The sequence below is a fragment of the Rhamphochromis longiceps genome, linkage group LG17, assembly GCF_057381845.1.
Source record: "Rhamphochromis longiceps isolate RC_006_pf linkage group LG17, R_longiceps_female_GT1.1, whole genome shotgun sequence".
Classification (NCBI taxonomy): Eukaryota; Metazoa; Chordata; class Actinopteri; order Cichliformes; family Cichlidae; genus Rhamphochromis; species Rhamphochromis longiceps.
This window is the reverse complement of record NC_140573.1, coordinates 27,403,255-27,475,343: the sequence shown is the minus strand read 5'-3', so window position 1 is coordinate 27,475,343 and position 72,089 is coordinate 27,403,255. Positions and strand designations below refer to the sequence as shown.

At 40.3% G+C, this 72,089-nt stretch overlaps 1 long non-coding RNA gene across 1 annotated transcript; it reads left to right on the top strand.

The window, feature by feature from the left end:
• Positions 1 to 39,287: 39,287 nt before the first annotated feature.
• LOC146649825 (uncharacterized) lies at positions 39,288 to 53,683 on the top strand. The gene is made up of 3 exons (XR_014908306.1): positions 39,288 to 39,753; positions 51,805 to 51,894; positions 53,004 to 53,683. It is a non-coding gene; the product is annotated as an uncharacterized LOC146649825 (long non-coding RNA).
• Positions 53,684 to 72,089: the final 18,406 nt, after the last annotated feature.

Genomic DNA, 72,089 nt, shown 5'->3' with positions numbered 1-72,089 from the left:
AGTGTGCTTTAAGAAGATCTAATAGTTGAGCTCAGAGGTTTCTGTGTAAAATTCCCGCTGAGGAAAAGTGTTGTGTGTGAGTGTCAAAGCGCGCTCTGGGTGAGAGAGTGTGTGTGAAGCTGCGAGGCGCGCTCTGGGTGCTGTCTTGTGGGTAAAGCGCGCACTGAGTGAGAGTGTGAGTGAGGCGCGCTCTGAGTGTTTTTTGTGTGGAGTGTGAAGCGTGAACACAGTGACAGTGACGGTTGATGTGTTTGATTAGGAGGACATTAGAGCAAATACACATTTTAGGATCAAAGGTTGATGCCTAGTGTACCTGTGGAACTTTGCCCTAGGAGTGGCGACCCTCCTGTCCGTGGACGCGTGGCCAGGACCGGCGTTGTCCGGGTGCCGAGGTGGTGACTTGGGGAGGTGAGGGCCCCCGCATAGCTACGGAAATAACACTGGAACGGCCGTGTAATCACGGGTTCACATTTATTTCCGGACTAGAACAAGACACATTTTGCGAACAAACGTTGAGTCTAGATTAGTAAAGAAATATAAAAAGGTTGAATTCCTCGTTTCAGTGGTTGAAATTGTTGTGTGCCTGTCCCCTGACGAGTGTGAAATTAAAATAAAGAGGGAATTTGGAGCCACATAGAGATAGACGGGCATAATTGGGTGTATTACTCTGTGGTGTAATAAAAATAAAAAGGAGAGATAGTAAGAGGTGTGCAGTGGAGAATTATAGAGGAGTAGAGAGAGGAATGTGTTGGGAGACTGGCGTACAGTTTACGCTGTCAAGGTAGGCGTGTTGCCTGCTTATCTGTTTAACAGTGATGAAAATGAAATTAAAATAAATCTCTTAGTGTGTTAATACAGGAAGCTGCGGACCTGGACCAACTGCCCCCACAAGCACAGCGGCCGAAGCAAAATTATAGGTAATGGGAACCACACCCAGCACGAATCAGCAGCTGTGAAAAAGACAGCAGCGAGGAGAGAATTAGAGGAGAAATTAAGAGAAGTTTTAACACATAAAATTGGGGCCAACGGACTTGTGGAGGTTGGGAAGGCGTCCGGAGCATCACAACAAAAAGGTGAAACAAAAACACACAAGCAGAGAAATCTGAGAGAAAGGCTCCTTTTAAGGTAACGCCTAGTTTGAGAAAAGATAAAATTAACCTGCTTTTATACAAATGCACATACACGCAATGAAGAAACAGCTTACACTCATGAACACGTGAAGATTTTCCAGCAAGGTTAAAGAAAAATTAACATACTTAAATGATGAAGTCTATACATTACTGACAAAGAAACCCTCTGGGTTGCAGGACAACAATTTAACTAAAAAAAAAAAAAAAAAAAAGGAACACTGGTCTAACCAACCAGGCAAGACGCAACAAATTTAGTGGTTAAAAGATTCAAATTGTGACATGTTTTCTGTTGATTGATTAATAAAAGTGATTACTGAATGAAAGAAAGTTCCTTTTTTGGGCTTTTAAACATGATCTTAAGAATTTTAATATGTACCTGTGTTGTCCTGTCAACTTGGTGGGTTAGGAGTTGATTATATCGGGAGACAAAAAACAAAAAAAGGGGGAGAGAAGGCTGACACAGGGCCTGGCCCCATTGTCTCCCCTCTGAATAACACAGCCAACACAACATCATTTTCCTGTTCGTTTGTTTTTGTTTTTTGTTTGTTTTTGTTTTGTTTTGTTTTTGTTTTTTCTATACATATTTAATTACAGGCTGCTTTGCCGGCCCTGAAAGCCGAGGCTGACTGGACTCCTGCTCTCCCCCATACGTGACACTGACCAAATGCTGCAACAGCTGGACCCACAACAATGACCTGAGAATGTCAACAGACCTGCAGGAATGTGATCTCATGCAGCCGAGACGGAGAGCACTAAACCTAAGGCCCGTTTCACTACACGGGGGAAAATTCCCAGACTGCGTCAGCTGACAGAGCTGTGACGAGACGCCCGCCAAGCCCGAATGAAAAGTAAGGCCGAGCGAAAGAATGCTGACCTTGATAACTTTGCATTCACACTGTGCAGGACAGTGATGGACCAACACGGATGATCGGGTGGCGAAAAAGGGCGTGACCGAGACAAGAGGAGTAACTGAGGACAGAAGGCACCTCAGAATGGACAAAAACACAGAAGAAGATGCAGGTTTCACCTGCGGTGAACATCGACACTGGAGAAAGGACTGCCCCAATTGGGGTCAGAACCAGGACGGACTGAATTTTGAGCAGCAGCAGCAGCAGCAATGGTCGCAAACAAACTGAAAAAGGAGGGGGGGGCAGGACCCCAGGGCATGCTTCAGGCCGTGGTTTACCCAGAACACCAGAACAGGAAAGTGATGAACACACACACACACACACACACACACACACACACACACACACACACACACACACACACACACACACACACACGTCTCCAAACACACAGATTCAGAATGAAGTGAAATACACACATGAACACGTGCACTCGTTGAGTGAGTGAGAAATCACACACACACACACACAAACACACACACACACACACACACACACACACACACACACACACACACACACACACGGGAATGTTGATTCACTGAGAAGTGATGCACACACATACACATGCACACGCTTGTGCAATGAAGAGTGATCCACACGCACACACACACACACACACACACACGCTGATGCAATGAAGAATGCTTTGCTTATGCTGATATGCAAAATGCTGCACACAAACATCCCAATGCACAATTTTTATGAGGAGCCATTGATTACCATTAAATACTTAGAATGTGTTATATGTCACCCAGAGGGCATTTATGTAGATTTTAGGAATAAGGTCTAAAACGGTTTGGTTATGAAAACAATGTCTGTGCGTGATGTCTGTTTATGGCTCAAGGCCTTGACTGAATTCTTTGCTGTGCTTCACACAGCCCTGATGAGGAACAGTGGCACAGAGTGAAAATGATGAATTAATAGTGTAAGGTTAGGTTGGAGTACGGCATTTTCTGTGATTGAGTTTTAATTCAAGGAGGAACAAAAGGTGTTACGGCACCTGAGGTTCTCATTCCCACACAATATTGTCCCGGCAGGAAGCAAAATGTTCCTGTGAATTTCTGGTTGATTGTTTGGTTTTGTTTAGCGCTAGCTTGATTTTATCAGTGAGCTTTGGCTTGTGTTCTTTCTCGTAAGCGAGAGAGGGATAGTTTTATGCTTGGACATGTCTGCAACGGGCCCTAGTTTGTGTTATTTTAGTAGTATTTTGTTGGTTACGTCTGTTTTCGTTTTTGTTACAGTGCACTGGAGAAAAAACATCTGAGAGGTGTGATCCACCGGTGGTGATATGTTGATATTTTGTGAGTTCATGATTTAACAATCAGCTCTTTAAACCAGGCCTGAAAGATTGAAATTTAAAGCGCTATAAAATATTATTACTGTAAACAGTTGCAAAGTGTGCTTCTCCATGATTGTAATTGGCTTGGGAGAAATTCACTTATAGGGAACACTGATCTAAAAGGATTGCACCGAGTCAATCCGGCCCAAAAAACAACAAGGAATTGTTTTCCTTTAAAATGATGACGTCATCTTGCTGGTGATGGAGGCTCGAATAGGTTGCGCGGGAGACTCCATTATCAGCAACATCTGGTATGAATGTGTGTGGAGGTATGCATGTGAATGGACTGTGATGGACTGACGACTAAAAGTTTTGACTGACTTGATACTGAGACAATGACTGCACCCACTTTAGGATTAGTAAATGCCAATAAACAATTCATAAACAATTCACCCAGCCGACAAGAGAAGGGTGGATGCTTCGCTTTGTTTTGTTTTGTTTTTTCAGGAGCAGGAGGATAAGAGAGACTGGAGGAGGAGACTCTAGCTTCACATAAGTATGAACTGCAGACTTAACACTTTGGTTGCTGATTTTGAGTTACTGATGTTTGCATCAAGAAAACTGTGCTATATTAACTGTGTTTTGATTAAGGTATCATGTTATATTATTGGGAATGCCAAATGCTACAGTGGAGAAGACTTTTGATACCACTCATGACTGGAATATGTTATTATTAACCATAGCAGGCCACTGTAAAAAGTCAATTAAATTTTATAGAGGAAAATCGCCAAAATTGAACAATACCTATGAATGACTGGCCACATTCAGAATAGAGATATGCAATAATAAACATTGGTCCACATGATTTAGGTTCTCACTTGAAATAGTAAGTTATTAAATGTAGAATATAATCGACAGGGACATTTGATAGGATGTGGTACTGAAAAAGAACAAGAGCAAAGTAAATAAAGAAAATATTGTGTTTAGTTTGGATAAATTCAAATTAAAATGTACCATTACACTCAGAGGATCAATATGGAATAAAACATATGCAAAATTTGTAGGAAGTACATGACTGATAACTGTTCTGTCCTGAGCGTTTGTTTCTAGAGCACCCACTTGACCACACCAACAGTTTCTCGCCACCGAGGAGGGGTACTTGCAAAAAGAATAAAATAAAAATCTGAGTTTAACAAAACATTTTAAATGTAAATATCAAGCTTACCTTTCTTTTTCCATGAAATGTGCTTGTGGGCACGCCAGCCATTTTGAAAAGGTGGGCAAAACAATTGGCAAGGCCACACCCCCACACATGTGATATAATTTTAAAGGTACTGTTGCCCTCTCTAAGAAACATCAGGAATTAGAGGAGTGGCAAGTAGAGTATGCGAGCTACAAGCAAAAACTAAAATGTGTACTACAGTGTGCAAAAATGAAATACTGGGTCATCAGGGGGTCATGAGGGACATTTATAAAACTAAAAGTCCCACTAACCTTAAAGTGCACTTGAAAAGCCCACACAAGAAGGTTAACCTAGCTTACCTAGAAGACCTCATCAGGGGGAGCACACTCCCCCTCCTTGAAGAGCTCACCCACTCAACCCGCATCCCCAGAAAACAGCTAACCCCAGATAAGGCAGCGTGATGTATCCCGAGACAACAGGACTGGGACATCTAAATAAAGGTGTGAAACAATCGCCTTCAAAAGGTTATCAATTCACTCCAACCAAAATTAGGACCACACGGTGCGGCAAGAGTTAATAGTTATTAGTCTCAACACCCAAGGATAACCAGAAGAGCATGACTGATATGATGGAACTGGGATTTTGTTACACTTAATTTTTGCAAAACACAAATAAAACTAAATTGAAACTAAGGATTTTCAGAAAATAAAAACTACACTAAACTAGCAAAGAATTGGTAAAAACTAATTACAACTGGTAAAAATTTAAAATCTGGAGTCGAAACTAAATAAAAATAACAACTAATGGAAATGGCGAAAAGTTTAAAACCCTGGTGCAGAGATTGGCAAATCTGACCAGGAAACGTTATAAAATGGATTGTCAGGATAGTCAGCGTTAAAGCCACTTTTGACAGTCCATACTAGGATGGCATTGGACATCTTCGGGGCAGAAAAGGGTTGGTGTGACCAAGGTGTGGTTTGGCTTGTTGTATGTACATTTCAAAATGTTACAGCTCTGGATGGACCAGTTACCAGATATGATGTCACTAACCTTCTCTTTTAATTGTCTAGCTCCAATGAATTGACACATGGGAGTGTGTCAAAAAGGGGGAGTTGAGTCCGAACATCAAACAATGGTGTTATGAACATTTTATGACTTTATTTGTGTGTTTAATAAATTAGCGATGGTAAAATTTAAGCTTATAATGTGTTAGACTTAGAAAGGGTTCACTAATTTTTTATTTCTTTTACACACACATAGATTATGATTAGAATAAGTCCTGAACATAATATTTTAAACCAAATTTGAATCATTAGAAGAACAATGGATAACAATATTAGATTATCAAGGCTAGGGAGAGAGGTGTTTTGGTTTTCTGTCTCTTGCAGAGAAAGGAACAGACACCAGACGGGGACCCGGAGATGTGAGGACCCTTCACAGCAGGGACAGATGTAGGGACTGCCGAGACAGCAACTGGGGTCAAGTGTCATGACGTTTGGGCTCCTGGAGAAGATGGATCCCACAAACACAGCAATAACCATGAAGGGGTTGGCGAAAACCAGGAACACCAGACCAACGAGGTTCGAGAGGCTCTTGGCAGAAAGGGGGACACGCCGGTGAACCCAAAACACACAGATCCTTGTTTGAAATAGGGGCAGAATAATCCCCAGAACTGTGCAATGACTAAAGGGTGGTCTAACCCCGGAGGTCGAAGAAAGAAGCTGAGAATCACCCAACTGGAAGACACTGGTAGCTAGTCTAAGTACATTTGAAAGGTATAAGGGGGCATTAAAATGGGAGTGGAAAACTGGAGCACCAAAATAAAGCTGTGGGAGAATTGGGGAGTGATGGGAGAGTCATCTGTAACTGCTGTTAGGGTTGTAAATCTAACTTTGCTTGCATCTGAACTGCGTGAACACAGAGGTCATCCCACATATGGTCCACCCGTTAAAGGGGGACAGAGGGCCTCAGGATCAAGAAAACTTGGACCTTGCGACCCTGGAGTGCATGTTGTAAGTGATCTCTTTCAGAGATCAAAAGGGGGAATTATTAAATTATTCTGTTATTATATGTTACCTTATATATGTAATCAAAGTAGTTGAATTAGAATACTGCTGTAGATCACATTATACCCTTTAATATAGAGTGTGTGAGCTGTATGTAGTTTAGTTCTCATTATATTTTTGAGTTAACAGAACATATTCACATATTAGTTCATTAGATAAATGTGCATCACTCTGTATCCTTGATCTGCTGGGAATGTGTGACACTGTTTTCTTGACATGCTTAATTGTTGAATCATGAAGAGAAGGTTGTAAGCAGGAGACTCTGTGTCTAAAGACAGGGGAGATAGATAGACCACATTCCACACCCCCACCTTATAGAAAGCAGAGAAACAACTGCCGAGGTCATAACTTAGGCGCTGTAACAGAGAAAAAATGTGATGTTTTGGCTTTTACGACTAGCTGGGGGCCACTAGAGACTATAAAAAGCTGAGCAACCCGTCACCATTTTGAGACATGTGCCTGACCCTCTGGTAGCATCTCTCCCGTCCGGACGTTCTAATGCTCTTATTGTTGAATTGTATGGAAATAAATGATTGTTGATTGAGCATTGATACACCGAGTATTGTCCTTCCTTCAGCCCAAAGATTCAAAGAACTGCGTGTTTTCAACATTAGTCAATGGCTGGTAGATTGTTGCTTTGTAGAGATAGTGGTAGCTATCACACCAAACTGCCATCTAGAACTTTGTCATCATACCTCATATACCAAGGTCTGAGAACCTTCAAAACTGACTATTTTTGGAGTTTCATTCCCCACAGTGATATCCAATAAAGGCAGCACCTTCCTCTACAGGACAGAAAATTGGGGACGAACAGTCTCACTGAATATTTTTGGAACACTGGTTCCTACATACATAAGTAACATTTTATTCATAAAGCAACTTTGAAGATAAATATCACAAAATGTTTCAATAAAATTGCTGCAAAATGAAAAACAATATATAGACACACACACACACACACACACACACACACACACACACACACACACACACACACACACACACACACACACACACACAATACAAACTAACAGCTGGAGAGTTTGAGAATCCAGCTTCGAGACCATCCTTATCACGCTGATCACTGTAGTGAAGGGTAATCCATACTTGCTAAATTGCTTTAATCCATCTATCTTAGTTGTTCATGGCCTTGTCTTTGCCATAGCCAAATCTAATGTGATTAGTGAGGCCTGCTGTCACTGTCACAGGCACCCAAGGTATCTACTAAAGTCTCAGCACAATCCTGGGGACACACTGAAAATCACCCAAATGTCAGGTGTGTTTTCAAAGACAGCATTTGCTAAAGCAACCTGCTTGTCCAACATTGTCAGGACTTGGGAGGGCATATAGTCTTCAACAATCACATTTCAAAATTTAAAGAATAACTTTTATTTATTAAGGAAGATAAGGGCACTATATGTACAAGCAGCTGAAGACCAGAAAACAAAGCAACAAGCTGCAAGAGCTTCTCCGCAGAACTCCTGAATCCAGACGATTTATGACAATGTGTAAAACCCATAGACTGTATGTAAAAAAAGGATTTAGTCACTCTGATGTCACATACTAATTTATGACCCCGAGTTTTAAAGACTAAGCTTAACTTTTCAGCTAGCACCATTTTGGGTGGTTTGAAGCCAAAAGTGACAGTATCAGATGGAGAGTTATCTAGCTAGGGCTAGCAAGCTTAGTTAGCAACATACATCCATAGATGCAGTTACCTCATTGTTAATCACTTTCAAGTGGTTTATAGATGACTGTAAAAGTTAGCATGCTTCACTCATAACTTTAAGTCTTTGCTTTTACGTTGGTTATTTTCACATGGAGGTCTGTGGGGATAGACTTTCTTTAGGAGACAGGCTGAAGTGACCACTCTTTTGGCCATATTAGCCTTAATATTTCAGCCCTAGAAAATTTTGCTTGGTGACACTGACCACAATACATTATTCAGTCTGGCATTCATATAGATAAACTTACATTGCAGCCATAAAACATGACAAAAGTACTAAGATGTACACTTAGCTCAGAGAGCTTGGAGATAGTGGCAAATAAAAAAGTTCTCTGGCAGCCCCAGAAACCCCAGAACTGAAGACTTTTTTTTATGCAGAGTGAAAGTGAACACAGTTACACTGAGTAGCTCTTTTTAAAGGACTTTTCTGATTTATCACGAAGACGTTATGTCAATCTTTATATACACAGATACTGTTTGTAAGTGGAATCAATTAATTGTTAGCTTTTTCTCTTTTAATAGCATTGAAAATATAGAAAATTTCCAAACGTATTCTTGAATACTGTCTGTAATGATTAGCCATGAATTTAAATTAAATGAATACACTACACTCTACACTGTAATTTCTCCCACTTGAAATATTCTTTTCTTTTTAATTTTGTTCTTCCTTTTAAGCAAAAAGAGATAACTACTTGGAGAAATATGCAGAATTTGAAAAGAAACACAGTCATACAAGTTTATGTACCTTTAGAATGCAGCAGTACTATCAGTACTATCAGTAGCCTCAAAATTATCAGAATAGATGGAGGGTTTTGTGTTGTGTTTTGTGTTGGTGTGTATGTTTATCTATCAATGAAAAATTACATCCACATATACATATCTACTTTAAGCTTGCAGTTATTTGCCTTTTGGACACTGGGGGGCAGTGCAACAAGGTGTGAGTTGAGAGACCTCTTAGAAACCATGAAATAACTTTTTCACTCTGTGCAAAAGTCTTGAGCTGCCCATCATTTCTTTATATTTTACTTCCAAGAAGCCAGAGTTTCCTTGTGACTTTCTCTGGTAATGTTCGTAAGATATAGCAACGTCTTCACTGTAATGTCTGACAGAGGACCTGTGAGATGCATGTGACCCTTCAGTTCATCCATCTATGATTTGCTCGTCGGTTCATTACAAATCGTCTCATTGAAATATTGGCTGTCAAGAAGCCTTTCTTAAGGTAGGGTAACAGGGAAAAGGGTGGAGGCATGCCAAATTACATAAGAACTGTAAAAAATCAGTGGTAACAGGTCTTAAGAAGTGATGAATCCAAATTTTACGTTTTGATTTAAATTGCCGTATGTGCAGATGAAATCAGAAGAGAGGTACAGTGAATATCCACAGCCATCTATCCACATAGTGGAAGCTCTGCCATGTTTGAAGTCTGGGTTTCAGCCAGTGATTTGGGGGATCTTGTAAAAACTAATGGACCTATGAATGTTGAAAGGTACCCATCATGTCTTAAAGACCATACAACACCATACCGTAGTATATTATGCTAACAGAGCACTTCACTCTCAGATTGCAGGCTTACTTGTGGTTCATAGAAGAAGTGGGTTGCACGAAAGAGAATCTGAAAATGGAGAATGACGGAGAGCACAGATTTAAACCAAAGTGGAGGCTGATTGGCTCAAGAAAGGCAAGCAAGAAGATGATTGGACTAGAGAAATGATGTCAGTGTTGAGATTGACAATGTGGGAAAGCGATAGTCAGCTGAACTCAGGAAAGCAGGCAGATGAGTGATGACAGATCTTCCTTCTTGAACTTAGGCATCAGCTTCATATCATCATCCTCATTCACTTGTAAAAGATGGCTGGCTCCTTCTTGTTTTTCTGGAGGATTCTTCTTTTTCAAAGGGAGTTTTTCCTTCCCACTATCACAAAGTGCTTGCTCCTGGTGGGCCACTTGATTGCTAGGGTTTTCTCCAGAATACTGAAGGGTCTTTACCTTAAAGTATAAAGTGCATTGAGGTGGTTTTTGTTGTGATTTGGCACTATAGAAATAAACCTGAATTGAATAAGCTTGTAAGATCTGAGAAATTCCCTTGCAAGTTGAATGCTCCTCACAAATGTAGTATATATTATAGTAATATAATAATAATGATGGCTTTAGGTATACATAACTAAAAACTAAAAAATGTTTCTCAATGTTTAAATATATTATAAAATATAATATTCATCTGAAAACTCAGTGTGATAGGTCAGTTAGGACAACAGTTTTGTATTTGTGTGTTAGTTTGATTGAACAAGCTTGGGATGGTGTCAAATTTCACACATGGATTTCAATCACCAGCTAATGATAACGTTTAAAGTTCGTTGGTGCTGCAAATGTATTTAGGTTCATTTGATCTTTTTTGTTTTTGTTGAAAAAGTCAACCTGCTGCTGTTAGAAACAATGTTAATAAGAGTGCTAAAAGGCAGCCAAAGCAGTTAAATTGTGAGCCAGAAAAAATTCTCCTTGGTTAATCTACAGATTACTCATCGCGCCAAACAGATACTAAAACAACTGATAGCTGAAATAAATAGCACTGGAAGCTGCTGCAGTACGGTCATCTGTGTAACCTTGGGTACTGATTGCTTACCAAGCAAACCCACATGGCAATCTCACTGGACCAAGTTTGTCCCTCAACCATGACTTTGAACCCAATCAAATTACAAAAACTGTTCAGGAAAGGCTTGAGAAAGAAAGACCAAAGTCATCCTGCTTTCCAAGCTAACCATATCCTAATCATATCAAGCCATATCAAGCCAAATGGGCTTTTGGGCTACACCTAAATGATCTGTTGCTGACTTCCTGATGTAGAAATCCCCCCACAGGTCTTTCCCCTGCCTACACAGATTAGAGATGTTGAGGCAGCGCTAGTGGACCTGTACATGATTAGGCAGAAACTTCATATTTCAGCTGGTGGGTATACTATTTTTATATGTTTTATTACAGCTTTCGGGTATTTTTTTTATTATCAGTTATATTACATATGAATATATAAAAAAATAATGATCCAGTAGCTTATACAACTCTCTCAACTTCAGGATACTTTTTGTTTCATTTTGTGAATCTGAAGTTATAATATGTGTGTCTCATCACAGATTTAATGTAAAAACACCATCACCAAGTTAGAGATGAAAGCAATTTCCCTAACTCCCTGTAACGTGCCACCCTAGACTGATTTAGACCTCAAACAACCCTCTCAATCACAGCTGCCCTGTTGATCTCAGATATTGCACATGGAGCAAATCGGGTTTGTAAACTGGGAATGTATTGTGACAGAAAGGGCGAGCATCATCTGGTTTTTCAGCTTCACAATTTGAAAACTTTTGATAAAGGGAGTTCAGGCAAAACTCTTTCGGATGAATTTGTGAAGCAGAAAAAAGCAGTTTGGAAGACTAATAAAAACTGGTAACTGCGGGAGAGCGTGTTGTGTTTTAGCGGCAGAGGAAACATTAGTAGTACATAATTTTCCATCTGATGGACCCATGAGCTATTGAGTGTAATCTCAAGAGAAATTAAATCTCTGTCAAAGTCTGCAATGCAGAGATAAAGTAATATTACTGTATGAGCAATGGGTAGTCGTGCTAGATAGCATAACAGCTCTAGGTTGTAGTTTTCAACAGGCAACCTGTGGAAACATTTGACTGTTAAAGTTAATATTAAAAAGCAACATTTTCACTTCAGCTGTCAGTGGTTTTCTAAAAAGTCTATCTTAGAACTGTGATTGAATGATCTTAAACAGGACCTGAAGCTTTTAAGATCCTGATGCCCTCGGGGTCAAATGGTGACCACTAGTGGCTAATTCTCTAAATATCCTGTTTGGTCTGATCTATCTGAGGCTGACTCGTCATTGTTACAGGGAGCGGTCAGTGTGTCCTCTGTGGGCAGACATGTGCTGCTTCTTCTGACACCATGCACTGCCTCCCCCTAGGGGTCAGGCCATAGATACAGCCTTCCTTAATGGGAGTGTGGGCATGAGGAAATAGGGAAGGCATAGAACAGGACCTGTCTGCAAGCACAGGCACACTGATGTGTACCACATTCCTGCCAACCTATCAGCCACTGTGAGAGTGGGCTTTCAGGCACTGAGGTGTGAAGAAAATATATTCCAAGACTTGTTCATTTCACAGAGTCTGTGATGAATTTGCTACCAGGAGACTAGGATCATCACTATAATTCTTGGATGCTTACAGCTCCTAATAAATTGAGCAGAAACACCCGTGGCTGTCAATTGTTCACCCATTTCACCCTCTATCATCTGGCCTCCACTTCCATAAGGCAGTGCTATCACATCATCTATCACTATGAGGTTTTGTCCACTACCGGCTACCCCTGATCACCCCTGACTAGCTCTGACTGGGGGCCAGTGCTTTATATGGTAGATGTGAGTCTTGATAGGATTTGACAACTTTATTAGGCACAAATCAGGCGGCCGCACTTTCATTCTCTGGTGGACATGTGAGCGATGTGCGCCCCAAGCTGTGGTTCTCATCATGGGTGGAATTCTCTTTTTCACTTTTTCCTCTATCTCTTTTTATTCAAAGCCCCTGGGTCCTTCTCACACTTTATCATTCCCTCCCCTCAGCGCTCTACTACAGGAGCTTTAGGGGACATATTGTTGCTTGGATTGTTGGTCCTGTCATTAATGAATAGTATCAAGCTCACGACAAAAACAACCACAGTTGTCACTTTGGACCATTGTTAATGCCAAGTCACATTAAGTCACATGACATAGCTGATCAGCCTGTCCACACCGTGCAGTACACAGGACACTAACTGTAGCGGTTCACCGTAAAATACTTTTGGCCATCACGAAACAGGAATATACGAGAAGGCAATGAAATACATTTGGCTTTAGAGATAATAAATTAATCCAAGGATAAATAATAACTCCACTCTGGTTTTCTCGGGTGCAATGATTTATTTCAGCGCAACAGAGGAAGAAGAAAAACCCATTTGTCAGTATGTCTCAGTGAGGGGTTAAACAGAGGGAATCCTGAAGAGATTAACACAGGCATGTTCCCGAAGCTCTTCACTCAAGAGCAAAATGAAAATCACCCAATTTCTTTGAGAAAAGTTTGGGCAAATTGAGAAGCATTATGGAGAGAGTGGAGCCGAAAAAGGATTTCATGCATTAACATTTCCTTCTCACTTCAGCAGCATTCATTCTGGCTTTGTTAACAGTCCCCCACCCCAAAGGGAGATCAGAAAAGAAAGACAGAAGGCACGGACAATTTCCATAAGTCACTTCTTTTCTTTGCATATATTCAAATGAATGTATAAGGTCTGAAAAGAGGCAAAGTCGCTTCTACAGCTACAGAAGTGGGATCTTCTATTTTTAGGATTTGATCGTTGATCTCTAAAAACAGAAAAAAAACAAGCAAACAAACAAACAAAACAAAAAGGCATAAATTGTATCCAAGGCTCAAGTGATTCTTGTAAGAGAGATTTATCACACGCCTTTAGGATATGCGCTCCACTTGAGGACAAAGCGCATCTCCACCACACTGATCGGCACAGCAGATGAACTTTGTATTGCACGAAACAACGAGTTTCACGTCAGTTAAGACATCAATCCCTTTGTGGCTGCAAACACAACAGTATATGACGGCAAAAAGAAATAGCAACTCAGTTTTTGCAGTGCGCGACTGATGTAGCAGCAAAATGAAATAGTAGCAATTTCAGGATATGAAGCTGCCCTGTTTGGAAACAGTAAAGCCTTGCCAGACAAAATCTGTGATATATCTGTGATGTTATGATTGTTTTTGGAAATATATGGAAATGATGCAGAAAATGTGATTTTCTAAAAGTGCAGTTACATTTTGCCTTTTCATTCTTGTGCTTTTTTTTTTCAAAGCGACAGCTCTACCTTGAAAATAAGGAGGAGAAAAGGATGGATGTGTGATTTCTGGTTCAGGCAGACAGATTATGATTGATAATACTACCTAAATTTCACATTTTTGATCATTTACTCTAATATGAGAAGGAAAATGAAAATGCGTGTTGACCTTCTTTCCGTATTCCAGCTCAGCTGTTATTTTTCAAGGTGATGCACATTGAGTCCACTTTGGCTGATTATTCACAGGCATGCTGAAGACACAATGACATTGACAATGAAAATGATCAGTAGATAAGGATCATTACTTTCACAATAAGAGTCAGTGTCATTAAAAACATGAAATGCCTTTCGCAACATCCTTTTGCATCTCTACCTAGGAAATTATACACATCGAGTAGTACACAGTGCTTCCTTTAACAGTTTTGGTGTGGATCGCCTGATGATCCTTGCTATCTGTTGTTGTATTTGTTGGGGAAGTTACCTGAGCACTTAATTGTGTAAATTATAATGCATTGGGTTACAAGAAAACACAAGGATGTAAGACAGGAAAGACAGGATGTAACAAAGGTGCCACACCAACAGCAGACCAGAGATTAATTGTGCAGGGATTAAAGGCCCTGCAGCAGAAACAGTGGTGGCTACATGGAAGAGCCCACGCTCTAAATTAAATTAACAGGAGATGGGCTCATTAGCAGTCAGCTGAATACTCAGCAAGAATCTCTGTACTATAGGCAACACAGGAAAGGCAGTCAGATGGTAATATCTGTTTTTCCAACTGTGACATTTTTAAGAAAAGGTATATTGTCAGAAGTTGCTTTAAATGCTTTAATTAAATTTGAAACTCTTACAATTAAGAGAGAAAAAAAATGTTCAATTTGTAACCATCAGCTTGAATTTGAAAAGCCGCCGTGTATGAGCGCAGCAAGCTGTGCCTTGAGCTCATGCAGGGATTTTTTCTAAAATCCTGTGTCTGATTTCTGTTACCCAGTAAATCAGTAGGGTTAGTCTCAGCAGGAAGTTGCGCTAAAGAAGTAACCATGATACAAAATCATCGGACAAAAAGTGTAAGAAATCATTTTGGTTTGGGATCTGAAATCCTGGCAGCTTCAATAGGCATCAGTTATAGAGAAATGAAATGTGATCCTGCAGTATAAGAGTTTGCTGTCTCATAGTAACAAGTGACAGTACAGATTTAATACATCTCAGTCCACCTCAGTTCCAATGAATGAGAAAAGTTATACCTACTGTATAGACACAGTGTAATGCTTTAGTGCTTACATGGATGCTGTTTTTAGTCATATTTACATTTTGAATGCTGTGATACTGTAACGCTGGGCTGATAATATATCACAATGATATATCACAATAATTGAATGATTTTTCCCTCTTCAGATGGAGCATCTGAAGAGGGAAAAATCATTGTACCTCAGCTGCTGGGATGTAATTGGCCTACATTATGTTCTCTATTACCGTGGGAATACACTGGATGCATGCCTCCAATGTTGCATCTCTGATGTAGTTTTGTTCCTTTCTGCTTCGAATCACTCTGAATTTCAGAAGCACAGCATACAGTGTGCATGGTCTTTTATTTTGAAAATCAGCAACCACCAGCAGTGTTTCTGTGACTTCCTGTCCTCTTTATATTCTTTATGCAGCTTAATGTCAAAAATAGAGTTAACAGGCATTGTTTGTGACAAACAGTTGCCGAATCTGAAGGAATCGGGTTATGCGTCCATAGGATCCATCACTTCTGTGCGTCTCACTCACTTTCTGTGTAAGTTTGTGTTTAAAGTTGCCTCAAGCCTGGTACACCGCTGAAGACTAGGTAGGTGAAGCTTTATTGTTTTTAGGAGTTGTTCGTGTGAATCAGCGGCACCAAACTTGGCAGGGGATTAATAATTAATAATAATGGATTGGATTTATATAGCGCTTTTTCAAGGCACCCAAAGCGCTTTACAATGCCATTATTCATTCACTCTCACATTCACACACTGGTGGAGGCAAGCTACGGTTGTAGCCACAGCTGCCCTGGCGCAGACTGACAGAAGCGAGGCTGCCATATCGCGCCACCCTCTGGCCAACACCAGTAGGCGGTAGGGTAAAGTGTCTTGCCCAAGGACACAGCGATCAGGACAGAGAGCCCGGGGATCGAACCGGTGACCTTCCGGTTACAGATACGCTTCCCAACCCCCTGAGCCACGGTCGCCCCATAAGATTAGGACATTCGTTAATTAAGCTCTTGTAGCTGAGGCAGTTAGGTCGTTTTTACGTTGGCGTAGTGTGTACACTGTGTGTGCATCTAATATGTCAGTGTTGATGGATGCTAATGAGATCCTCATGAGGTGAGTGTTTTGTGCTGTGACCTTTAGTGTTGTGGGGAATATGGCTACTTTTGTTGGATCACTTGTGAGTGTTGTTGGCCAGATGATGGCAATAACACTAAGGGGTGCTGAGCCACCCTTGATGTGATCATTGTGTGGCCATAGCTCTCCATTTTGTTGGTCACTAGTATGCTTGCTTTACTGAACCTTGTGGATTAAAGTAACTTGTTGTGGTATGAGGCCACTTGTATGTGACCATTTGTGTGGTGGAGACAACAAATCACTTGGTTGTGGTTATTTGTTGCTACTTTTGGTTTTGTGTTGTAGCAGGTCAAGTAATCATTTTGAGTTTGTGACTGTTGCGCTCCTTTGTGTTGTTCACGTGTTACTTTTTGTGTGTGTTTAGAGTGGCAACTTCAAATCCTCATGCAGGGGCATCCATGCTTAAAGATGCCAACTATAATGTGAACACTGTGCTTCTGTTAGCTTTTCCTTTTATTTCAGGTTTGAGGGTCAAGGACCTGAAGGCTTCAGGGGGGCATATAAGAAATTTAGGGGTCCTAGAGGAACGCTTTTGAGGGAGGTGTTACGTCCCTCTCCTAATCTCCTCAGCTGGTGCTAATTGGCCACACCTAGTCGGGTGTTGATAAAAACATACCTAAGGCAGGCTTTCAAAGAGCCTCACTAGCCGTGCCTTGGTGGTACCGGCCGTGTTCAGCCAGCCTGCTCTGCCATTTTAGGATTAAAACCTCTTCTCACTAACATTCATCTTTTCTTTTTTTATGTTATGGCTTTTGAGCCGGGTCGTAACACCAAACATTAAACATTTTATGGCTACTTGATGGTTCACTCAGACTGGAGTAAAAACATGAAGGCAACGTCATTTTTTTGCTGTCAGAGAATGAATGCAAGTTGTAGTTACCAGCTGGTTGACCAGAGGTGGAGAATCTCTATTAGTTCTAAAGCAAAATATATGTTGGCCCATAGGACTCTTTCATCCAATCAGGTGCACTCATACAAAAACAATAGGAAAGGGAGAGCAACCTTCACGCATCTTCTTATAATTCATGTGAACACACCTCACATCATAAGCACTGGCCTCAGCGGGAGTGAATGCAACAAAGGGATTTAGCCCTAATAGCTGTGCTTTACAAACAGACTTCAAATGTAGCACTGAAAAGTGGCAGTGTGACCGAATGTTGTATTCAGCATGTTCACGCTTCGTGCTCAATGGTGCCATCAGAGAACACCTCATTGCATCTTGCTTTAGCCCACTAATGAATTAGAGAGAACACCATCCTTTCATCACCTGAGCCTCATCAGGTTCCTGTCCAAAACTCATCACCCCTTGCCAGGTTTCTCTTTTTCCTCTTAATCACCACTCTCACCCTTCAGTTTCCTGCTAAAGCAATCTTGCAGTCGGATACTGAAACAAGAAAAAGAAGATTGCAAGCCATTCACAGAGTGATTTTTGATCCCAGAGAAAGACTCGTGATTTTGCAGAGGCTGTTCTAATTGTTTATTCCAACAAAATGATAATTAATCTGCCTCGCTGGATGTACCTGCTTCTGCATGTACAGGTGAGCCGGCGTCAGGCTCTCAGTTTGCACATGTGGCATTGCTTTTGTTCCAGGCCTCGACTGTGTGCTTCATTTACATAACTGTAATTACCTGTGTGGGCAGAAGACCGGCTGCTGCCCCAGGTATGAAGGCTGTTTTCTTCCCATCTTCCTTGTTCAACTGTGAATCACTTAAATTGCCCAGTCTAAACACCGTGCAAAATCTGGGTGAGTTACAGCTTTAGAAATCCTGCTTTCCTTAATGACAGGTTTTGCTAAATGCTGCCTGAACTGGGTCTTGAGGAGAGGAAAATGAGCGTGTAAAAGAAGAAAATCAGAGGCGTTTTTATTCCTGCTGACCAAACACTTTTTCCTCTGACTTTCCTCTGATGCATTTCTCCAGGGTTTTTTTTCTCGCCTGCTCTGTGGGTTTCCACTGAGCATCCTTATTATATGTAAGTATCCAGCTTATCTCATGCCAGGACAAACCCAGATTCAGCTGTAGTGCCTAAAAATTGTTCACAAAAATGTATTTGCATGGCACCATTCACACTGTAGAAAGAATTAAAAATATTACAAAGGCTTCATCTGAGGATGAGAAAAAATACAGAAGAATTAAGACCTCAAAGAAGGTCTTTACAAACACCTTTCTAAAGTATTGTTTTAGTGTCACCTAAGACAACAACACAAAAATATACTGTGCATTGAGATCAGTGGTGATTTGTCCAGACTCCATATTGTTCATTCAAGCTCTGTAACACAGATGAGCCAACCAGGCTTAGCTTTTCACATTTATGTCTTTTCTTTTCACGATTGAGTGCATATGGAAGAGATTGGTTTAATTATTTTCACGTGAGATGTGCTGATTAGAAAAAATCACTTGCTGAGCATGGCAGTAACCATGCAGGATACTTTGACAGCCAAAAACTACCAGCTCTTCAAAACTGACAACTCTTTCATTTAATCCAACATTAACTGTGTGAAAAAAGAAAAAAAAATATTACTATTCAGCCGCAGATTCATCAAAGCTCAAAGGGAAAATCGGATGAGACGAGAGTTAACCTCAGGAATGCAAATCGGGAACTTTTGCCTTGAATTAATCTGTTAGATTATAGAGTGTGCCCATCATGCAGCAGAGCACTGAAAATGGAGATAAACACTGTCATTTTTTCCTCCAGAATATGCCCACCTACTCTGAAAATGAGACTTGATTCATTGGCAGGGGGGAAATCTCAAATATTTACCATGCTCTGTGGTGTAACTGATACCTGGAGATGGAAGATGATGAGGTGAGAGACAGAGACTAATGGACAGATAAATATGCAGGTACGAGTTTCTCTTGAGGCTCGTGGAAATCTTATCTGAGGAAGTGAGCTGCTATCAGACGTCTGAAATCAGCAGACAGGCTGTTTACATAACAGCCTTGGAACCCTCAAACATTTCCTAGGAGGTGCATCTTCATGCTTTAATTTATTCACCTCACCAACCCTGTCACCATGCGCGCTGAAGTAGTTGCAGAGGGCATTACCTTCACAGCAGCTGAAAACCAATTAGACTTAAAATATATACTGAGTGTGATGAAAGCAAAGCTCAAGTCTTTGTTTGTTTTTTTACTTTGTGTTCAAAGGCCTATGATGGAGTTGTGTTTGTTTGTGTCTCCATAGCTATAAAGTGTACTCTATGGCACCTCTGCTTGGAGGATGTCATGTTGAGTATTGCTTTGCCTTCTAAATTTAGCCAAGCGAGAACACCAAGTATCTCCACTCTGCGCGTACAGTACATATGCAGCTTTTCTGTGGGGATAGCGCTCTACTCTCAAGCAATCAATATTGAATGCACCTACAGGGACTAACCAAGCAAATGTCTGCAGGCTAGACGCAGTCCCTTCCTACCCATTTTCTATATATAAAACTGGCCTGGCATATAATGAAAAACATTACCTGCCACTAGTGCACATAACTCTACCAGCAGCCTGACGGAGGAGTTATGGAACAGGGGCCAAAGAATGATCCAATTACACAAATAGTATTTTTGCACCGAAGCATCATTTATCACAGCAGTCTAAAGAGATAAATCATTGCTGTGCTTTCGTTTACAATGAAATCCCCAGAAATCATTCGGTAATAGGAGATAAAGAGACCATCTCAGTATAACTGAGCTGCCCTCGCTTTCCGTCCACGAGTCAGCCATATGTGCAGGTATAGAGTCTGTATATTAGCAGACCTGTGTCTCATTCTTCAGAAAAAGAGTGGGCTTTGTGCTCAGTCACTCTCTGGAGAGTATCTGTCTCTCCTGTGGCAAAGCCTTGTTCCACAAACAAATGCATATGACAGATGTCAACAAGTTACCAGCCAGTCCTGCCACGAGCCTGCTTTCACCTTGACATCCTGCTTATATGCAGTCACCGCAGAGCAGAGATCCTCCATGGCCATTATCTGCTGAAATAAGTGGTGGAAATTTGAAAAAAGAACTTTTTCTCCCAGTTTTTGCCAGTACAACAACGTGTTCTTTGAAATAATGTGTTCAGACTTGTCGGAGCTGTCTAAGCCAACACCTGCAGTGGTTTATTCATATGCCTTTAATTAAGTAAATATGAAAACTTTCACATATACACAGAAAGTTTTATTGTTTTAGAGACTAATAAGAGTCAAACACTTTTATTGGGGAACTTCATGAAAAAAATATTAGACACTTGTATAATTTATGCACAGTCTATTAATCATAACAGAAAACAAAGTAGGGAAAATTCATGATCTTTCTTTCCTGGGGTGGTCGTCATGTTAGCCAGGTTTGTTGTAGCGCTTGATGGTTTTTGCAACTGCACTTTGGGACTCATTCAAAGTTTTAGCAATTTTCCAGACTTGCTGACCTTTAGTTCTTGGACTGTCATTTCTCTTTTCTTAGGTTCTTAGGATTGGTTCTTACCACAATATGAATTCTTACAGTTGTCAAATAGGGCTGTCAGCTGTGTACCAACCTGACTTCTGCACAACACAACTGATGTCTTTACTTACCTGGATGATTGAGCATGCATCAAAATGAAACACAACTGATGGTCCAAATCCTATTAAGAAGGCAAGGAATTCGATAAAAGAGCCCTGACAAGGCACACCTGTGAAGTGAAAAGCATTTCAGGTGACTAAACAAGTTGCACAAGTTCATTGAGATAATGCCAAGGGTTTGCAGCGCTGGAGGATGCAATATCAATAAAACATTAACATGTAGAGTAAATAAATGCTATTTATATAGTGATTTAGATGACGTTATAGAAACATTAGGTAGGTTAACTCGTAACAGCTCAATAACATGATTAAGTATAATAAGAGCATATCTGAGAGACAGAGTTTCTCAGAAGTGAAAATGGACAGAAGTTCAATCTGCAAAAATCTGAGTCAACCATTTCAGAATGCTCCTCGACATAAAGTTGTGAACACTTGGAATATCTAATCATTCATATTACATAATCTAATTGAAAAGCAAAACAAAATAAGAAAAAAGACTAAACTGTGGGAATCTGGAGAATTCTATGTGTGCAAGGGACAAGGCCAAAAATCAATATTGGATGCCTGTGATCTTCAGGCCCTCAGACAGCTCTGCATTACAAACAGACACGATTCTTTCATGGAAATCACTACACAGGCTCAAGAAATCGTTCAGAAATCACTGTCTGTGTACACAGTTCACTGAACTATTTGAAAATGCAGGTTAAAGTATGCGTATGCAAAGAAGAACACATGAAATCTCTAGGCCAATGCTCATTTAAAGTGAAAACTGTCATCAGATGAGCTGAAATTTGAAATTCTTTTTGAGAAAAAAAAAATGGGTGCTGCGTCCTCCATACTAAAGGAGATATGGTCCATCTGGCTTGGTATCAGTGCTCTGTTCAAAAAGCCTGAATCTCTGATAGTATGAGGCTGCATGAGTGTTCAGCAATTTGACAGCTTGCACATCTGGAAAGGCAACATAATGCTGAAAGGTATATGCAGGTTTTAGAACAACATACGCTCCCATTCTGAAAGCATGTTTTTCAGGAAAGACCTTGAATATTTGAGCATGATAAAACTAAACTTGAATACAGCAGCTATTAAAACAGCATGGTTTCATATTTAGAGTTTGGGTGCTGAACTGAAAATGCTGGCTTTACACATGAACTATAATTTATTTATGTTTTTAGTTGGTTAATTAAAAATATTAATTTAATGAATACATAATGTATGAATTATATATTGTATTTTGAACTATGCCAGAGCTAGTAAGTGATAATGCATGCATGAGCATAACTGTTTATTATTTGCTAATTGTGCTTTTACATAAGAGTTTTACAACTCGTCAGTGAGGAAGTCCTCACTCCTGTGCTAGTACACATTATATAATTATTGTAATTGTAGGAACTATAATTATGATGATTGTAGTAACACATGTGACAGACACTGTTTCTACTTTTAAGATTAGACTTAAAACCTTTCTTTATGTTAAAGCGTATAGTTAGGGCTGGATCAGGTGACCCTGAATCCTCCTTTGGTTACGATGCAATAAGTGTATGGATTCCCATGATGCACTGAGTATTTCTTCTTCAGTCACTTTTCTCACTCACTGTGTGTTTTCACACATCTCTCTGTATTTAATTATTAGTTATTATTAATCTCTGGCTCTGTCTTTTGTTCCATTTTCCTCCCCTCACCTTAACCGATCACGGCAGATGGCCGCCCCTCCCTGAGCCTGGTTCTGCTGGAGATTTCTACCTGTTAGAAGGGACTTCATATTATTTTGCTTCCTACTTTTTTATAAAGAATTATCTAGAAACAGTGGGCAATTACCAAACTGCAATATAAAATCTGAGTGCAAGTTCCCAAAGGAGGCAGTAAAGACATCCATATTACCCGCTGTAATGGATGTGGATATGCCTAATAGCCACATTGCAGCTATGTTCATTGTGCTAATGCACTGGAGGCTAATCGAGAGACCTTTGACCACCAAATGCATAAGTAATAAAGCTGTCTCAGTGTGCTAATCAATACAAACTGAATACATTGGAAAGAAAAATCCTCTATTTTTATTCTGGGATATTCTGGGAACGGAGCCAACTTTAATAAATCTGTTCTTTAAAGGGTTGGAAAGAACATCTCAGTGGATACATGCTGTTATGGAAAGGTGTTCTGTCTTCCTCCGTGATCACGTTTCAGTCAAAACCACATCTCTCATTTATCTCTTTAGGGCAGCAGTGCCTTCACTGGATCAGCATATCTTTGCCTTTGCAAGTGCTGCTCTCTCAGCATGTAGCAAGCACCCATCACTGAGTTATGATCATGCCTCTATAATGAGCAGAGACCCAAACCCTGTTGAACACACATCGTTCCCATGGCAGGGAGGAGGAAGAGGAGGAAGCACGCGGGGGAGGGGGGTTAAATATTCCACAGCGTGGTCCGATCTTGCCCAGCTTCAGAGAGTAATGAAGCAGCTCCACAGATCGGTTGTATACGTCCCTATCTCTCTGCCTAATGAATGAATGAGCCGCACCCAGGTGAAAAACGATTCCTTTTCCTAGCAAAACACCACATATTCCCAGCCTCTACTGCTCGCCTCCCCCTGTTCCAAACTTGGATTTCAGTGGGAATGATTGATTAAACTGAAAACAGCCCGCGCCCCAACTCCAATCCTCTCCTCTGCTGCATCCCTAACTAATTTGGTTTGTGCTGTTGCAGCGAGCTGTGTTTACAGCTTTGCCATTTCACCTACAAAGACATTTATGCAACTGGTGCAACAACAGCAGATCGAGTATTCACAGGTGAGGTTAATCACATAAGGGCACTGTCATAGGTCAATTCTTAACAGTCAGGAGACTCAGTATGTGTAAAGAAACAAAACAAAAACAACCTATTTCCTTAATCGTACAACTGCAGCAGAAAGAGTGCTTTCCAACTAAAACTTTGTCCAAAGCCTATGGGGCTACTTGCAATGTAGCTGATCAAAATAATGCTAATATGCCCGAAAAAGTAAACAGTCGAGTTCAGCATTAATACAGCTACAGCCACAAAAGTCAGTGCAGTGCTTAAGTCCCTTTAGGCTCAGACAATGCCCTGAGGCAGACCTCAAGGCAATGGCGAGCCCTCTTGGTGTCCTATTAAGGTTGCAGTCCAGCTGGTGTGTTGCATGTGAGATAACCTGGCACATCTCTTCATGCAAAACACTGTCTAGGGTCACTTGCTCTTGAAAGCAGTCAACCTAAAAATGGTCTTTAACTCTCATATCAGCGCTGCCATCTGGAACTCAAGTTGACTCCTCTCCCTGGAAGCCCATCACTTAAAAAAAAAAATCCTTTACAAGGTCTACGTTTTATTGTCAGGTGACTCGGTATGTTGAAGCTGAAGAGACCACAGTGTCAGGAAAACAATAGCTAAAAACTGAAAATCCGAGACTGGTCACCCATAACCACAATGAGTATGTTTTAAAACAAAGATATATGCAAATTAAATGTAAATCAGATGCATCAGCTTTTAAAAAAGAGGATATGGCTTTGGATTATTCAAAGTGACTGCTTTGAAAGTCCAGGGCTGCACAATTTACTTTATATTGAGATACCTTGGACAAACTTTTTAATAAGATGTATTTACTGGATAGAAATTTGCATTATATTGACATTTTCAGTTATCGTCATGCTGTAAATACACTGGAAATATAGTTTGTGCCTAAACAACTGAATATGTTTTATTACAGCTAGGTAAAATCGGAACTGTTCAAGCCACGATATTATAACTGCATTGTAGCCATATGTAATCCCTGAGCTTCAACACTCACAATAAAAATAATCATATATGGAGACGTCGCATTCTCACTATAATAATTATTTTATTAGAATAAGTAAAACAAGGTCCGTCATTCTTTCAGTCTGCATGCTGCTATTTTTGTGGCTCCAACCTGTTTATTTTTCTTTTGATCGTCCTTCTCTCTGTGTTTGCACATGTTCATTTGTTCTGAAGACATCTGGCGCTGAAGCAGCCCACAGATGAGCATTAAACGCAAACATTGATGGCCGGTGTGGACAATGGTCTCTGAAAATAACAAAGTTAAGAGCATTCACAAAAGAGTGAAAAACGTGGGGTTTGAAAAGACTGTAGGTAACAAAAATGGAATGGAAGAAAAACAGGTGTATTCATAAAATTATCAGACTAAAATTATCAGACCCCTTTGAGTCTTGCTATAATGCAGCCTATAATGCTATAGAATTATTTAAATTAATTACTTTATTTTATTTTAAAACCCATAATGACATCATAAAACACAATAATTGTTTTGAAATCTTTACAATTCTATTAATAATGAAAAATAAATATTCAGACTCTGTATTTAGTCGTAACACCCCTGAGTCTGATTACTATCTCAAGTCTTCTTGGGTATGGGATGATAGGATTTTCACTTTTCACCAGAAAGTCCGAGTCCCTCTCAGGTTGGATAGTATATCTGTGAAAAGACACTTTTTATTTATTTATTTATTTATTTATTTATTTTTTTTGGCCTGTCCCGTTTGGCTCTTTTGCCATCAGAATTGTTGTCTAAAGGCAAAGAAAGATGCCCAACGGATTTACTTTACCAAACTGACCATCCCAGCCTTGCTGTAATGGTCCATTTGATTCACCTTTTATTGTTTATTTTATTTTCACTTACTGAATACGGGACAGACTTGACTGGGGGAAAGAAGGGGAGAAAGAAAGAGGGAAAGAGAAACAGCTGAGAAGAGGGACGGGGGAGAAGGGCAAAAGACAAAAACCAACAGAACGGGCAGAGAAAAAAAAAATGCATATATCACCTGCTGAGAAAGAAAAAAGAAAGCAAGCAGAAGAGAACAAGAGTAATAGAATAAACAACATCACAATGATATATGGGAATATGACAGTAAATACTAAATGTTAAACATTATTGTGCAGCACATAAGATCAACAGAACACAGTGTGCTTTGAGGTAGGAGCCAAAAAGGGTGTAGTTTGTGGGTGTGATCACCCGTGTGTACACCTGTGAGCATGGACGCGCTTGTTTTTTGTTTTTTTAAAAGGTTCCTTCATGTAATAATCTGCTAGAGGGTGTGGGGGGGCCACAGCCCCGTCCTCCAGGGCGTGAAGCAGGTGTGGAGGAGATCAAAACTCCAGACATCCAGAGGCCCCCAGAACACAAGAGACCAAGGAAGACCAACAGAGGGGCAGCTGCGCCACTGTCCCGGAAAGAGCTGAGGAGAGTCCCAGATGAGGGCTCACTCAGCAGCCGCGGAGCAGAAGCCAGGGGGAGTTGCAGTGACGCGCCCGTGAGCTCCGCCGGCAGCCAGCTGCGCCTGAGTGACCGAGCCCCAGGCCGAGAGGCCGGGGGCACCCCACCTCCAAAGTGGCCCGAGCGAGCCCCAGGCTCCAGGCCCCGATAAGCGGCCGCCAAGGAGTGAGCCGGTGTGTACCTGGACGCCCATCCCCGGACACAAAGAACCACCAACGCACCGATGTCTGAGGGGGTCCGCCACTGGCAGGGGAAGTGGTGGTAGGGGGAGATAGGCCTCCAAACCTTGGAGGGCCTGAGATGTCCCCAGAGAGGTGGCGCCTGACACCCAACCTGACATATAGACACAGACATACAGGCACACACAGATACAAACATCCATTCCCACCCTCATGCTCTCATATGCACTTACTCCACACTCAACCAACGTGGAGACAGACATAAAGAGACGTTGTACACACGATCACACTCCCCAAGCGTACTCTACAAACCGGGTCTAGGTGCCCCCGCCCCTGGAGGGGGGAACTGCACCCAGACCCAGGTAGTGTTTCCCTTTTCCCTGCGGTGGGGGGAGGCAGACCGCCCCGACTCCGCAGCAGCAGGAAGGCTCCACACTCCAGACCGCAGTCGGACGGCCAACTCCTCCTCCTAGTCCTAGCCCCCCTGCTCCAGCAGGTCGCAGAGAATGGGGGTGAGAGAAGACTCCAAACCTCCCTCCACCCGCTCATTGTAATGTTGATGCATGTGTGTTCTAAGGTGCATTTAAAACCCAGGAGGGCTTGGAGCTACCTGCCAGAGAGCAGCAGGTAAGCGCATGGTCCTTCCTGCTAGCCCTCAATGTCTACGTGTATTTAAAATTGAGAGGTGGGCAACGATGCCAGGGGTGGGGTGTACACCCTGATGGTACTTTGGACTCCGTGTATCGTGCCCACCCCCAAGATCCTATATGTATGTGTAATGAGAGTGTGAGTAATGTGAATGTCTAAGTTGTGGGATAAAATTGAGGCAGAGGCAGCCAGAAGGGGACAGAGGGGGGGGTAGCCTCCTCTGCACCCTGGTGACATACCCCTACTCCAAGGCCCTGCATGTGTGGGTGGTTGTGGTGGAGCGGGAAGAGGGAGGCAGCTGGAGATGGGGAGGGAAGGAAGGGAGGGGCAAGTGACCCCTCCCTGGGGCCAGCTCCCCCGCTGACCCCAGTAGGCACCCCCATACTCCGCGACCCGCCAGGGAAAGGGGGCCCAGGCCCATCCAGACCGGGCCCAGTGCAGCAGCGCCGCCCGGCCCCACAGAGCCCGGGACAGTCCACCCAACCCCACCACAGAGAAAACTGCACCCACCCCACCATCCACTCATCTTCCAGACTACATAAGACAATAAACACCCAGGCTGAGATCTTCCTCCACCTCTCCTGTATCTCCCCCTCCTGCAGAGGGAGCTCCTGAGGAGAGGAAAGCTCCTGCAAGATGTGACAATCTCCCCCCCCCACAAAAGACACTTTTTAGTCTCCCTAAAAGTTGATTAGATTTTGAGTGGGCCAGTCGAAGACATTCATGGGGCAGCTCCTTAACAAGCCCAGCTGCTGTCTTCACTATCTGCTCAGGGTTGTTATTCTGTTCGAGGCAAGTCTGATGTCAAGTTCAACTTTTCCTCAACCCTGACCACCCTGACTATCCCTGAAAAACCTTTGGTATGGCATTGGGTAGTTTCTTCATGTCACAACACTTACAGTTCTTTGCTTAATAAAACCAGAGAAAACTCTTTCTTCATGCATCTGATCAGTGAAGTGTCCCAGTGGTTACTGTTTTTCTGGACGTTTCTCCGAGAAAATCTGACCCTCACCCAGAGTGATATAGACACAAAGACATTTTACTGATCTCACAAGAGAAGTCGTTGAATCTTAGAACATAACAAACCTGAGCAGATAGTCAAGGCAGGGAAATTGGTGATCAGATGGTTCTTGGTCACTCTCTCACTATGGCAGTTCATCCTTGGACTGGTCAGTTTGTTTATGTGGCAAGATCAGATAACGGTCCTGGTTCTTCCAAACTTCTCCGTGCTCATCAAAGCCCAGTACCAGAATTTTTTTTAAATCTATGGCCGTCTCCAGGTTTGTACCGCTCAGCTTTAAATACAGTACCGTTGGTTTTTTACAACAACATCATTGTTAGCTTTGTGGTCTTAGATAAACAGGTGTGCTCCTTTTCACATATGTCCAATTAAAAAATAGATGGACTTCAGTGAAGGAGGAGAGACATCTCAAAGGTGATCAAAATAAAGTACTCTAATGGATTAAAAATTTGACAACAAAGAGTCTCTATGTGACATTTGACTTATGTGTAATTTGACTCTTTTAGATAACTTTATTGTCACCATAAGTACAGACAGATTTCTGTGAACTTTAAAAATTATATATTTGGTCAGATACAAATCCAGGCCTTTAGGCAGTTCTGCAGAATACATTTAGAAGGAGGGGTTGTTCATTTATTCTCATTTAATTGTATTGGATGTGCACCATTAGCTGAGTTTTGTATAGTAGGTGCTACTACAGTAAATGAGAGGAATAGGTATCATAATGTAACTACACAGACAATTCACTCTGTGTTGAAAATGAATTGTAAACCTTCAGTGGGCCAATAGAAGTTCACTGAACTATAACTATGGCTTTTATAACAAGCATCTGTCTCTCTCTGTCTCTCTGGTTTCGGGTGGTAGATGATAGGATGTTTCTGTAAATGAGTTTGGGGAGCAAGTGCAGGTCACAAGTGAGGAAGATAAGGCTTTGCACAGATGAGGTCATTTTTCATCAGAATGATAGCAAACCTCTGGTCGGGATGCGCCAAATGAATGGTGCCTGACAAATGAATGGTGCCTGATGTAGGCTCATTTTCACCACATGCACCATATTTGCAAGTGAACATTTACACATTTGTTAGATTCACGCATACTTACATTTAACATTTTAAAGTATTTATTTTATAGTATGGATGGAATTGGACATACTAAGTGTGTTCCTCTAAATATACTATGCCATGCCACCCACTGGGTCTGTTAAATGCCTTTGAATAGACTGTCCAAATGACTGAAAGATATTGGAATAGGAATTTTTTTGGTGACTCTCATTCAAGGTACTTTAGAAAAAAAAACATCAGTCTTTTTTTTCCCCAGTACTTACAGTGAAGGAAAAATGAGCATGTTTGTCCTTTCAGAGTTTTCATGTGAAAAATCCCGACTTGATTTTACTGTTAGAAAAGAGCCGTTTCAGTACAGAATCACTAGAAAAATTCCAAAGGTGCTTTTCTTGATTTATATGTTTGACTATAAGTAAATCCAATTTATCACCATAAAACTTAAAATAAAACTTATATTACATATATTACACTTTGCTCCAGTGATCTGATGACAGTTTCATCTGCAGGATACTGTGCAGGTCGAGGGATTACCCTTCTAACCCCCCCTGCTAACACTGTGATGCATACAGCTGGGTTCAGACATTTGTTATTCATCTGGTGCCAATTTGTTTCTGAGCGATTCAGTGAATTTCATGTATTCGACGCGTGAAGACTCCTTTACCCTTGGCTAAGCACTCTCTTGCTGGAACACCCTGCCATCAATTTTTTAACAGGTTAGCACAGAGAGACAGATAACCATTCACCAGCACACCAACAGCCACTTTAGAATCACCAATTAACCACACAAGTGTGTCTTTGGAGAGGTTCAAACATTTTTGCTGCGAGGTCACCAGTACACTGCTGTGGTGCCTAGCTATTTGTTCTGTTGACTAAATCATATAACTAATCTAACTAAAAGTTTATAAGGTTAGTTAATGTTATACCATCTTCTAGTTTACTCTGGATTGGATTGCAATTTATATATGGCTTTACTCTTCACTCTTATGTAGCACTCCAAGCACTTTTTACTCTGAATTAAACTGAATTCACAGACACATTTTTAACTCGCAAACTCAGATGCTTGCATTGGAGGATAGATAGGGATCAATATTTTGCTCAAGGACACTTGAACATATGGATGCAACAGCTGGAATCAAACCACTGACCTTGTGAATAGTAGGCTCTAAGTCCTGAGTCATCATAAACAACAAGAGTTTGGGTAACCAGTGAGTGTAAGGGGTCCATGCAGGAGATGTGAATGAAACAAATAGCGACACTTGCACTACTGCTGTAACTACTACTGCTACAAAAAAATATCCCTCTGCGTAATTTCACACTTGTAAAATGCCTTCTACATGTCCAAACATGCAGGATTTGACATTAAAATCAGTGAGAAAGGCGAGTGTTGTTTACATTAATGGAAGCAAGTTCATGCTACAAATTCAGCACTTTTTTTTAGCAGTCATTAACATAAAAAAAAAAATAAGGAAAATAAGGTTGAACTTTAGTGAAATAAAGGTCAGCATGACAGCATCAGCATTCATTGTATCATTTTTGCTCAAATAAAACAAACAAAAAACACAGTTTCAGTCAACATGTTTTTCCTCTGCTCCTGCTGGAAGTGCCTCTGCGCCCCACCACACAAGGGCCAATCCCACAGTTTGTGAACCACTGATGGGTTTTGTTTTTTAATAGCAAAGACTACAAAGTCTAACTATTCAGACTTGCCTATCAAATGTAAGAAAATATATATTTAAATCATCCAAAAAAACCCCAAAACAAAACAAAAAAATTAATTAAAATTAATTAATTAAATTAATAAATGATAAAGAAGCCCTGAAGTAGTAGGAGAAAGTTATTATCCTGCCTTGAGCTTACAAAACTTTATACGCTGGCTCAAGACACCCTTGCAGGAAGGACACAGATGTTCAATATCCAAGTATCCAATCATAACCTCCAGCTTTACTCTATGGCTGATGCATTTATATGACAGCCGTATTCTTCATTGTATGCATAATATAGGGATACATAAGGGTCTTGGACTCCAGCCTTATTTTAGAGGATGTAGTACTGACATGCTTATCTATGCCCTGGCAGCCCTTCTCAGGAACACAATCACACTCCAATACACCCCGAATTACTTTGAACAAAACAAATGGCATTTACCATTTCAGGAGATAAGCAAAGGGGGCATGTGTGAAATAGACAAACAAACAAAAGGGAGAGTTGGAGGCAGCAGCAGAGTTAATCTTGGTCTGAGGCCGGATTAACGGCCATGCTTGCATTTTCCTTGAGAATAATCGAAGAGGTCCTGGTCTTATGAATAACTCTATCCAAAAAAGAGGCACTTCTGGCTATGAAAGCTGGGGAGAGTCAATGAAGAGAGAAATAACTGAGGGACAAAAAAAGTCCAGCTTTAACTGGTTGAGTCCACATTTTCATTTCATGGCCTGTGGGGGCTGCTGAGAACTTCTAATATATACTCGGGACAGAATGAACAGGTTGATGTCTTATTGGGAGTTGCGCTTGCATCGCAAACAGCCTTCTTTCTTTCATCGACTTGAATGCGCACATCTATTTCTACTACAGTTTTATTGAACTGCTGCCAGGGACACATTTTTGTGAACAAGTAGTCTTTAAAATAACTGAACTTGGTAAAGATTTAGCTGCCTGTCAATACTTTCTCACTGCTGCTTGCTTTTCTGACATTGCCTCCAAGATTGTGAGAAGCCGTCATGCCCGAGGTCTTTCAGACAACACTGCAGAACCACAAAATGGCAGCATCCAATCAGTGCCTGCCTAGGCAGCCTGATTTCTCAGTAAAACCGCAGGAGGCACGCTGATTAAGACAAGTGCAGTGACAGGAGAGGAGTGCCAGACCTTTTATTTATTCTGAATTATATAAAAAAAGAAAAACCCTTAAATGCAAGGTAAGGATGTCTGCTTGAGAATATGTGTGGATGTCAGAGGAAAGCAGAGGAGTAATCTTTCTGAGATTTGTTATTTTTTGCTATTCTTGCTGGTCTTTTTCAATGGAGCGGGCTAGTGTTGAGTCATAAAGTCCAAAAGTATGAAGAAGATGCCATAATGGATCAGCATGGCTACTGAAATGTTATACTAATGGATGGCTTTTACCTGACCTGTAAATCATTAGTAAATGATGTATATTTCATTAATAAATCATTTTGTTACAGCTTATTAACCTTTTACAAATGGATCCCCTACAAAATATGGCATCACTACATTTCTTACAAATTCCACTTGTAGTGGGTGCAAAATCTTTAAGCTGTCTCAATCAAGATGGTTATATATAATGCAAAGGATATTTGTTATGCATTAGTGTCCACTGATTATTACAGCCAAAGTGCACACTGATAGTATTGCTCCCACTAGACTATACATTACTGTGCAAAATTCCTGAGCAACTCCTCATTTCTTGATAATTTGCTGTGAAAATAGAAGGTGCAGTGATTTATTGAAACATATGCAAATACACATGGATATACAGTATACAAGGCAGAAACTGTTTTTATGCATATAATTCTCACAAGCTTGGAAGTTAGTTTTTGTTATCACCATTTTTATTCATCAACACAGCCTGAGCTCTATTAGGCAAACTTACTTGTAATTCCTTTCATTAGTCTTTAGGAATAGTTCTCCGGGCTTTGTGGAGGACATTCAAAGCTCTTCTTTGGCTCTGGGCGAAGTTAGCCCATGACTGATAGCGTTCCACTGTGTGCTTTTCTATCCAGGTATGCTATTACTGCACTGGCAGTGTGTTTGGGATCATTGTCATTTTGAAAAATGAGTCAGTTACCAATTACATCCTTTCCAGATGGTATTTCATGGTGGATTAAAATATGACAGTCCATACTGATGAACCAAATATTTAAAATTTGTGTTTAATGCATTAAATCTGTTACCATTGTTTTTTAGTTTTTGCGAGATTTGGCACACCTTAACCTTTTTTTCCCATTTCCTTTCTTTTAAAAAAAGGGCTTCTTGAAAGACACACATCCATTGAAAGCATTTGTAATGAGGCTTTGGTGAGCAATATTTGGATGAACCGAAGTGCCACATTCATCTCTTGGGTGCTGCATCACCCAAAATGCAGACACACTAAGAGACAGAGTTCACTAACAAAAGGCAAGCCATTTATTTGGCAGGTTAAAGTCCTAAAACACAAAAAAAAAATCAAAAAGACTATCTGGCTCCTTGTAAACAAACTATAAATAATGATGGGTAACTCGAGACTTTTGCACGTTTTTTATGTCAACACTTGAAACTGAAAATTCCTTTTTAAAAATATCAGATTTATAAATAGCCATCTTTGCTCATGTCAGTTAATGTTTTATGGTGATTGCTTGGATATTTAGCCTAGCCGTATTTTTTTCTTGTCATTGTTATACAGTGCTAGTCTATCAGGACAGAAATTGCACAAGTTATTCATTTACCTCTTTGATATGAGCAAATGGAAACAAAATGACAGCAATCATATGCATATATATTTATATATGATATCACCAATCACACCAGTATTTAATCTGTTTCTTTTCTTTCTTTGTTTTTCCCCTTTCCCCCTTTGTTTTCTTTATCTTTCCTGCACATTCCTGCCTTGCTTGCTGTACTTCCTTTGGCTCTGTTAAATTGTCTACTTGTTCACTCGCTCACTCATCCATTATATACAGGGAGTGCAGAATTATTAGGCAAATGAGTATTTTGTCCACATCATCCTCTTCATGCATGTTGTCTTACTCCAAGCTGTATAGGCTCGAAAGCCTACACCAATTAAGCATATTGGGTGATGTGCATCTCTGTAATGAAAAGGGGTGTGGTCTAATGACATCAACACCCTATATCAGGTGTGCATAATTATTAGGCAACGTCCTTTCCTTTGGCAAAATGGGTCAAAAGAAGGACTTGACAGGCTCAGAAAAGTCAAAAATAGTGAGATATCTTGCAGAGGGATGCAGCAGTCTCAAAATTGCAAAGCTTCTGAAGCGTGATCATCGAACAATCAAGCGTTTCATTCAAAATAGTCAACAGGGTCGCAAGAAGTGTGTGGAAAAACCAAGGCGCAAAATAACTGCCCATGAACTGAGAAAAGTCAAGCGTGCAGCTGCCAAGATGCCACTTGCCACCAGTTTGGCCATATTTCAGAGCTGCAACATCACTGGAGTGCCCAAAAGCACAAGGTGTGCAATACTCAGAGACATGGCCAAGATAAGAAAGGCTGAAAGACGACCACCACTGAACAAGACACACAAGCTGAAACGTCAAGACTGGGCCAAGAAATGTCTCAAGACTGGTTTTTCTAAGGTTTTATGGACTGATGAAATGAGAGTGAGTCTTGATGGGCCAGATGGATGGGCCCGTGGCTGGATTGGTAAAGGGCAGAGAGCTCCAGTCCGACTCAGACTCCAGCAAGGTGGAGGTGGAGTACTGGTTTGGGCTGGTATCATCAAAGATGAGCTTGTGGGGCCTTTTCGGGTTGAGGATGGAGTCAAGCTCAACTCCCAGTCCTACTGCCAATTTCTGGAAGACACCTTCTTCAAGCAGTGGTACAGGAAGAAGTCTGCATCCTTCAAGAAAAACATGATTTTCATGCAGGACAATGCTCCATCACACGCGTCCAAGTACTCCACAGCGTGGCTGGCAAGAAAGGGTATAAAAGAAGAAAAACTAATGACATGGCCACCTTGTTCACCTGATCTGAACCCCATTGAGAACCTGTGGTCCATCATCAAATGTGAGATTTACAAGGAGGGAAAACAGTACACCTCTCTGAACAGTGTCTGGGAGGCTGTGGTTGCTGCTGCACGCAATGTTGATGGTGAACAGATCAAAACACTGACAGAATCCATGGATGGCAGGCTTTTGAGTGTCCTTGCAAAGAAAGGTGGCTATATTGGTCGCTGATTTGTTTTTGTTTTGTTTTTGAATGTCAGAAATGTATATTTGTGAATGTGGAGATGTTATATTGGTTTCACTGGTAAAAATAAATAATTGAAATGGGTATATATTTGTTTTTTGTTAAGTTGCCTAATAATTCTGCACAGTAATAGTCACCTGCACACACAGATATCCCCCTAAAATAGCTAAAACTAAAAACAAACTAAAAACTACTTCCAAAAACATTCAGCTTTGATATTAATGAGTTTTTTGGGTTCATTGAGAACATGGTTGTTGTTCAATAATTAAATTATTCCTCAAAAATACAACTTGCCTAATAATTCTGCACTCCCTGTAGATGAAAGCTATGGTTGAAAAGTAAGAGACTATAAATTGACCTAATCTAATCAGCTCTAATCAGCCATTTGAATGATGCGCTTGTGTGTCATGTGTTTCACTTTTTCCCCACCTTCCATCTATTTTGATTAGTTTGGTCTGAGTCTTGTTATGCTTTTTTCATGGTACAGCAGTCGTCTCTACACAGAGCCTACGGGGGTTTTCCACCTACACAAACATGCTTGTGTGCAGTCCTCCTAACACCCAACAAACACAGCCCGATGTGGTTGACGATGGGCACAGGTCAAACGCTGATTGGCTGAAAGGTGGGGCAGGCCAGGCAAGGCACAGCAGCATGCACCACAAATGTGTGAGGTACAAAAATACTTTAAAAATGAAAAAATACAGCATGAGAAGCACAGATGTTGGCTGTGGTAGTGGTGGTGTTTTTCCTGATGTTAGAACTTTGCTCCTCTCTGCAGCTGGTTGATGGACCGACAACAGCACAAGTGAGAGTAGCCTGCAGACAGATTGTCTGTTGCACTGCCCCCTGGTGACAGTGAACAGTTACAACATGTAGAAACAGTCTGCAAAGATGTCCGTAGGCTGCGAGTTGAACCACTACAAAACTTTGTTGAAGCACTCCAGCTTTCAGCAGTGTGTGCTAGTGTGGAAATAACATGTAGTCCAGCGTTGTACCTGGCTGGTTTCTCATGTTTCTTTGGATTTATCTTATCTCTGTCAGTTTGGATTATCTTGCTTGAACTTTTGTTGGACTTTTCATGCTTCTTCCCTGCAGTACCTGCAGTTTATTCTTAGTTTTCTTTGTTTTCACTACCTGCTTGTCTGGCTCCTGTCTCCATTTCAGCCTGTTTTTAACAGAACTGTAAAACAACAACATCCCACAATCCCGTGTCATTTATTCAAACTGACCCGTGGGGCTTTGTTACAAACACTTGCAGTAGAATATATTCTTTTCCGCCTTATACCCTCCAATGCAACAAATGCAGGAGAAATGAATCAAGCGATGAACCATACACTCATCTCCTATTCCTTTCAAGATGATGGAAAACAGTTTTGTGTCTTTCTTTGCTGCTGTCATAAATCAAAACATGTGCCGTGGCAGGCAGCTGTCAGCCAAGTCCAGTGTAGTAATTAACACACTCATTCATGTTTCCTTACACGTCATCCCTCTTGCGTAGACACGTTTGGTTTCTTACTGGATCCGAGCCTAATTACAATTACTAAAACAGCACTAAACGCAGCAAACATTTGAAAGGATGTTTCAGCACAGCTCAGATTTGCCACACAGCCACATTATTTAGCTGTGCATGATTAATGGTGATTTAAATAAATAAACACATCCTAATTGTTTTGCAGTTACATTCCTTTCTCTCTGTGTGTTTCTGAAACAGGTTTGTAATACAAGATAATAACCCAAATGAAAAAATGCCACAAATTAAAAAGCGGCTCCAACTGTGCTTTTGTTAAGAAGGAGAAAAAAAGCTTTTTGATAAAAGCATGGGACAGCAACGTGGAGGTGAGCAGTGCTGACATCTGAACAATAGCGTGCTTGCTAACGACTGTGATTCAACTAATGCTGTTCAATGCATAATGAGCCACCCAGCACCAGAGATGCTGGCCCTTGTATTCTGCATTTTTATTGATGATGGTAATCTATTTATTTATTTTGGGAAAGAAACTGACCTGCAATGACATTGCTAGTGGGAGTAGTGCATTTTTTCTCTGTCCCATGCTGTCATTCTTTTTTTCTTTTTCATTTTTTAAAAGAAGCTTTGATACTTATAAAATATGAAGCCAATATCAGGCCTCCCTGTCTGCACAGCTGGATGCCTACAGCAGGGAACGCAGCCTGACGCAGGCCAACCTGCCATGCAATAATCGTCACTAATGCCACTAATTATGAATATTGTCGGCTAATGAGTAGATGAAATAAGAGAATTACAGTTCATCGCTAATGAGTTCATCTAATTAGGCCATTAATTAACTCCAGAAGAGGTACATTATGGGAGGGGAACTTTGCTGCGTTTGCAGTGAAATGATGAAAGCCAAAAAAAGGGTTAGACAGAAGAGTCGCACATAAGATGAAAGCACATAAACACATCTTCTGGTCTTCACCCTGTCCGCATTAAATCTTCCAATCAAGGCGTTAGGCTCTTTGTCAGAGGATCACGCCTTAACTGTCTCTACCTTAACTTTCAAGGCATGTGCGAAATACAAGTGGTTTTTAGATTTAGCTGCATGTAAATGTGCGCACAGGCTGATAACGCTGCCTTTCACAGAACCCTTCAAGATTAGTGATACTCCATTGAAATTCTAAACAAACAGTTTTCAAATTCAGTTTTAAGATTGTATGTTAAACTACAAAGCATCAAGTTTTACATTTAAATATTTAAATCTATAATATTTCCACTTTGCACCATAATGTTCACCAGTTAGCCTGGAGAAAGGCTCAAATATAAAAATGAATGAAATTACTACTTTGGCACATATTCAGCTCAATTATAAAGCTATGAAACAATTCAACTGAGTCAGTCGGAATTGGACAATAACCCAAAGTAGCTAAATTCAAATTGATATTATTTCTCTGCTGCTATATTGTGCCCTAAAGACCTCACATAATAATCCTTTGGCCTCTCAGACAGTTCTAGTACAAGGCCAGATAACTGTCGAGAGACTGTGGATTGCCTAAAGGATCAACACCATTCCCCACTTTGTACACCATTACACTTCCTTTAATTGAATTGCAGAAAGTGCGGTTAATTAAGAGATAAATGTTAGGAACACACGAGCAATGAGGTAACAAAAAGACCCCTGATGGTGGACAGCAGAGCCACTGACCTTCTCTGGAGGAATTTCTTTCTTCCTCAAAAACTATGCTGATGCCGCTGCTGTTCACACCACATCCAGCGCCTTTAATTTTTTAGTCAAAAGCAGAACCTGGGGAGTGTTTGGCACATCTGAGGAACAAGGAGAAATTCATCACATTCTCACATCAAAGACACACAGCGGAGACTCATAAGAAGGCTGCCCCCTCCCCCGCAACATTCCTCATGTCAGGACTGTGGCTACATTTTAATGGACTGGAGTTTACCCCAGCTTTTAAGACAGGAAAGTTTTTCATGTAACTAAATGACAAGTGCATTTCACTCATCTGCATGTATTCTGATACAAAATGACCAGCTTTAATGTAAAAACAGCACCTTAGTGAAACATAATATCTGCAGGACATCTTTAACATAGATCATATATGATTTGATGTGAGAGGATACTGAAACACCCAGTGCATACGAGCATGGGAAGAATGCACTGATGGAAGGGCTCTTGTGGGCTTTGAAGTCAGGTCTTTACTGCTGTCAGGCAAAAGTGGAAACCTCACAACCAATGTATTAAAATAAGGATTAACTGGGAACTGTCTACTGAGCGGCAGTGAAACACTACCATTCCAGAAGCTGCTGGATTCAGGTGATATTCAACTTAATCTAATCCAGCCAGCTCAGTAAACTGGCTAGTATTATGTGATAAGAAGGGCATCTCAATGCCAACTCTATTTTTATTGTGTGCAATATATCTATAGTTAGAGCAATTTGTATTTATTACAGCTATTTTGTAACTTTGTAATACAGTGTATAATTAAATTTAGTTCAGTTAGTTACTCTGAAACTTCTTTCTCATTTTTCCATTTTATGCCGCTAAAAGTGTGTGCTGGAAACACTACACATAATTACACCAAAGCTGATGTTTGGTGCAATGTCTGATTGGCAGAGGTGTGGACTCGAGTCACATGACTTGGACTCGAGTCAGACTCCAGTCATTAATTTTATGACTTTAGACTTGACTTGAAAAAATGTTCTAAGACTTGTGACTTGACTTGGACTTTTACACCAATGACTTGGGACTTGAATTGGACTTGAACCGGTTTACTTGAAAAGACTTGATATTTTACCCCAAATATAAAATTTAACATGCATATTATATAGAGATTGAAAATGTGACGTCATTCACGGGTAGAACCGCAAAGGATTCTGGGAACTCGTGGCAAGCGGTACTAGCGCACGCAGGCTTTCAATTAAAATCAGTTATACAGCGATAAAAAGAAACACAAAAATGTCAAGAAGCCGTTGTATTATTAACTGCAATAGCCGGTCGCATGACAGCCACGGGAAGCCGACGGGTAAAGAGATCGGTTGTTATCGGATTACGTCGTTGAAGAGAAATTGTTCAAGCCATGTTTCCGAAGTAACAAAGACGCGACGGATGGCCTGGATTGCAGCCATTCAATGATCAAATATAACGTCCCAGAACACTCCAGCTCACAGGTTAGTCTGCTCCAAGCATTTACACGAAGGTCAGTCTGCTGTTGTAGTTAATGCGTCATTTTTCTTAACATAATTGGTGATATAGGTTACAAGCAAGTCTGGCGCTGAACAGAAATTTTCGCGCTATGCTCCTTTATTTATTGTGTTTATTGTGCATAAATAGTGAATTGTCCTGACACAATATTGCGTTTCGCTTCTGTTATTATGGTACATTGACAAAAACATATACTTTTATTCACAGGATAAAACAGGTTTTTTGTATCACTAATTGCCCAGTACGATTACAGCATACAATATTATTGTCACTGCTACATTTCTGTGATGGGTACCAGAAATTATTTCCACTACTACCCACTACTACTACTACCCATCCGGCGGTAAACTGTACCTGGGCTTGTTGCAGTGACCTGAAGTTACTAAACTTCATGATCGTATGCGCTCACTCCAAGAACCGTATGATTATAAATATGCATATAAATATGCTACGATGAGATAGCTGACTTCATCTAACTAGCAAATGTTGTCCAGGCTACGTTGGTGATACAGTTTTTTTTAATGTGTATGATATTTTTGTCATGCGATTTTAAAGCTGGTCCTACAACCGCATCCAAGAATAACATGCAGCTTATCTCAGAACTGTCGGTGAAAATTATTCTTGGAGCTAGGTTTAATTGAGCTGCATTTTAAAGAGGTGCAATTTCACAATTTGTGTATATTTTCTAAGTTCACTATTTTGTCATGTGTTGAGAAAAACACAGATTTTAAAATTACATGGTCTAATATTTACATTTAGCATAACTGCAACATTATTTTTTCGTTTTTTTTTTTAAAGACTGGAAAGGACTTGAAATTCAAAGTTTCAGACTTGTGACTTGACTCGGACTTTTACACCAGTGACTTGAGACTCGACTCTGACTTGCCTGACATTACTTGAGACTTGACTTGAGACTTGAGGATAAAGACTTGAGACTTACTTGAGACTTGCAAAACAATGACTTGGTCCCACCTCTGCTGATTGGTAATTATTTCTGATAATAAGCCTCACTCTGATTGCTGTGTTCATTTCTGAATTCCATGAATTCCTGATTGAATCTGAGAAAATATAAATCATCTTTGACTTTGGCATCTTCAGCTCACGCTAACAAGTTTTCTCATCAGATGCTAGTTGAATTTGTCTTTCTGATTCATATCCCTACTGAGTGCACTGCTTCAGAACTCCTTCATCACCAGTGGTAAGACCCCATCTATTAATCCTCCAGGGGTAATCCTCCTTGATTTATTAATTCATAGGGATTTACCCCTTATAAATTATTCCTGTGGTGGGATCAACATGGAGACTCTTTCCTTATATATTTTAATAGGCATCAGATTCTGTGCTTCACACTCTCTGCCTCCTCTGATCAAACTCTGCCTCACCTGGCAGAGTACATCTACACTTTGTTGTTGATATGGACTAAATAGCGTTCAAAGTTTCTTTAGCTTCCTCTGATTACAATGATGCATTTGGGTGCCAGGTGAAATAGAGTGGGTGGTGTGTGAGTGCAGGATGTCGCAGAATAAGATGCGTGTCAAAGAGGAAAGTGGGTGGCTGGGAGCTTTCTGGCTGGACACACTTGGTGTGCCAATGAGCCCTGGTGTCTGCCATCATAATGAACCATCAAGAGAGGGGCTCCAAAGCCCTTAGACAGATGTGAGGGACGGAGAAAGTAACACGGGGTGGGAACAACACAGTGGTTTGTGAACATGAGGCGAAGATGACCGGTGCAGCTGCAGTCTGCCACCAGAAAGGAATAAAGCAACCAGGAAAGATTACATGAATTCACTGTCACCCATGTAGCGTCGATGGCTCAGTGTGGGAGGACAAGAGAGATGTCATTATGCTGTAACTAACTGCAATACTGCTGAAATCACGAGTTCTTTTCTGTATATGTGCAAAAAATCTGCCGATCATATTCTGGTTTATGAACTTCCATTTGTGTACATGTCAGAAAATAGTCAAATAAGTTGTCGCTTGCAATCTCCCACAGCCCATGATGACATCTTTATATAGACAATCCATAGTCCAAACGCAGCTACCCACAATAAACAAAAGTTGGTAAGGAGAAAAAAAAGCGACTTTAAAGGCTGTAACTACAATATTTGATGCTTTAACCTAAATAACAAGTGACATTTTTTAACCCAATAAATGTTTATTAATGATTTCTCAAACATATTTTTAATACGTATATGCTTGCAAAAAAGAATTTGTCCTAGTAATGTTGGCTGTTTGTTTCTACTGTCTGAAACAACCTACCCTATTTAGAAGTATTTCCACTTTCATTATTCAACTTTTGTTTTGACTCGCTGTTTAGTTAGTACTTCTTTGGGGTTTGGGTCAAAAGTATAACCTTTTAATAAGTATTTACCCCCACTCTACCCCCATGTACTTTTGTATTCAGACATCCTCTACTGCTCAAAGGTGTAGCTTCAGGTGGTGCAGCCAGGATAGTGTCCCATTTTATCTGCAAATATGTAGTTGATCATTTAACACTCAACTGAATAAAAATAAAAATGGGCCTTTCTCAAAGGTTTTGATGACGATGAGCTTGCTGGGAAGTCTGTCACTTGTACATCCTGCCTTGTTCTCGATCATTTTTTGGCTGTTCGATGTCAACGATGCAACAAATTGCTTTTCCTCAAGTGTCTTATTGAGTATTTTGTCATCACAGTGGCATTAAAGTAAGTTTAGAAAGCCAAGGCAAAACAGTGGTGCTTACAAGAGAAAGAGAGAGCAGGATGTATATACCATCAGGGCTTTGGATTTGAGCAGTATTTGAGCAATGGTGATATATATGCACTTATTCTGTAATTTGGAAATAATTGTTGAATGAGGAATTCTATAATAAGTGTCTTTGTTTGGTACAATGACCCTTTTCTAGGTAGTCTGTGAGGATCTGTGATGATTGATTCTCTTTTGCTGCATGCCTACAAACATTACAGTTGGATACAGTTGTCATCCATTTGGATCTGAAGGTTGGATCTGTTTCGGGCTTGTGGTAGCCTAGTTGCGGAAGATGATATATATATAAAAACACCCAGCTCGCCCCTGCGGGCTGTTTATACTTCAAGCTCAGGTCCTCTACCAGAGGCCTGGGACCTTGAGGGTCCTGCGCAGTATCTTAGCTGTTCCCAGGACTGCGCTCTTCTGGACAGAGATCTCCGATGTTGTTCCCGGGATCTGCTGGAGCCACTCGCCTAGCTTAGGAGTCACCGCACCTAGTGCTCCGATTACCACGGGGACCACCGTTACCTTCACCCTCCACATCCTCTCGAGCTCTTCTCTGAGCCCTTGGTATTTCTCCAGCTTCTCGAGTTCCTTCTTTCTGATGTTGCTGTCATTCGGAACCGCTACATCAATTGAGTGTGAGAGGAATTGACCTGAAAGATATATATATATTGTCAAATAATATATAAATAACATGACACATCATTTCACACGGCATTTCTTTAAATTCTTCTGTCATTATGATCCAACCATACAATATGCTTAAAATGGTTAGACATGTATTGCAAAATGTGAGTCAGTGTGATGTTTACGCACACTTGTTTAAGCTTTGTATCAGACAACGATTGTTGCATTTAAGGTTAGGCACAGAAACAATTTTTTTAGGCCAAACCAACTAGAAAAACACCTTTTGGATTAGACTCCCGTCAATACTACCTTAAGAGGTACACTGACATTCTTTTTAAAAAGAGAAAAGAAAAATGAACGTTTTCTGACATTAGATAATAACTCTGATGGCAGATTTTCTTTTCATAAAAGTTTCAACAAGAGAACTGAAGTTTTTATGTCACTGTCTAAATGATGGGACTTCCCATTTTTCAGTATTCCTGCCTACTCTTTTCTCTAATGATAACTAATGGGAGTTGTCCTTCATCCAACTGTAATTTCAGACATGACAAATGTGCAAATGTGCCTTCTTGCAAACTTGCCCCCGCCTTTTCTCACAGCGGACAGTTTGACAGCGACTGATGCTCAGCGACTTGGCTGCGACTCAGTGCCTTTGAGTGACACCTGTATCATTCGGTGGAAAATTCAGTTTAAAATAAGGTCTGGTTTACATGTATAATTAATTAGGCCCATTTCTCAGTCGAGGCATGGCAGGTAATTATTAATGGCAACTGCTAGTCTGGACAGTAGGTGCCTAAAGAGGAGTGACTTTCCACATCATCTCCAAATGGTATGAAAACAAACTGGTGGTTTTCACAGAGAAAGGGGTCTAGGGAGATAATGAGGAGTATTTTCTGAAAAAAAAAAAAGGTTAGACTTTTATGATGTATAAAAGCTTTTTAAAAGCTCTTTTGAGAAATCATTCTTGACCACAACTTCTCACATGGCTGGGTTTTGTAGATTAGACCTTCAAATGGGGCTTTTGGCATGGGTTTTCCTCTTGAGCCAAGGCGTCTGAGTGTACTAAAAGACATGTGATGGGGCCTGCCTAATTAGAGAAAGAACATCCTATTCATGTTGACACTGAGCAGGACTGTGGGGGCCTCACCCTAGTGTGATCAGGGTAATTCTTCTGTGCACTTTGACACTTTCCCTCTAAAGTGCATAAGATGAAGACTGGATGTCTTGCCAAACTTCCAAAGTGTTAGGGTGCATTAAAGCTATGTTCAGAACGCATCTTTCTGACTATGAAAAATCTCATGGACAGCACATCAACAAGATTAGTGTAATAAAACATTATTTTGCCAAGTATAATTCAGTCAGAATGCAGAGTGGATTTTGCATTGTTATGAGGGAATTGTTAGCCTTAGTGGTTCAGTTTTATCTTTGGACATAGGATGTTTTTGGGTAAAAAATGGCTGATATAAATGTTGGATATCAGGCAAAGTTATAGTGGATGTCAACCAATATTATGAAGGTTAAGCACCGTCTATACATTACAAAAGCAGCTTATGCATATTACCGTTGCTTTCAGTGAGCAGATAAATGGTAAAGAAGACTCAAGGACTCACAGGGCTTTGCAGTTGAATAAAGTGCATTAGCATCTACTGAAATAATTTCCTCTCATGCAGTCCAGTCCAGATAACAATAGTTATAAATCTAACTATAAAATCATAAAAATCAAAAAATATATGTGATTTAAATTTGACACCTTTCAAGGATGTCTTCTTGGGCGTGGTGTCTGGTATTTTTTAGATTGCTTTGTGCTGAGACCATTCAGTTCATTTGCTCCTGGTCTGCTCCTGACCTCCTGAAGTTGTCAAAACTTCTATAGAAAGATAGAAACCTGGTTGGAAGTGTTACAGAGATTCTTGGGAAGATTATCCAGGAATGGGAAATCAGGTGTTTTCTGTTTTGTTGTTATTCTTTGTTTAGTATTATAGGCAGACTTGTACAACTTTATCATCACATTTTGTGTAGAAAGAAAATTACTGCATTTCTGACAGCAGTAAAAGATGAATAATGATTTTCAGGTAGGCTGATAAAGTAGAGCTGTGGCTGCTCAGTGTTGGTTCTTATATGGAGATTAGTGAGATTGTCAGAAATGCAAAACATCCGGGAACTGTGTTATTTGTGAGTGTGTGTCCATTCTTTGTTTAGCCTATGACCTGATCACAACAGTAAAACTGCAACACACAGTGCACCTCTAAAATGCAATTTCTTTTGACAGGAAGTCAAACATATTTGAATAGAATTCCCTTAACCTTTGAAATAGACAAAATGGACTGAGGGAAAATGTGCCGTTACTGTTGCAAGACAGTGGTGTGGTGTCAGAAGCAACCGAAGAAACGGTGGAGAAACTTATTTCAGGTTGCAGAAATTTACCTGGTAAGGTGTGATTAATCTTGGAGAAGGGATTGTTTGAATCCAGTTCATCTTTTCTTAAAGCTAACCAAGTAGTTTCGTTGCTTGACGGTGACTAAAGAGCAATGGAAAAGAAGCATCAGAAATGAAGGTGTACTGCACTTCTGGTTAGAAGTCATCTACTTATACTTTACTATCTGCCACTATTTAGTCACGGTAGGTGAATTTGAAAAGCAAGAATATAATTGGATCAAATTAGACCTGAGAATTGTACGTGTAAATTAAATAGTTAACTCCTTCAATCCCCAAAGCGTGAGTTAAAGTTAAACTTTCTCTGGCTTCAGAACTCAACTCAGAAACACTTTTTAGATCGCTCCACTTTATTTTAAAAAAAGAGCAAAGGTCAAAACAAATTTAATGGGATATAACTTAGTTTCTTTAGAGATTCCAACACTCAAGTAAAGCTATACTAGAGGTAAGAGCAATACTCTGTATGAGTTTCTTCCTCCTTCATTTTGAGATATAAATTCATTTCTGTGAAAACAAGGTTTGTTCAAGGTTACTGTGGCTTCTTTCATGAATAACAGACAAGTTATTAAATGGCTGCTGTGCCTGTGCCACAGAAAAACAGCCTACTCATAAAGGGATCGTTTGAAGTTACATTGTGATGCTCTCTCATTGTTATTTAATGAACTTGGTTCATTTTTCCTCCAGCAAAATCCATTAAAATCAATCATTTTTACCCCCTTTTCTCGTCTTGGTTTTTTCTTTTTTTCACCTCCTGCAATCACACTTTAGCGCAGGAGATGAGAGAAAAATCTCAGAGGCTGAGAAAAAGTAAATCAACTAATCTTACCATTGCCTTCATTCAGATCCAATTCATTACTTGAGAATATTGAGTAGAGTGAGCAGCAAGTCAGCCAATCCGCTCAACACCTACTAATAAACACAGGCGCGTATGTAAGCGGAGGAAATATTGAAAGAGCTTGCATTCAGATCACAGCTGCCCCTTACCTTTGTTGTGGATGGCAAATGCCATTTGGATAAATGCTTGACACACGTTGGTGTTTTAACCCAAATTACCCCTATGCCTCAGATCTCTCAATTGCCTAATTAACAGGGGGGATAGTCTAAAGCCTTTCAAGTTCTGCACTTTAAACAAAGCCGGTGAGCAATATAGTGAGTCTGTTCTTCATTTGTGCACCTGGAGGGAAGAATGGAAGTAATATAAGGAGCGGTATTGCCATCACTGTGAAGCAGACTTTCGGGAGGGACATGGCCTGTGAATTAGATCTTCCTGCTGTTGCTCATTTTTTGTCAGTGCTTGAGGATATTTGTGGCCCAATCTCCATTAAGGGTGCATAAAAGAAATTCACAAGAGAAATCAGCAAAATGTGACAATGTCTTGATTTGTCTTTTGACTGTCTTGTAAAAGTAAGTTAATGATACTGAAATGAGGTATTATTAAGGTAAATATATGTAGGTGTAAGTAGTAAATGGATAGTAAGACAGAAATAGTATGAAGTACATAGATTGTCCTTTTAACCTTAACTTTCATCTTTTCCAACCACTAACTTTATCCATCCATCCATCCATTCGCTTCTACTTATCCTTTTCAGGGTCGCTGGAGCCTATCCCAGCTGTCATAGGGCGAGAGGCAGGGTGCACCCTGGACAGGTCGCCAGTCGGTCTCTAACACACAGAGATAAACAACCATTCACGCTCACATTCACTCCCGCATTCATACCTATGGGCAATTTAGATTACCGTAATTGTCGGGCTATAAGCCGCTACTTTTTGCACAAGCTTTGAACCCTGCGGCTTTTAGTCAGGTGCGGCTTTTCTATGGATTTTCCATGATTTTTGTGATATCGTAAGACGATTTGTTTTGTTTGTTCCGCTGTTGTACGGCACTACGTTGCCTGGCGGAAGGATCGGGGTTCAAGAGTGGTATGTTAGTCACATGTCCGTCCGCCAGGCAACGTAGTGCCGTACGAAGTAGCGCGAAAAACAAACTTCAAAGTAGCGCTACGCATTCAGCGGGAGGCGTGGATGACGAGCGGCGATAAACTTGCGAAAAGCAAGTTATGCCCAACTCCACCGGTGGATTCTGACAGCGTGGAAAAGTGCGAAAACATCCACGATCACCAACGGATTTTGAAGGGCTGGACTGCTGCATGATGGAGAGGAGGACACCGCCACGGCCCTTCTGAGGGTGTTCGACTCTGACACTGACAACGAGGATTTCTTTGGTTTTGAAAGTGACAACGAAGGAGAGAAGCGGAGAGTGGATGACGAAGCCATCCTGAGCCTGTTTGTATCCGACATTGGAGAAGAGGACTTTGGTGGTTTTAGAGCGCAGGAAGATGGTGGTGAATGACTGACTTTTCTTCTTGTTAAAGCCGTGTCACTGCACCTGAGCCTAAAAGGTAGTCCGAATCTATTTTTCTGGTGTGCTGTAGGTTACTGTTATGTACTACATGTGCAAATATGTACCCATAACTTGTTTTTCAAAATATTAATAAAAGGGGTGTGTCTCCAAACAGCCATCTCTTTCCTGACAATTCCCTTTGTGCATATTCTCTTACATATGATAAGTCAACATTGAAACACCTGCGGCTTTTGGTCAGGTGCGGCTAATGTATGTACAAAACAGGGTTTTCCCCTGATTTTAGCTTGTGCGGCTAATATTCAGGTGCGCTTTGTAGTCCGGGAAATACGGTAATCAAATAACCTACCCCCACTAACTGCATGCCTTTGGACGGTGGGAAAAGGCTGGAGTACCCGGAGGGAACCCTTGCAAACATGGGGAGAACATGCAAACTCCACACAGAAAGACCCCGGCCTGATGGTGGAATTGAACTCAGGACCTCCGAAAACCACATTGTTCCTCATGTATCCGAGGTTCGCTAAGAACGGACTCTCCTTTCCAACACCATGTCATAGACTTTCCCAGGGAGGCTCAGGAGTGTGATCCCCCAATAGTTGAAACACACCCTCTGGTCCCCAGGGGCTCTGCCACCAAGAAGTTGTTTAACTGCCTAGTGACCTAGTAAAATGCTGTATTATGTAGTTTAGTACAGTTTAGTGTACAGTAAACTGTATTAAACTACATTACTGTGGTGAAATTTAAGGTGATCCAAAGTGGCTGTGTTGTACATGGTTATTGTAGCGTTACATCAAGAGTATCAGACATCAGTTTATATTCAAACTAATGGTGCTAATTAGATTCAGTAACCAAATTATATATTTTTACTAGGTTTGCGATGAGCCATACATCCTATGAAACATCTGTTCATATATTGTTGAATTCAGCTGGCTAAATTCACAAAGAGCTGAAGATATTGGAGGACAGCTCAGCTGAAAAGTCAACATCAGTCATGACTAAAACGTCACTTTCACTACTATATGAGCTACCTGACTGACTGTGACAGCTCTGTCTCTGTGTCGAGTGTCTGGGTCTGTCTGACCCTTCACCTCTTGTAGTTTCTTTTGCTGCTTGTTCCAGGACAAAGCTCTTCTTTTCTTTCATGTCTTTACATAAGTTGGTGGTGTTCCCACGTCACGGTTTGCAGTGTTTTCATTTACAGCAGTAAAGTACCTCTACACCTTGCTCTGCTGTTTCACTCGCTGCAGCCTGTATGGTTCTTCTCGTTGTCTCTAAGTCACGTGATCGTGAACACAGCAGAGCAGCTAGGGGGGAGCGGAGCAAAGTGTGTCTGCACGAGAGGCGTTTAGCATTGATCAGATACCAGCATTAGATCAATACTATCTATATGTGGATAGATCCGCTCTACCCTACCAGAGAACAAGGAATGTCAATGTAATTCAACAAAAGCCAAAATAACCACTGGCAAAGTAATTTAAACTTTAAGTGGCATGACTGAAGTGACTACCAATGGGGCAAGAGGATGAAGAGCCAGTCGTTTTATATGTGGACCAGGCTTTAGACTCATTATTTTAACCATTCCAGTTTAAAATCATGACTTTTCAGTAGCAAATACATCACGCCACAACATCATTAACATCAGTTCCTAACTGATAAGTTAGGAGCCTCTTCCTTTGGACAGAGTAATGCATCTTTTTTTAAATTATATTTTTGGACAGTTTCAGTGTGTTCTCCATTTGATTGCACTTTTCTATTGTAGTTGCTGTACTTGAAAATAAGTCAGTTAGGTATAATTCAAGCCTCATGCTAAAACCTCGAACAGATATTGCCACTGCAAAGTTTCTATTCCTCCAAATGATAGCCCTGAGGCTCAGGTAGGTATCTTTAGATGTCAGTTAGCTTGGTGGTTACTGCTTTTTCTCACTTTGCTGTGGATGCTCATGCTGTGCACCCCAGTGGCTAGCACCATCACCTCATAGCAAAACTCTACTGTTTGTTTGGTTTTCAGTAGCTCTGTTGGATCTGGAAACTGTTAAAATAAGAGCATAGCTTGTAGCTTACTTCTTTTTACGTCTTTATATGTCATTATATTTACTAAAAAAATACAAATTTGGTATTTTCTATTCCCAACATTATTACACGGGATATATTTTGGTCCAAAACTAAAACTACAGAAATTCTTACTAGAGTACAAGAACCTGTGGTCAGATTTTAAGCTGTGGATTTTACCAGTTTGCACATGAATGCATGCTGAAAAGCCTTCAGAAGAATCTTTCATACTGACACTTAAATCACCTGATACCTTGTTATTGTCCAGGAGAATGGAAATGAAAGGTGTAAAATGTAAGTGAACAAAGAGAGTTGAGAAAATAAAAGAAAAAATCCCTCTGGGTGTAGAAGATACATTTACAGATGTCTTTGATGTCTCCGAATATTATAACTCTTCACTTATTCATATTCTTCATCTTTGTTTGCCAACCACACTTGATTATTTTTTAAACCACTACTACAGTTACTCACTACACCAGGTCTTTTAATGACTCTGTTTTATCTCACAAGGTACAGTGAAACTTTAACTAAAAGAAAGACAGATGCTGAAAAAGCATTAAAGCAACACAACCAGAGCCAGCCAACCACTGAATGCAACAATGTGAAAAGTGATAGAAATCAATACTGCATTTCAACTTATCCCCCCTCAAGGATGTTGGAAAGAAAGGATAACTGAGCAGCAGCAGGGGGCTTAACATGGGAAAAGCAACCAGATAATTGAAGGGAAAAGAGCTGAAACAGACTCCGTGTGCATGTCCTACCAAGGAGAGATTGAGGTGACGGAGAAAAATACCTCTCTAGTTGTTTTCAAATAATTATAGGAACACTTGAGATGTACCTTAAAAAAACAGAAAAACAGAAAAAGCGAGCAACCGCAAATGAAACACATTACATGGATCATCTTGATGAAACTGGACAAATGTATAATTTAATATTACAGGTGTGGGATAGCCACAGAGGGAACTGTAGTATACTATTCATTCATTTCAGTGAAGCACATATGTGTTCATCTCAGACCAAACAAGACATATTATTAACCAACACCAGTACTCTTACATAATTAAAAGTAATTGGCTGAAAGTCACGTGTTAACAGATTGGTCTGTTGCTGATTATTCATGTACCTAACAACTGATTACATGGAAAATTTGCTTCCCTAAAATCTCTGAAAAATGAGAGTAAAACTGTTGAAGCAAGGTGAATTTTCACTAATGGCTTCACTTTGCTTGTAATTACTCAAAGACCTTTGTTTTTGGTTCCAAATAACTTGGTTTGACAGTCAATTTAAAGTTTGGTTAAACTCTGTATAAAGAAAACAATAAAACTGATAAACTGATAAAAGGTAAAAACTGATAGGAGGGGGGAAAAAGTTTTTGAGAAGAAGAGGAAATTTTTGTCCAACAGATGTTTTTTGAGATAAAAAGAAAGAAATATCCAAGTGGCTGGAGTTTTAGAAGATAAATAATTGTTTTTGCACACTTCAGGAAATTACGTCCCTAAAGTCTGAAAATGTAGTCCCTGAACAATCATATGTTGGTGCACAGGAATCGCCCCCGATGCATACAGAGTGATCATTATGTTTTTACACAAAGCAGGTCTGGTGAGACCTAACCAGACAGAGTGACATGACTATGCAGTGACAAAATGTCATACAAAGAGTTGCAATGAAACACCACCTCTCTATATCCCCTCTCCCCCACATACAAGGCAAATAAATCCATAAGCACCGTGTTGGAGCTCGCTGCCATTTTCTGCTGTCACTATCATTTTATTCCCCCGTTAATATTCCCTGCCTCACTCTCTGTCTCTCTTTCCCGCAGGCCTTGCTCGCCACATTTGCTCCACAAGCATAATATCCACCTGCTTTTGTCACACTGCCAAACATTTCATCTCCAGCATGGGGCAGGCAGGTATGGGCCGTAATTGAAATTCTAAACAGTAAACTGTGTGTAAACATACACTACAAGAGCACATGTGTATCTCTAAATATAGATATATAAATACATTTGGCAAGTTCCTGATGGATCCATTCTAACGCCATGATACAGGCACTCTCCTGTTGACAAATGTATGCGTTGCTGCTGTGGACCATAGTGGTGACATGATTAACACTGAGCAGAAAGAGAGTAGAGGATGATACTGCTAAAGGATATGTCAGGATGTTTATTATTGAAAAGGGACTGCAAGTATTCTGGTGGTGTTGCTTTGGAGGACTAGTTGAAAATGACAGGAGCTTTTGTAATCAAAGGTCATAAAACTCTCTTTGGAGTGGGTGAAAACAGAAACGGATTTAAATTAATATTAGTTGTTCCTCAAGATTGAAAACTAAGGGGGACGGAGCCTTTTGGTCTCTGTCACCAAAATGACTCTGTGGACTACTTTTTAAATTTTCTTTATAAAGGCTATACTCTAGATTATTTTATTTTGATAATTCCTAGTCCTTGTTCTACAATGCTTTGTGACTTTATGTCTGAGAAAAGTGTTTAAAAATTATACTCGCAATCACCTGCTAGCAAAAAATAAAATAAAATACATCATATGACCTGGGCGTGGTTGCTGTTAAAAGCATGGCTTCCCTTTTATTTTAAAGTATAATTTACTCAAATTCATCTAAGTCATAAATCAGGCCATGTAAAATTAAACTAAGACAAAGCACAAGAAGTTTTAATTCATCATAGGAATTATAAATGGATTGACAGGTTACAGCTTGCCAAGCAGAAGTCAAGCTGAAATAAAAGAAAAGAAAATGACAGAAGTGACAGCTACAGTAACAAGGCTACAGTAACAAGGCAAGGCATGGACCAAAACTTTAACATTATCAAACTGAAAGGGTAAATCACATTTCAAAATGTGATGGATAGTTAAAAAGTATGGTGTGTAAAATCTCACCACTAGATGTCAGAAGATGTTTTCCTACCCACTCGGTTTAAGCGCTACCTATGTGGCTGTGGCTACCGTTCATCCGTAGTGAGTGCAGGCTGTCCACTCTTTACCTCAACTGGTGTCTGTTTCTATTTAGGAGAAATAGATAGGAGTCTGATTTGAGTCCCTCATCTGGGACTCTCCTCAGCTCTTACTGGAACAGTGGCGCGGCTGCCCCTCTGTTGGTCTTCCATGGTCTCTTGTGTTCTGGGGGCCTCTGGATGTCTGGAGTTTTGATCTCCTCCATACCTGCTTCACACCCTGGAGGACGGGGCTGTGGCCCCCCCACACTCCCTAGCAGATCGTTACATGGAGAAACCTTTGGAATGCAAGCGCGCTGATCCACACAGGTATGCACACGGGTGTTCACTGCTCGTAGACCCAAATTACACCTTTCTTGGCTGCTACTTCGAAGCACATCTGTCCTGCGTGCTGCACAACAACATTGAATATTTAGTATTTACTGCTGTTTACACTTAGCTAGATTAATGTGATGGTGTTGTGTTTAGTATGTTGCTTTGTTTTTTTTTTTGTCTTTTTTTGCTTGTTTTCTATTCTTCTCTCAACAGGTGATCCAGGAGATTTTTTATTTTTTTCTCCCCCCCTTTCTCACTGTCCCTCTCCCCTTCTGTTTTTCCTTTCTTTCCTCTTTCTTTCTCCCTTTCCTATCCCTCACTCATGTCTGTCCCGTCTGTAACATCTGAAAATAAAATATAATAAATAATAAAAACAAAGATCGACCAAATGGACCAATACGGCAATGCCACGATGATCCATTTGGCAAAGTAAATCCATTGGGTATCCTTGTTGGTCTTCAGACAACAATTCTGATGGCTAAAGAACCAAATGGGACAGGGGAAAAAAAAAAAAGATTTGAGTTGATGAGTTAGGAAAGCTCACTTCTAGCTGATGACAGCAATACTGTGGTGAGTCATTTGAGAATATGCTGAACTTTTCCATCCACAAGTGTTGCTGTGTTTGCCTCTGCTATCTGCTGTTAGCTAGCATTAATGAAACTTTCTTTTAACTGGATCTTTTAACTGGAACTGGACCTGGTCACTTAGCGAATAAATGTTCATATGATGCACGAATGCATATCAAATTATTTATCAGGAGGAAAGTGGGATTTTTTAGGAGACTTGAGCCTAATATTAGCTGATATAATGTTAGCTGGCATAATGGTTTTGTTTAGCGGCTTGTTGTCAGCTGTCCAGAAACAGAACGGTTGCATGTCTCATTTGGGAATAATGAACACGTTTATGCTAGCGCTGTCAGCGGTAATCTTGTTAAAATGACATTAACTCCATAACCGCATTAACGCGAAGAATCTCTGTTAGCGAGTGGATGAAACCAATGAAACCAATGCCCACTCATATGTTTTTAATTGATTAATTCTAAGTTTATGAGAACATCAACTTTTTGGAAGATGTAATTACAAACTAATCAGTGTATTTATATGCAGTACAATATTCTTTTTCTTTTATTAACCTTAAAAATTACTTACTGCACTTTTCAAAAAAGGAAAAAAATTATAATTTAGGGATAACAGGGCAAAAAAATGGACAATAAAATAAATAGACCTAATTGTAGACTTAGCTGGTATTAAGAAATATTTTTGTCCATAGAACAAATGAAACATACTGCATTTACAAAGTGATACTTGTAATGTGCTGCAATTGCTTGTGTGATTACTCTCTTTATAGAAGGCTGTGACAGATCAAATCCATCACTGCTCCACTGCTTTTTTCTGTTTGCCAAGCATCCCACTGCTCTGATCACTCTCATTTCTGGCATCATAGCATTAATGTGTTTGGTTGGAGTCGTGACTTCATTCCTAATGAGATCGACCACAAACCTAATCCCTGCATGGTCTAGTCTGTAGCACTTGATTGACTCACTTTAATATAGTGTTTCAAGAATATTTCTCTCAGCTCTTTGTCTTTCCGCCATTTCTTCTCTGCTTAAGAAGCCTCATAAGCCTCTTAAAAATCCTCCTCTTCACTCCTAACAGTTTTGCTTCTCGCCTTAGGAGCTATGTTAAAGCAGACATATTGTGGTCATTTCTGTCTTTGTATTATTACCCTTGGACTACTTCAGTAGCTTTGCAAGACTGAAAATATCTCATACTGGACCATGTCCACCCTCTCAGTTCATCAAATGTACAAAACAAGCCATTTTAGCTTCTCTCCCTTTAGGCTATTCACCATTTAAACCATCTTTCTTCTGATTTGCTCCCTTGTGCAAACAGATGGTTTGAACAGCAGATGGGTGGGTGGGACTGCTGTTATCATCTCATGTACAGCCAGATCTGTCAGTGATATGAGCAGACCAGGGATATCCCCTTTTATTTGAAAAAATAAAAAACAAAAGCAAAAACAGCTGTAAACTGAACACTGAGAGCAAGGGTTTAGTTAATACACTGACCTTATTAATGAAACAATGTTACATTTTAACAAATCATATATCCTTCCATTGTCCGTGGGAGATAAATGCTTTGAGTGCTTGGTAATATAGAATACCTGTCCATTTGCCATTTATGACAAATAAGGAAATTGATAATTACTATATGCCCATTTTAAGGTGAACTATTTTTTTTATCCTTTCCAGTGTTTAGTCTTAACTACTCTTCCAATTTAGTGAACAGCCTACCTATCTAATCGATAACCAACAGCAGTATTTATTCCTATTATTGAATGGGGCATATTACTTGCTAATATGCCTCAATCTTTCTGTGGATGAGGTAACGCCTTTAAGTTTAAGCTCTTCTCATATATCCAGCGAACTTGTGAGAGTGTAAAAAGCGTGACTTGGCTCTTAAAAGCATCAGGATCTGACCTTGATTCCATTAATGCACTAATCTGACTGATGAAATACCCCCCCCCCCCCTCCCGCCCCCCTCTTCGTTATTGCCTCTTAATCCTTATCACCTCATGTGCACCTGATTGTTTCACAACAGCTGGTTGCATTTTGTCATTGAAGAGAGGGCAAAGAGATAAAAAACAGATGAAGAGAAGTACACTCTGAACTTTCTTTCCCACAGGCCGGTCTCACGTGCACAAGCTTTACCATAATAGGACTCAGTATAGATGATTGGGTGCACTTGTTGCTAATTCAAGACTTGAGGTGTCTGAAGCTCTTAGCCTGGTTGGTATGGAGAGCAGCTATCGTGGGACAAAAATTGCTGTGTTATCTCACTTGTGTGTGCTCTTGTGCTTGTACACGTGTGAATGTGCGCACAAAGTAGAACATGACAACCAAGGAGGAAGCGCAGAAACACATGTCATGGGATGCCCCCCCCCCCATACTGTTACAACTGATGTTATTTGCTGATTGTAGAAATGAATGAAGAGGAAGTTTGTAGCTGTTGCTAAAGTATGCAATTAAAAAATGATGTAAATATTTTTTTAGGCCAGCCACTTCTTCTTTTAATAATAATAATAATGGATACTTTATTGATCCCCATGGGGAAATTACTTGTTTTTCTCTGCATTTGACCCATTCACTCAGTGAAGCAGTGGGCAGCCCACTAAGCAGGCGCCCAGGGAGCAGTGTGTAGGGACGGTACCTTGCTCAGGGGTACCTCAGGGTAGCCGTTAAGTGGATTCGAACCGCCGACCTTCCGATCATGGGGCGACCACTTTACCTACTGAGCTATCCCTGCCCCTTTTATGCTCCAATTGTCCAGTTTCCTCAAATTTTTTAAAGGTACCCTGCGCACCAATCTGAAATATAACAAGTTTTTAGCTAATGGCGCTTTCTATTTTATGCCTGTCAAACTGTGGTATGTTTGGCATTTTTTATAGATTTACCTAAAGAAGTGGGAACAAATTACCTGATTTTCAACAGGCTGTTAGTAACAAGTGCCTAAAGATACAAATTTATTCTTTGCTAAATTGTCCGTTATGTGGAGACACAACACTGTTTCACCCCTTGAGTTAAGTGCCGTTTTAATGCTTGAATGATTCATAGGTCAGTGTTAAGTGGATGAACAAATAAAAAGAAAAAAACAAAGCATTTCTGTAAAAATCGACTAAGAGGAACTGGACTGAAATTAAGTGAAATGTGCAAAGAAAAGCCTTAAGAAACCTAACAAAATGAGGCATCTCAAGAATGTTCTACAATGCTGCATACTGTATATTGTGTGCACAACTCGAGTAGTCTGTGAAATTAATAACGCTGATCCCAGGCTATAACAGTATTTACAGTAAGGTTAAAGGTCAGAATAGAAAACCGCTTACAGGCAAGGCTGTTTGTCAGTTTCGCTCTCATGCCTGGATGAAAATGGCCCAGCTAAATAGAAGGTCACGACTTCAAAACAATAACTATTACCATTCAGAAACTGCATGGACCTACAAGAGCAAGGTCAAATTGGACTGCATTAGCAAGCGCAAGCCATGATATCATACAGTGCTTTCTTTGACTTGCGGTAAGTGAAAATACAGAAACAGCAAGTGGAAAGGTGTAAATTATGAGAAGACCCTCTGGCCTGAGCAGCCATGGCCTAGAGCAAAGCAGTCATTACTGTAACAGGAATAATGCTGAGGAGAGAATTTGAAATTCTGCACAGGACACATTAAAAATAAATCAAGGATCGCTAACACATTATGCTGCCCTTCTAATTAGTTTTTTTTTTACAAAACATGTTTCCACTACCTTTACAATCCTTCCTCCTCATCACCATATTTTATGCAGGACTACGTTTCCTTTTTTTTCTCTTAACTTTGTACCATAAGCCAGCACCTATCATCAGTTGACCAGTGAATACAACTTAGATTGAATCCAAGCTTTCGTCTTTTGAAGTGAGTGTTCTCAATTTCCATTTTCTATTCTTGCTGTCTTATCCAATGCTGATGCCATCTCTGCAGCTCTCTTGACGCACTATTCTATTCAGGATTTATCGGGCCAGGCTGAATAAACTCAACTATGAAGTGGCTCGCATCATATGCTCGCAGTGGCTGTGCACAACAAGACAAAAGAGCCCAAAGAGTAAAGGCAGGCAATATGATTTAACATCTCGTTTTATCATTGGTTCCATCAACAACGCAGTGTTTACAGTGGGAATAAAAGAAAGGGCAAACACACATTGGGAATAGAAATAAATACTGTGTATTATATGTTGATATCACTCAGCGTCTTTCTCTGTCTTCTCCTTGGAGATCACTTGAGTGCGGTTATTGATCAATAGCCAGTCTCACAGCTTGGTCAGAGCCATTAAGATGTGTAGGTGTAAACACAGGAAAAGAAAAAAAGGTGATCCCCGCTCACTCCTGTTGCACCAATCAGTTCCAGGCACAGCAAATGATCCTCTGCAATACTGTGCATCAATACAGCATCAAAGCATCTGCGGATAGATTCAGCAACACACAACAACAAACAAATAAATACGCCTACAGTTCGTCTGTGTATGGATCCACAGAGCATTGCACAGAGGCTGCTTTTAAGTTCCAACCAATAAATTATATCAAACAGTGCAACATGAGAAAACAAATAAACAAACAAAAAACATTTGCATAGTTGACCTCTGTGACAGAAATGTCGTTTTTGAGACATTTAATTGCCCGACTTCATTCCCTCTGCTCTATCAGATCACTAATTAAGCAATAGACGCTCTGATTGAAAGTCAAGAGAGCAGCAATGGCTGAGAAACGAGATATAACAGTACCTCTGGGACTCCCATAGTCACACTCTGACATCTATAGTCAGGCCTAATAGACCTGCTCCTCTATTTATGCACCAAGTGTAGTTTATACTAAGCTCATCACCTTCCTCAGTGCAAATAGCAAGTATATAGCTAGACAAGCCATGCATGTGTCAATTAATATGTATTTGGGTGGGTTTAATGGCTTAAACTTGTAATAAAGTGTATAGAAAATGGTATGTTTATTGATCAGATGGTTGTTTGGATAAAGAGAAGGTAAACAGATGTCTCTGCTAATGTTTCTGATTGGTACCTCAACTGAAAGGCTGCAGGGTTTGTGGCTTTTTTTCCTGCGTGGTGCTAGGTTGCTTATTTAACATGTATAGACTGTTAACAGACCTTTCTGCCTGCAGAAGCTTAATATATCTGGAACTTGTTAAAAACACAAATCTAAGGTTTTTTCTATTACTTGCCATGTGTTTTGTGAAGCACTGCAAGGCTAATGGTATGTGCTATTGAAAGCATTACAGTTCTATTCCTTAATTTGACCAAAAGGTTTCACATCGTGACTGGATATTTAACTTTAAGAAGTGGTCACTGTGCCTTATTTGTTACAGTTGATTCAAGTTCTTGCTTGTATAGTGGTCTCTTGAAGCTCGACAAGGGTTTGTGCCTCCTTCCAAGACAAATCCTTTTTATTAGTAATTAGCAATGCAAATAATACCGCTGTTTATTTCTGTTCTTTTAATATGTTCACCATATTGTGTTTCGACTATTTTACTCCATTCAGGACTCCAGTCCTTTAATATGACTGACCAAAACTGGGCCCAAACTCAAGTAAATACTGGCTTTATAGCAGGCAGAAAACACACAAACATTTCCAGTGGGATGCCTGTTCCTACCCTTTAGGTAGTGAATTGATTGCAAACTCGTTAGCTGTAATCCAATTGTACATCACAATTCTCACAGGAGTCTTTGTACTACCTAATGCAAAAATTTACCTTTTGCATTGGAGGTAGTAATTGCAGAGACAAAGGCTGAATGAGAATGAAGGTAAGATACAAATGAAATATAAAGAAGCATGTGTTTATTTACAGATCAGCGCTAATAGTTGGTTTGCCTTAAAGGGTGTTTAACCATAGCCTTTTACACCAAACAGCATCTTTGAGAAAGTTATTACTATTTTCATTATCTCAAGAATAATGGACATTTTTTGGTCAATTGTCACTCAGAATTAACAAGAGAGTTCATAAGTCATTGTCAAGTAAGTTATAATTGTCTTAATTCCTTTACTGTACATGTTAAGATTGTGCTTGCTTCCATAGTTACCTATACCCATCAGAAGCCCATTATGCTGCAGGTAAAACACAGCAGGTATGTTGAACCGCAGTGCAGTAGTGCAATGCAGTAGTGGTAGAATCTGTATGAAATCCCCAGGTAATGCTTCAGGAGTTGTCACATGCATCAGCATGAGGATTCGCAAAATTGAGTGTATTAGAAATGTAGTTGTAGATGTTTTAATATTTCAGTTGCTTTGTAACTGAGATGCATTAAAGAAGATTCCATTGTATGCCTTGTCTGATTCATTAGCAATTGACTCTAAGTACAGTAGCTCTTTTGGCCGTCACTGAACAGCTTCAGGGCAGTGTCCTTGAGACAGTGACTTAGTTGTTGTATGCACCCATATGTAGAGGGACCTAGTGTTTTTCCCTCTCAACACTTTGAGGCATGTTGGCAATAGCTAAATGCCTTGAAAGCAAATACTGACACCTCCCAGTAGTAGTGCTGTGGCTTGCAGATGCCCCAGGAGAGGAACTAGCTCGAACAAAAAGACTGAGGGGATGTTGTAAAAGAGGAAGGCATGATAGGAGATGTTTGTCAAGTCATTTCCTCAGACGCAATTCTGAGTTGTGGCTTGGATGTTAAAGCAACCAGATTGAAATGCTGTAAGCCATTTTTTTTTATATTTCACATCTTAACCAGTCCAGTTTATTAGGCACAGTTTTTGACTGAGTCTAGTGGCAAAATCTGACACTAGAATCCATGGAGATGTGTGCATGGATTTTGTAAGTACATCTCTGGTTTTGAAACCACTTCCACCAGTTTTTTCTGGCACATTCTCCATTAACTACTAAGAATATCTCCTGCTGTATATACCTGTGCCTACGTGCCGAGGTGGACAGGTGGCTGGTTATAAGCTCTGCTTTTCACCACCACAGTGAAAGAGCGCTACCTTTCTGATTAGGCAGATGTCAGATACTTGGCAGAACTGTCACCAAGATTCCCCTACAGTGGTGATCTTAACTATTTTTTCTCCATGTAGCTGCACTGACACTTTTGCTATGTCACAGAAAACCACACAGTTCTGGTGTCTGGTGTCATGGAACGGCTTCTCTTGTGAAGGTTTGTTCCACTGCTTTCTTCTCATGCTCAGTCAGAGTCCGGGGAATTTTGAACGCAGGCCTTTGTATTGTTCCTGAGCAGTTTTTTTGCAGTATGGTGGGGTGAATACTGTCTTGATGAGGAAGGCTGCTGCTGTGGAGTAGTGCTATTTCCATGGCGTGGTGTGCTTCATCTGCAGCAATGTTTGGGTGTGTGGTACATATTTTAGTAACATTCACATGAATGTTAGCACCCAAGGTTTCCTCTCTATTTCTCTCACAGTGACTACCTACACATTGTTCTGAGTTTTAGTTGATTTTTCCTTAGACCTTTTCCTTACCTGCTGCCCTCCTGTATTTCACCCCAACTTTATTGCAACTTGGGATGCAGAAATAAGGGCAGCATGATGGCACATTGGTTAGCACTGTTGCCTCACAGCAAGCAGATCCTGAGTTTGAGTCTGCCATCTGGCCACGGCCTTTCTGTGTGGAGTTTGAATGTTTGCGTGGGTTCTCTCCAAGTGCTCTTGCTTTCTTCCACAGTATAAAAACATGCAGTTGGTGGGGTTTATTGGTGATTCTAAAATGTCTGTGAGTGTGAATGAAATGCTACGTGAGAGTAAGGACTTTAAGTTATAGAATTTAGTCAGTTTTCAAGAAAGTTTCGGCAAGAAACTGTGTAGATACTTCTTCGCAAGAAGTCCTTTTAAAATCATCACTTGCTGTCCATGTACTTGGACAGCATGTATCTGTCCAGAAACACTTCTGCCATTGGGCTACTCCCAAGGGCTACCAAAGCTCCCAGCACTGCAGAGAATATGTCTTGTCTCTTTGGCCTACACTGCTAAATGCCTATTGTAGGTGCTTGAATTAAAAAAAAAAAAAAACGATTGTGAGCATTGGTTACATTACCATATATTATAATATACCTGGCGAGTACTGATTAAAGCTTGGCAGATCACATACGGCTTGTGAGTGGTGCAGTGAGTAACACTGCCTTACAGAATGTCTCCAGACAGGCTACTACTCTGTGCCAGAGATAAAAGTGATCTTCCTGTTCCCGACTCTGTTCCAGATACTTTTCCCCTCCTGTCTGTTTTCACTTGGCTGGTTCCACTTTTAATAGGTCATCTAATGATGAAGGCAGACTTGTGGCCGACACACCAATCACAAATGAGGAGCAGGGCTCAGACTTACCCACATTCTAGCTCTCCTGCTGAGCTCACTGCAGGGAGTTTATCGACTCGTCCTAACAATCCTTATAATGCTTTATTCAGACCCACTTTACTTTTGAATAGGTGCTTTGTCACTCACATTTCTTTTTTTTTTTTTTTGCCTCCCTCCTGGAGGGAGAGATTGTGTATTAAATCATTAACGGTTGTCCTAACAATGCAAATTCCCTGTGAGTGCTGATCTGTCAGTGCAAACTCTTGGCTTCACACAAAGAGTGAAATCGAGTATGATAAGGGGGCTCATGAATAAGTGAACCTGACATTTCATGCTTTGAAAAGTCATACCATCTCCATTGTGATGAATATTTTCATTTGCGACTCCATTATTTTCAAAAGGAGTTGTGTTCCTGCTGACTCTTTCTGCCTGACACTTAACCTACTCTTAGCCCACGATGTTTTGCATCACAGGTACATTATATAAATGAATTTAACCCCTTCTGACAATTTGGAAATAATAGCTTGGGATTTGGCTGGTAAGAGCAAACTAATATGAATGAGTGCAATAGATGAAATGAGTGCAATAAATGAAAAATTTCCCCAAAGCTAAAAATAAAATAAAATCTGCCTTCCATGAAATTGTATGAATGTTCTCCAGAACACAGTTGAGTCATATATCCAAAAGTGCAGTTCTTTTAACTGGACTGGTGATCTTTGTGTTACAAATCATGAAGTGATATCATCATGCTACACTGACTCCTCAACACTGAGGAGGAGAAATGCTAATTGTTAGTACTGTGTTCCCCCTTAATTTGAAAAAGAGGGGTTCCGCAGGCAGCTTCCTCTTGCCATATGCTCAGCCAGCTCAGCTCCGTCTTGCAGGAGCCACCTCAGCCTTGCAAGTGTGCAGAGGAAGTTGACATAATAGCCCTAAGTCACAAATGACACAAAAACCCAAAAAATACAGAAACTCTGCCACAACTGCTTCCAGCTATATGGCGGTTTGTGTTTGTGCGCTGCTTTCTTAATGTCTCAAAACATAACATCTGTTCAGCACTATTTTAAGAAGCATAATGCCAGTGAGCAGTGTTTGGAGATGGAGCCACAGGCACAAAGCAAGAGCTTCTTTTTGCATGCTCATAAAAGAGGCATACACTAAAGCCAATTGTGTCAAGATTTATCAGCAGGGCTTTAAAAATCATTTATTCGATGAAGATGGACATATATGTCAAGTCTTTGGTGATTGTGGTACAGGTAGGAGTAAAGGACTGAAGAATAAGCCTGACATCTGGTTGACATCTAAATGATGTGCTCATTGCAACGATTGGTGGTGATTTGGGTGTCGCATCACTTGGACACTTAAATGACAGAATAAATGAAAGTTCATTCATGTAGTGAATGAAAGCCAACGGGAAAGAAAAGATTTCAGTGATGAACAGTGTAAAAAAATCTGGTTCCAATGCTGCTCAGCTGAAGGAGTTAAAAACAATATTTGATTGAATGCATTCACAAGATCACCATCAAACATTAAACATCCACATACCAAATCCCAGTTTGTACAACTTGTTCTAAAAAATGTTGCCTTTATTGTTTAAGTGGCAATAAGCCCTGCTATCTGTGAGGCTAAATCCACCGACTAAACAAAGCTCTTTGAATATGCCATTTAAAAAAAATAGTATACAGCTACTCTAACAGGCTGCATAAGATTCTCCATTTTATTAACAAATAAAAGTGGATCAGGGCCAGCGGTAATAAAGGCTGGAGAAACAATGCAGGACTTTTAACAGATGAATTTCACCCAAGGCAGAAATGTTGCTCCCTTCAGAAATAAAGCACAAGAATTTTTATAGTTTGTTTCATAAGGGGGCTTTATGACATTACAAGTTACAAATAATGCGTTACTGTAATCTGATTACTTTTTTCAAGTAACAAGTAAAGTAAGGGATTACTATTGCAAAAAAAGGAAATTTTTTTGCAAGAGTATCTCATCACAATGACGTGAGCGAGTGCGACGTTCGTGGCAACAGCTGTGCAGATCAACAACGGATAATATATCGAGTGGGGGAGAGAGTATGAGCGTGCAGCGTTTAAAGCGTGGAAGTACTGACCTTACTTTGAGTTTGATTCCATAAAAAGTGACAAAAACATTAGCTTCCAATCTTCACTGCGTGGGAAGAAAACTTCTTTTTACAGCGAAAAACCCTAAACTTCCGAGCAAGCACCAAATGGGAAAGTGAAATTCATAGAGAAACTGCCGTATCCTTCCACTGACCTCTGCGGCACACCTGCACCATGCAGGGCAAACCTCCGCCTGCCCCACTCCTGCTATACAGGTGAAAATAGAGCAACAGGACCGCTGAGTCTTTAATTTTATTTATTTTCTGCTGTGTTTTACGTGCATCTATTTGAAAGACTGAGAGTAAACACAAAAAAATATTTTATTTTATGTGCTGGAATGTGCAGAAAATAGGTTTAAATGTTAAACAACTTTCTTCCGGTAACAGATTACTTTTTGGGGGAAGTAATCAGTAATTAGTTACTGATTACAACACTGGTGGTGTACCAAGGCAAAATTGCAAAAACATAATGGACCTAACATGGACCAGCTCTATAAATTATATTCAGGTGTTGAAGAAGCACTGTTAGAAAAAAAAAAGGTTTAGGAGGGTTTTTTCTGTTTTTTTTCAGCAGCCAAAATCTTTGAAGTTCTTCAATGACCAAGCCATGGGTCACAGTGAACTGAATCTAAAGTCGTAATGCTTTCATTTCAACATTTCAGTACCAGTGAAACTATACCGTATCTGCTCGATGCTAGTAGAAAGAAAAAAGTGGTCTTTTAAATTATGAACCAGTCTACTCTTCACAAAAAAATGTAAGAGTGTGTGCGGAAAACACGGTTCAAAGGCCTTCTGTTCAAGTGTGAGTTAGGAACAACCTGAGGCAGCTGCCTGGGGGAACACAGGGTGGGGTTGGGACATGATAGCTCTGAAAGTCGAGTATGTAGGGAAGGCAGCTGGTTGAAGCAATGAAGTGCAGTGAGGTGACTTAAAAAAAAAGAAAAAGATAACATTAAATCATTTTGAGTGACCAGTACATTTACTCAGTGATTATTTGTCTCTTCCATGAAAATCATTGGAGTCAGGAGTGTGACCTGCCCTTAAAACATTTTCATAACCATGTTTGAGGGTCAACCACTGAAGAAAAGGGGGAAAAAAAGATAAAATGAGAGGCTTTTTACTGCCAGCAGCAAGTAATGATTTCCTATCCTGTCTGGACACAATCTTGTACCATTGCCCTGGAAGGCTGTACTTCACCTTTTTAAGACAACATGGAATATCCCATTGGCATTAACCTTAAGAAACGATCAGTGAAAACAGGTTAATGTGGTTAAAGACAGAACGTCCAAAGATGGACTACCAGTGATAAATGAGGAGAAAATGAAGATTTAAACCCCCGTGGATTAATGAAAGGTGATCACTTTCTAAGGTTTGAAATTTATGTATGACTTTGGCAAGAAAACCGGGGGACAGAAGGATATGTTGTCACTGCAACGGACACCAGGTGTAGGGAAATTATTGTCAAATTAATTTCAGAGCCAATTCTAAAGTATTATTAAACTGCCTACCTTGATCATTCATCCTTGAGTAATAAACTGTGATAAACCTCTTTTTGATGGCCGTGTAAGAAAGACTTTCTGTATACAGATAAGTCTCAACATGGAAGTTAAGATTATGCCCAACAAGACATCTACTAACTGCTACATGGACAAATACAGACACCGAGACATGAAAAGAAACAAAATATGTCAAGTTTTCCCCTAAAGGACTCAGACACAGTTTTTAATTAACGACACTCCAATGAAAGGCAACAAAAAGTGATCACAGGTAAGTAAGTGATTCCCAGGTAAGTCTCCAGTTAAAAGCTTAGGAGGCAGTTTTTTCAGGTTGGAAGAAGAGGGAGATACATTATACTTCAAGTAAGTAGCTAAATGGAATGAACATTTCTCTCTGTTCTCAGATTGTTGGGTTCTGAGGAACTTACTTGGAAATCATGCAGGACCTCCAGCTATCTTACAAGTGTACGTTTATCTTACAATCATTGGCCCGGTAATTTAAATTTTAGCGTGTGCAGCGGGGTGATCACCGATCTTAAGAAATAAAAGTGGATCAAGGCCAGCGGTAATAACGGCTGGAGAAACAATGCAGGACTTTTAACAGATGAATTTCGCCCAAGGCAGAAATGTTGCTCCCTTCAGAAATAAAGCACAAGAATTTTTATAGTTTGTTTCATAAGGGGGCATTATGACAATGGTTATTGTGTGCCCATGGGTGAATGTGCACTTCTCTTGATTTTTTTTTCTAGCTTAGCTTTAGTCAGGGCAGATGCAGGAGAAGAGAACTTAGAAAGAGAAAGAAACCTCCAAGGCTCAAATGAACAGGTTTTGTGCAGAGGCCAGGTGGCAGATTGCTGGAGTTTGGAGATGAAAGCAGCAGAAGACTACTGATCTACTCTACAAGACAAGTATAAAACCCCCCTCTTCTATTTTCTCCCTTTCTGTGTTTCTCTCCTCCATGCCCACGAGCAAGTGATACATCAGGGTCAGGCGTGGTTGAGTGTAGGGAGGATCAGAGTGGCTGGCGCCTACTTATTTGGGCTCAAGACATATGAAAAGGTCAGAGGAAAAAAATGATTGGAAAATATGGAGGGAATTTTGTCAAAAAACTACACAATGCAACAAAAGCTGCTTAGTATTTTCGCCTCATCAGTTTCTGAATGAGAAAAATGTCAGGCTGCACAACAATGATGAAAAAGTCACATTAAAATTAAGTTTGTTGGTTCCGTAGAAAGAACTCGCCGACAAGCTCTATGCAGAGCATCATGATGCTTTCATCGACTTTCAGGATCCAAATGAATGAAGGGTGCTTAACTTTTAGGCATCCATAGTCTGTCAAAGGAAAACATAAGGTGTTGTTCATGTATTTGCATTGCTGATGAGCTCTCTGGCATCTGAGTTTGCAGGTGGTTCATTTTTTGTTTATGAGAGTGCATAAACAAAAAAAAACGCATGCTGTAAATTCCCACCCAGGATGCAGATGTTGCATTGTTTCCACACTTCTCTCTCTGTAGTACAAAAAGAGGGGTTTGCAGACAGGATATCACTGTTGTTGTAATATCCACAATAATTTGTAGGACAACATATTCGTCCGTCACATAACAAGTCAGGAATCTTTACTACACTTAAGTAAGTCCTTGATTATTAGAGTAAACACTGCAGTTAGTTTTTAACCTTCCCATCAAATGACAGGTTGATTGTCGTACCTTCAGAGCACTGATTATAATAAACGCATATTTCTTATGTTATTAGCATATGACAAAAAATTTATTGTTGTGGATTCCATCATGGAAACTAAACAAGCTTTTAGGACCATGCACAAAAGTATTGGGCCACACCAGGTAATATTTGAAGTCAGTGGTTTTCCCACTCATTGTCACAGGATTATCAAACTAAACACCTAGCCATTCAGTCTCCTTTAAGAGCTCACTGAATTCACATATGGTATCTTAATAGGATGGTACAGTACCATTACAACAAGTCAGTCACTATAAAGTTCATCCCTCCTCAGTCAACTGTAAATGGTATGTAGATTAGTGACTACCTGCCTGCAAAATATTTGTCTGCCTATGTCTGGGTGTTTAGCCCAGTAAGACCTTAATCCATTTGCTCTCTGAGCAGTAGTGAAGTTGTGAAAAATTAATCATAAGACAAAAATTTAGACTGTTCACCTTTAAAGTAAAAGTTGTGCCTTACCTCAGCAACCAACACATTCAAAAGGATTTTTACTTTGATGATGATTAAAACACTAATTATTTTTGCTTGTTTTGTTTTTTGTAGTAGGCAAATCTAATAATTATTATCTTATAATTACATCTCGTAATTTTAATCATTCTTTCTCTCTTTTCATTAACGTGAACATCAGTAGAAGCACTAGTTTTTGAACACCGCCCTGGATAATACAAAATCTTGTACCTGGATAAATATCACCAGACGTCACTGTAGGAATAATATATCCCATCTGTTTTTAGAAGTCATTGTAAGAACTGATGAAATTCATGATATATCCTCACTGACTCACTAGCCCTCAGGGTCGGCTGGGAGGGCCTGTCCTTTCAGGGTTGCGTCATGCGGCAGTTGTGTATGCACCGACTCTCCGAGGAGCAACCATAAGACAAAAGAAGAAAGGGTGAAAAAGATTTAGTGGGTGAGATTAAAATCTCAAAGGGATGGTGAGAAAGCCAACCCTGTGCTGTTCAATTTAAACAAGCTTGGTAGGGGACTTTATTATTTATATTCTTATTTACAATGGCTTTGACATTTTTATCTCCATTCCCAGCAGCAAGTGGCAGTCAGAGCATTGCTTCTGCCCTTGGACGAAGAGTCGTCCGAAATAAAACTTTTTCTTTCCAAAATCACAACAATTTTTCCATCAGCTTTTTCGATTCCAAGACAAAGCTGTATTCTGCTGTGCTCACTTTTCATTGAGAGCAGAAGAGCTTATTACACAGTTGAATGACTAATACTTCATATTGTCATAGGACAACAAGCATCAAAGATGAGGATCACCATAGTCCTCTATTGTGTGCCTCAGCTATTGTCATCAGTCACTAATTAGTAAATAAGAGCTGTTGACATGGTGCTGCACAGTACTAATGAACACAAGAGGTTTTAAGCCACAGGGGACTCAGTCACTGTAATGTGGAGGTGGGTGGTGAGATCAAAATGGCTGTGCATGTTCCTGTGTGCTTAAAATAAGAAAATACTTATTTGTGCCTACTGAAATAGCACTCTCCTCTGATTGGATGATATGACAATGAACAATGTAATGCAAGTGTGTTAGTGCTCTAATGCATGGATGAGCTCAAGACAGAAAGCGCGAGAAAGGAATCACCAGATAAGCACTCTCCCAGAGCTTTATGAGATGGTGGCAATGTGAGTATAAAGGAACTGTGATTGAGACAATAACTCGTAAACTGCAGCTGCTGGCACCTGTGCTAGGAAAAAATGCTTCTTAGGCAAGGGCGGTGAATGGTGTTGGGGATGGGGGAGGAGTGAGGAAGAGGAGGGAGGGGAGATAGGGAATCTGTCAGGTATAGAAGCGAAACAAAACAGTAGCACAAAATGAGGAACAGGGCTGCCTGGGAGTTGACAGAAAGACATCAGTCCTTGGTGACAAGGACAGAAACCCTTATCAATGGGCTGCACTCTGCAGACAGGAGGGTGGGGACGAGCTGTGCCCCAAAGACTTTGTTTTCCACCGATGAAAATCCACTAAAGACTCTGCCATGCCTTAACTATATAGATTTATTCTCGATTTGTAGTTTGTCCAAACACTCACCTTACAGTGATACCATGACATGTTGTACTCGGGCTGCTGTTTCTCTTTTCCAGTCACCTAAAAAGTGGATTGAATGTGTGATATATATACATACATACATACATAAGAACATTTAGTATGTAACGTTTAACCCAGCACATAGAAGGACTCATAAACAAGCATATGACGTGACACTTAAGACACTTAAGAATTTCTATAAACTCCAGTAAAAAAATATTCCCGATCGATCAATCGTTAGATAGATAGATAGATTGATCTTGGGTTTTGATTGTTGGTATAATCAACTATTCGAAGCTCTAACCATTGATGTATTTTGCTTGTAATGATACCTTGTAGCAGACCTTATGGAATAATACACTGAACCAATGGTAAGAATAAAACTAAAAGAAATATTTTCTATGTCATACACCAATAATGTCCTTTTACACAGTCATGCAATTGATAAGACTGAATTACAGTCACATCCAATATGTGACAAAAAGCAAATAAATAAAATAATATAAAATAAATGACAAATTTCCTTTATTATTTGCAGATATAACAATTTATTAAAAATGAATTAAATTCTTATTTTAATGTTTACAGACTTGCTCAGAACATCCTAACCATCTGTCATGTGTATATTGTGTTAGTTTCCTGGACTCAAAAGCAGATGTGGAGAGCACAAATTATAGACAATAGAACAATGCATTAAATAAAGTTTAAAAATCTAAACTGAAGCTGCATGAGGGGAAACCACACAAGCAGGCTAACCATCAGTATAATGCAACACAGAACTGAGGGGACACAAAGGCTATAAACACACACAAGGTAATTGGGGAAATGGGAAACACTTGGGGAACACAGCTCCAACTGATCAAGGATGACCAGGTCACTGGTCACTGATGAATTATTCTACATGTATACAAAAACAAAATCTTTTTTTTTTAAACTTGATTAAATAGAGATAGAATATCCAGATCTTCTCCATCAAAGCCAGAATGGGAGCAGAAATACAGCAAACCCAGCGATAGAGATCTATACTGCCTGTCATCAGTATTCTGGAAAGGTCCTTGGCCACTAAACTGAAGACTAGTCAGCAAGTGTCTGTAATCTGCTGTGGAAGCTGAGTGCTATGAAGGAAACATCTCAAGCGTTCAGCTGGCGACGGCTGTCTGCTCCTTTTGCTAAAGTCAATCTCCCGCTTGACTCTCTTCTGCTGCACTGATGGATATGTGTGCGTGCGTGTGTGTGTGTGTGTGTGTGTGTGTGTGTGTGTGTGTGTGTGTGTATTTCAAGAGAATGTAAGTGCACACCTACACATAGATGGATGGAAACACACACACAGAAAATTCAGTGAATCATCAGCAGGGCTTTTGCCCACAAGTTTGCCGGTGTGAAGGGGGGCAGGTGGAAGTGGGGGGCGCGAGGGTTTGAGTTGCTCGAGCTGACAAATGTCTCCTCTCGCTCTAAAACTCTAAGACCAGGCGATTGTTCAATCTGAGGACAGCACTACAGGGCCAGTACAAGGCACAGAAACACAAAGTGAGAGTAAGTGTGAAAGAGACAGGACCAAAGAGAAAAAAGGCCTGTTGACAGATTTGGTGAGATTTTTCTGTTACAGGATAAAAGTCATCTTTGATTTGATCATCTTAGCTTTTATGTTCACTTTTGTCGAGTGGTGAGAAGATAGTGAACGGCTAGAACTTTGACTCATGGTAATTAGCCTTCATTTTATTTTGCTATGCCTAAATTTGCTTTACTTTTTTATTTTTGGCCACATATCTTAAACTAAGGTCAACTGGGTGAAGTGCTGTAATTTATTCAAAGCTGCTGGTGTCAGACAGATGACCAAAAGCTTTTTCTTGGCCTACTTGTTGTGAAGCACAAGGCCCAGGTGGTGGCTTAGGTCTCACTCCTAACTTTTTAGATATGGATGTTTGCTCAGGATCCCCAGCCACAGATGCACTCTGCCTTTCTTTACTCTGAAGACACCAACCTGCTCTACCTCCTGCACGCATACAAACCCAGTTACTTTGTTACAACCCACCTACTCTACAAATGTGTGTGCGGTATTATGGTTTGTGTGTCTCCCACACAGTTTCCTAAAGTAGCCCATGAATCAGTATAAAAGTAATAATAAACTGCTCACCACATGCATACTGTATGATGGGTTTGAAAGTTTAATTACCCTGCTTTATTTATGGAGCATTGGTTGAAAAAAAAGTGACAGACAATAACAGTGTCAGCTGCCATTCACTGTTATTCATTTTGCAGTGATGCAAAAAAAGACACAGCATGCCCGAAATGAGGAATTTACGATGTGTTACAGAACTTGTCAAAGATGCAGACAAAGAGGTGAATATGAAGGGAAAACCATACATCCAGGAACAGAATGTACAGACCATGACAGCGAGGTATGGAGTGAATTCAGACTGATCTGTGTGTGGGAAAGGCTGGCTGACAGAGTGTGTCGGAGAAACACTGGGGAGACTAGCAAGACAGCTGGATGGAGAGGAGGCTACTGTCTCAGATTCACAGCACACTGCCGAGCAGCTGGCCACCTATCTCTATCTCTCTCATGCACACGCACACAAAGTGGCACAGAAACGACCTGAATAA